Raw genomic sequence first — 72,089 nt, 5'->3', positions numbered from 1 at the left:
AAAATAAAAATGAAAAAGAAAAAAGAATAATTATTATTAAACTAAAAAATGAAGGGAAAGCACTAAAATCAATTTAACTACCCATTTTTTTGGGTCTAAGAGAGCTATTTGGTATTATAATAACAATTATTTTTCAAAGTGTGTTTTTAAAAATATATCGAAATAATATTTTTTTTATTTTTTTAAGATTTATTTTTTATATTATCACATTAAAATGATCAGAAAACACTAAAAAAAATTATTTTTAAATCTAAAAAAATATAATAAAAATTTTCTAAATTAAATAAGAACAAAATATAAATCAACTAGAAAAATATTATAAATCATGAACAATAATTTTTGGGTCTTAACTATTTAAATGCTTTTTTGACCTTGAATGGTTAAACAAATTTAATCTAATATATAGTCTCTAAAATATTTTAAAAAACTTTCAGCTAAATCTGACATTTATATTTAAAGTTATATCTACTAAAATAAAACAAGGTATTTAGAAGAAGAAAAAATACCCTGCATCAATTATGTAGCATCCAGTCTCATTGTGCTCGCAATGAGGGGCTAATATCATGTATTTGGAACCCATAAATTATAATATAAAGATTTAAATATTGAGAGTTCTTATAAGAGATTTTAAATTCATATTTGTGATTTTTTTTAATGTTGAAACTCTATTTTTAGTATACATTATAGCACTTCATCACATGTTTTTTAGACTGTAAACTTGTTTATGCAAGTAACTAGGTAGCGTATCAATGTTACAAATATAATTTCAAGTTAATTTCTAATCCCAAAAAAAAAAATATTGGTATCATTTATTAAAAAATATATTAATAATAAAAAGAGAATTTATACTAACAATTATATTCTCTCTATAAAATTTGAATTATTAAAAAAACTGATTTCTTTTTATATAATGAAAAAAATTCAAAAAACACCTTACAAGATGAAATATCTTTCAACTTTCTATTTTAGTTTTTAGTTAGTATTAACAATTCTTTTTATTATTTATTGATTCATATAATTTTTAATTTATTTTATTAAATGTACATATTAACTTTTTAATTCTCAATTAATTTTTTTCATGGTATCAAAAAATACATTCACAATACCTGCACATTCTTTTTTAACGTTAAGGTATTTCCTGTATTTCTTATGAACAAATCAAGCATGCAGTAGATCTTGCTCTTGTCTTTTCTCAAGAGCATCCAAAGTGTTGGTGCTTAAATCATCCCAATTGCTATCCTTGATTAGTCCGTCCAGCGTAATGATTTTTGTTAGGAAATCTGGTTTTCCATCTTTGCTAATTAAATTGCTAATTAAATTCACTTAACATATAATTCAAGAATTAAACTAATGGAAATCCATCTTTCTTGTAGCCAAGGAACTCAATCAACAAATTACCATTCAAATTCAATTGTTTTTTTTTTGCCGTGGGAGACACATTGAGCGTAAAGACCACTTCTACAGTCAATCGGAGAGTAAGGGGTGTTTGGCATTGAATTTTAACATACTTTTTATTAAAATCTATTTTTTTTTGTCTTAAATTAGATTTTTTTTAGTTTTTTTATATAGTATTAATATGTGAACGTAAAAAATAAATGTTAAAAAATAAAAAATTATTTTAAAACATTTCTAAATAAAAAATATTCTAAAAAAACCACTCTCTTGAACTTAAACGTTATAAATATTTGTAAATATTTTAGGTGGCTTTGTGTTGGATTGTTAGCACGTTTTAAAAAAACTTAGTTTGGTGGTTGAATGAAATTTCTTGGAGTGATTTACCACGTTATACTACTTTTATAAATCAGACATAATAATTCAATATTAATCAGGCTCTGACTGATTGCATTATTATTATTTTTTTTATTTTGCCGTGGGAGACACATTGAGCGTAAAGACCACTTCATTGGTCTATTTTTCAAGCGTCCACTTGCATCATTTTGCATCTGTCTCAAATTGATTGGTAGTTATTTATTTATCATCTTTTAGTTTGTATTAATATTGAATTATTATGTCTGATTTATAAAAGTAGTATAACGTGGTAAATTCTTATTGATTACGCTGTAGTGGTAGCATAACCGTGCTATTTTCTCAAAAGAAAAATAAATAAATGTGCGAGTTTTTTTTTTTTTTGAAATAAAAAAAGAAAAGAAAAGCATAAGCATAGAGAGAACAATAGAGGTGGTCGGAAGGATTTTGATAAAAGCATCACAGGGAAGGGACGGACCCCAAGTGTGGCACCATTCATAGCCATCACGTTGCTTCTACCGTTGAGGGCGCCATTACACGACTCTCACTCTCAGTATGTGCATTAGTAAATTGATAATGTTTGAATTCAAAATACTCCTAAACTTAATTGTTTTTTCCTAAATTATTATATTCATGATAAAAAGGTCATCAATATTCAATAATAAACTAATAATTTAGTATTGGGCTGACATGCGAGACCTGGTCCTCACTTTGAAAATATAGATATTAAATTTAAAAAGCTGGTTATGAAAAATTAGAATATTAGCTGTCTCTTGATGATATTCTAAAAGCTTGGTGGTCGAAGATTAATTTAAAAATTATTTGTCTGGCCTAAAAAACCAAAAGCAAGTTTCTGCGTAGTTGGCTTGTCAGAAAATGGCCAAAAGAACAACGCGTTGCATGACTTAACAGACGACATATTATTAGTTTTAAATTTTTTTAAAAAACAAATAAGAAGCGAATGACTTGTCTTTTATTCTTTTATTTAAATAAAAAACTAAAAAGCAAGGCTAAATGGGTCTGACCTCTAAGCATTTGGCCTACTACTTTTATTTTGCACTTAAAAATATAAAATTATTGTGTTCTTTGAATCTTGTGAAAGAATGGGCTTCGAAGACTTGGGAGCAAGCTCTTGAAGATGTCATGCTCCTTGTTTTTAAATTGAGGAGTGAAGAAAAATTGCAATGCTGTCCTAGGCGTAGTACCATGCCATATAGCTGGGAAGCTTTTGATTCTTAAGAAATGCCAACCAACCGGGAGAGCATCTCTCCAAAGATTCACTTATTTTTTTAATTTTGACATGGTTTTTGAATAAAATATAGATTTTTATTTGAATTTTAATATTTTATTTTTCAATTATTATGTGTCTAATATGAAAATAAAAATACTAATAATAATAATAATAAATTGTTGATGAAAGTTTATTTCAATTTTTTTAATTTTTAAATAGATTTTAAACTTGATTTTAACTCATTCATAATTTTTTAAGCTTTCAATCATATATATAAAATATAAACATATTTTTTTAATAATTTTTTAACTTGTTTTAACAATCACATTTTTTTTTAACTTTCAATTTAAAACCTGGTATTCACTGAGATAAATAATAGAGACTTTCTCGTTATGGGATCTGTAGCTATGTGATCCTGTTGCATGCAGTCCTATTCATTCATGGGTTTTGTTGTTTGATACCAGGTTTGAAAATGCTCTTCTTGAAGGAAGGTAATTTATTGATTCGAAAATTATTTTCTTATAGTACGTTCTACTATGTGCAGTGTGTGTCTATATATATATATATATATATATATATATATATCCTTTAATTGATATGGTTTTTGCATTGAAAAAGAAAATCATAAAAGTTTGCTATGGAAATTAAGAATTCATTAGTCTCTTGATCATGGTCTAAAATTTAGGTGGTGGCCCAGTGGTAAAAGCTTGGGACCAAGAGGTTTGCTCCTTCTGTGGTCTCAGGTTCGAGCCCTGTGGTTGCTCATATGATGGCCACTGGAAGCTTATATGGTCGTTAACTTCAGGGCCCGTGGGATTAGTCGAGGTGCGCGCAAGCTGGCCCGGACACCCACGTTAAACTAAAAAAAAAAGACTAAAAAAAAAAATAGATTTATGGTCTACCCCGCACACTCAATAGGTTTTGATGAAACTTGCGTTCACAGAAAAAATATTCATACATTAAATTTATGTTAAAAAAATTAGATTTACAAAATTTCTAATATATATTAAAATAGATGCAGTCACCTTGAAGGTAACTATTTAAATCCTTCTGCATTAATTTTTGTATCAGATCATCTTAATTGTGCTGTCTTCATTGGCCGAAGCCTTTTAACATTTTTATTTGCTTTGTGAAAGTTTTCCATCTACAATCAAGATGCAGAATGTAGCCATGGATTTAAAACTTTTGGCTACTCCAGTATTTGCCATCACATGAGCTTGAGCTAATATCCTGGTACACACACAGACACATATCTGTATAGAGTGAGAGATTTCATGCCTAGACAGTAGGTAATTGCTGATTGTTGACCCATGTTTTGAGTTTTTTTCTCCTGGGATGGAGGCCAATTTGGTTAATATTTCATATATTTACAAGCTCTTTTCACATATATTAATTTTCTATCTCTTAATATTACCGATGAGTTGCTAACACGGGATTTGAATTCATAACCTATTTTGCAAGAATATTATTTAGCTACAAATCGACTGGTAAAAGAAATTAATTTTGTATGAGGTTTATTACCTATAGAATTTTGTAAGTTATATCATAAACCTGCGTCTTTCATCATAGTAGACAAAAATTGAATTATTCTTATAACCAACTTTTTTTGTCCTACTAAAAAGGAATTGCCGGATCAAACTAGCTAGGGTTGAGCTTGATTACTATGAACAATTGAGGCCCAGCATCGTCCGTTAATTTTTTTAACTCAAAATTTCAATAATTTTATTGTGCATTCAAAATTGAAAAATCAAAACTGCTTCTAGCTATCACATGTATATTCATTGTCTTCAAGGGTATTTTAATATTTTTACTATTCATAAAAAATAAAAGGATCCTATAATTCCCATAAACTAGGCTAAATGTTATTTGATTAAGGAATAAAATCATAATTTTATTGTTAAAATTCACAATAAAATGAGTCTAGTGTTACAATAACTGAACTACCCTCTTTCTCTTTTAGTTTTTTTTATTGTTATTTATTTATTATTCATATGTCTACTTCTCACAATTAAAAAAGGAGAAGAGATAATAAATCACGTAATTAGCAATTGGACGCGCCGCAGCCAAAATGGACAGATATGATAATCACGTAATTAGCAATTGGTCCCAGTTAAAATTATTTACGACGAGAGTGTCTTATCAAACAAATTATTAACACAAACCATTTGAATAATTGTATAGGTACAAAATTATTGTTTTAAAATCTGATCGGATTTTATTTTATAGGTTGACCTATAATTCAAGTAACTTTAGAACTAAATTGAACAAAAAAAATTGATATGAGATAGTAAAAAACCCGAATTGACTTATAAATTAATTAATTTTGAAAAAACTTATTAGTTTTTTTAAAATATTATTATTGTTTTATAAAATAAAATAAATAAATTAATGTAAGTTAATTCAGGTCAAACTCATATAAACCGTAACTAAAACTTATCCAAGTGCCTTGATCAACAAGATGCATCCTTGACTTTATTAGTGAAGAAAAACACAACAAGTTTGCGCCTATAAGACGTCGTCGTTTAGAAAACCTAAACCAGTCAAAGCAATAGAAAACCAAATGCCTTGTCATTCAGTTAATGCAACGGTCTTTTGTTTTTTGTTTTTTTTGAATTCTCCGTAATTAATACAGCCTCTTTCTCTCGTTCTCAACATTTTTCAATCTCAGAAGAAAGTCTCTCTCGCCGTAGTAAACTTTTATCCGTTCAAATTCTATGTGATGAGTTTATAAAAATTATAGGGAATATTTTAGGATAAATTATTTCTAGAAATTCTCTTGCATTATTTATGTGAATTTAATAACCTCCACTTCAAGATCATGTAGGTTTTTTCTTGGGCAAATCTCTCTTTATAGGGATATCAAATTTTTCTAGAATAAATACCTGCATAAAGTTCCTTGGGGTGTTGATGAGGGACCCTCCAAAGATCAAGTCCGTACCAAGAATATTTGTGTAAAGAACGACATTAATAAAGATATTAAAAAGCTTTTATGAATATATAGAAAAGGTTGGAGAATAAGGTCTAAAGGTGAGGAGAAGAGAATGAGTCCTTTCCTCCTCTTTCTCCCTTCTTTTTATATCACCTGATTTTTACTGCCTCATGCAAGGAGGGGTCGAAAAGTAATTTTGTATGATTAAAATAATATTATCTTACTACTTGTACCAAGGTTGTCAAAAACGCTTTTTTAACACGACACGGAACATACAATATAAACTCGAATCGTAAAATCGTAAAATCGCAAGCAAAATTTTTTAACTAAAAATCGTAAAATCACAGTTTAATAAATGAAGAGCATGCATGTTAAATATGCATGTTAATCCTCAGTTCAATACACTTGAACACAAATTAATCAGATATGCTAATTATGCAAGGATTAGATATTTAATAAATGTTGAGGCTGCCAACAACCCCACAATGCAAGCAACAACTAAATTTCTCAATTTTAATAAAAACTTTTTGGTTACAAATCTAGGTAACAATTGACTTGCCTAAATGGGCATGTGAAATTTCTATGGAAACTAGGTTACATTACAACTCTTTTCACTATAAAAATATAAAAAAACTGAACTAGTGTAAAGATTGACAGAAAAGGAAAAGACATTATAGACCCAGTACCATAGGAAGTTGATGAGCTGCTGGAATCAAAGAAATTGAGCTGAATCTGCAAAACACAAACATCATACCGCAGGAAGTTGAACCTTAGTTTTAAGTTTTCCAATTCTGCAAATGTATAGAAAGACTAATGACAAGGCAAGGAAAGAAAGTTTACTCCAAGGCCACTCGTATGCGGGCAGTTGTTGCAAGAATTGCAGCAGACCCATAAGACATCACTATATCACTTCTAGTATCAATCTGCACATTAAATTCTCTAGGAGGAGAACTCAATTTCACTTTTTTAAATTAAAGTCTAAGCAAAAGAAAAAAGTCAAGAATCAAAGTATATCAAGGCGTTTAATCATCAAGTACTAAAAAATTACTAGTTATCAAATTCCACAATGTGGAACAGCACGCAAAACTGAAGAGAACCAAGACAGATACATTACAAGGTCTCTGAAGTTCCTGTGACCCTGATTGCAATGGAAACCCAAAAGGAAAGAACATCAAAATTAGTCAATAGTATAATAATTTAAGCACACAATATAAATAACAACAAAAATCAATTTTTTTGGATACAAACAAAAGCAAAGAATCAATCTTTACTAAATATAATTAAACCAACATGCATAAAAATCCCATTTCGTTTCCTTTTCTTCCACTTTTAGAAAGAATCACAACCAACATCCACCACAATCTCATTTTAAGTGTGCCTGTGAGCAAGAAATGCATAAATACAAATTTACCAACTCTAAACAAGACTCATAACTGTGAGTTCATTAAATAGCACTGAAATGAGACTTTTTACCTCCAAGAATGCAATTCAATCATAGAAAGGAACCTTAGAACTAGGAAAGAGGGGTGGCGATAAAATTACCCGACGAGGTAAGGATCAGAGGAACCTTGGACAGAGAAGTTGACAATACCACCAACAAAGCCTTGTAAAAGACAGGCGTGTCTGAGTCGGTCTCTGTTCTTGGTTGTGATGGTTCTTGCTTCTGCGCATTTAGAAAGGGGGGGGGGAGATGGAGATGGTGAATCCTTTATCCTTTCATAAAAAACCAAAGTCATCAGGTGGACAACAAAGGTCCCCTTAACATGGTGGTGTTGGGTTCTCCCTCAGCTCTCTCTCCACTCCAAATGATGATCGTTTCTTCTTCAGATAATAAAAGCCTAGTTCTTGGAAGACGAAGCCATGGCCTTTGGTTCCAGCGTTGTAGTACTGGCTTCCTTAGTCAACTTGCACAATTTCAATTCGTGTCGGTCACGGGTGGGGTGGGGATTGGGAAAAGGAGGTGCTGACTCAGCACAGGGCACGAGTTTTAAATTTCACGTGAAATCGTGAAATCGGACCGGTTTTTATGTTTTTTACGGGTTGACCCGATTTTATGTGAGTTTGACCGGGTTTGACTGATTTTACCGGTTTTCAAGTTTTAACCCCGATTTTACACGTTTTATGCATTTTGACTCGTAAAATCAGCGATTTTACGAGTCAAAACTCATTTTTAACAACCATGACTTGTACCATCACATCTAATTAATGTAAGCATGACCGGCTTGTTCGTATTTAATGAGATTATGATGGGCATCATAATTATTAATCTAGGTTTAGGGTATGGGAGGCTCAGTGTAGAGTGACCCTTCAGTTACACACTCAATCTGAGGGACGTTGGGCTCAATTCACGCCCGGAGCCCAAGAGAAAACGGGTCTAGCTCGCGACTGCACCCAAGAATGATCAGGGACGGTCATGTCCACCCAACGTACGTGGGGTTGGGCGTGGACGCGTCCAGGTCCAACATGTGGTTGGGCTAGGACGCGTCCAGGCCCAACATGGAGTTGGACGCTGTCGCATCCAGCCCTCAACGTGGGGTTGGGCGCAGACGCGTCCAGGCCTAACATGTGGTTGGGCGCAGTCGCGTCCAGGCTCAACATGTGTTGGGAGCGGTCGCATCCAGGTTCAACATAGAGTTGAGCACAGTCATCCCCTTCCTTAACTTAGAGTTGGGTACCGAGAAAGACATAATCCCATTTCGGGTTATGACTTTCACGCGTTGTCTCTTAAATGAGGTTGACTTGAGAAACCATAATGCATCATTATGTAAGAAGGTTTGATTCTTCTTGTAATAATAGGGAATTTCAATTTCGATCAAAGAGAGAGTCTTTATGTCATTCAAGTTCTCCGCAGGTATCCATCACTCACTCTCTCGCTATAAATATATAATTTGTTCTTCTTGTCTGTGAACTTGCTTTATTTTGGTTAGTCTTTGAGGGGTCTTTAATTTTGTAAATCTTTTTTTATTATATTATAGTTATTTTCATGTAAGCTTTGCTTCATTTCTCTGTTTGATATGTTCTTTAGTTTTTTGTTCATTGCAACTTATGATTTCTTGAATTTATCTTGGGATTAGAGAATTTTCAGAGTTAAAGTTTGGATCTTTTAGATTTCGTGGTAAGTGTTTTCTTTTATTTACTTCTTAAAGAATTAGGGTTTAGAGAACAAGAAACCCTTTGATTGATTGGATTTTATTTCTTGGCAAGATTTTAATTTCACTTTCTATTTAACCGGGTTTAAATTTTTGAAACTGGTTTCTCCTTTTCTTTCAAAAAAATTGAAACTCTGTTTATGTTTGTGTTTTAAAGCTCTGTCCATGCAGGTAAATGAATTCCCTATTAACGTATGCAGGTTAAAAGACCTGAGCAGGTCAATAAATATGGTCAATTATTGAACCAAAAGAGAGAGATCAAATTTCAAACTTGATTGAAGTGGTAAGATAACTTTTTTTCTTGATAGGTTTTCTTTGCTGTAATGCTTCTGTTTCAATTTTAAGCGTAAATGCAAAATTGAGCTGCTGTTTTTGTTAATTGTAATATCATGATTGCTCATAATATTTTACAATTAATTGCAAAATCTTCAAAGTTTTATTCCTGCATGTTGGCTTTCCCGTCTTAGAGGATACAATTTTCAAAAAATAATCAACTGCTCTCCTAATTTTTTAAAAAAATACATTTTTGTTTTCTTTTGGATTCACTAATGTTGTTGTAACTAGCCTATAATAGTAAAACTATCACTCATAGCTCATGTTATTGAACCAACATTGTTGTATTATTGTTGGTATGGCTGTAGGGAATTATGTTTGTTGGCACTTGTCTCTTCCTTCGAATTCTGAATTTCTGCTATGGGAATAAAGGGAATGAGAGCTGATGGAGCAACTCTTTTATTTTGTCTATGCAAACATAAAAAATGGCACTAAAATAAATAGCATTTTTTAGTAAAATGATTTCATAAATCACTTCTGCAACACCATTTCTTAGTTTAAAGTTGATTGTTGCTTTGGCGTAGGCCGGGGTTTTGGGGGTCAGTTTCTTTCCTTTTCCTTTTTTTATTTCACTTTAAAGTCTTACTTCTGATATTATTGGAAGAAAACCCAGCTAAGCTAAAAATATCATGCTGCTTCTTTGAATTTTAGGAATCTTATTTGATTGAAATAGGCAGTTGGGTTGTGAGTGATTTCTGCCTTGCCTTATTTTCTTAAAGAATCTAACAATCATCACTTTGCCATTCTTATAGGGCCTAGGGATATGGTAAATTAATTTTGCTGATGTGATATGATAGTTCTCTTTTCGACTAATATTTGGAATTGATTTTTTACAAATACATGATTTTTATGTGATTGAATATACTGGTGAACTTGTCAGACCTCCAATAGATGAGTGGAAAGAGCGCTTTATATACAGTTCATTGGTGGTATATTTCTGTTGAGAATGTTGCCATTGTCCTTACTCTTTGTATGCATGTATTTGTCATCTAGCACGACTACAAACTATCATCCTAAGACTAATGTGATTATTTCTGGAATTGATTTTTACAAATACATGATTTTTTTATAGATTGATTGCTTAATATGTTGAAGTCCTCTACAAAGGTGTTGAGATCGAAGTTTACCTTTTCTTTTCCTTGTTAATGTAGGGTGCCAGGAATTGTATGTTTAGATCAAACTTTATAGCATTTGATTAATCACAAGGGCTGGAAGTATTGCTCATCTGATTGATCACTCGTGTAAGGTGTGCATCATCTTTTCATCCTCTTTAATAGTCTTTCTTTTGCATATGAAAATATGTATTGAAAAGGTTGATGCCATATGTGATTTATAGAAAAGCTTTATGATTAAATTTTGACAGATAAATTCATCCAATTTTATAGCATTTCTCTCTCTTTATATGCTTCTGATAATGTTATTTATAGATACATTGTTGGTGTGGCTGATGAGAATTATGTTTGTTGGCATTTGTCTTTTCCTTTGATTTCTGAATTCTTGCTCTGGAATCAATGGAATGAGAGCTGATGGGAATTATGTTTGTTGGCATTTGTCTCTTCCTTTGATTTCTGAATTCTTGCTCTGGAATCAAGGGAATGAGAGCTGATGGAGCAACTCTTCAATGTGTTATTTTGTCTATGCAAACATAAATAGTGTTTTTTACTAAAATGATTTCATAAATCACTTCCGTGTTCCGTAACACCATTCCTTACTTAAGCACTTCAGTTAATAAGATTTGCTTGTTAACAGTTTTGTCGTCTCCCATTTTGAAGAGTAGGACTGTTGAAATAGAAAAGGGCTAAAGTATTAATAAGATTCCGAAGTTCACAGACTCTGTGTTCTCTCCATTTCGTGTCCCTTCTTTTCTTTCATGTACTGATCCTCCCCTCTCTTGAATGGTGACATTTCCATATGCAAATACAGATCAAAGCCTAGTTTGTTAGCTGTAGCTGGATGCATGATGCCTTTTATGGATTGCATCTTGAACAAATTTCACTACTGCCTATACATGTCACATTTTTCTTTCCTAATTCTCTCAGACTTCTCTAGTATTGTATTAAAATTAGAATGCTAGCATTCTAACTGTTATGTACTCTGGTTTGTTGTAGGTTTCAGACTTTGAGAAATCAGATCCTTGTGCAGTGATGAATCGTCCCCACTGGACACAAGAGAGCTTTGCATTGCATGCATGGTATGTTTGTTATTTATATCTTGCATTCTTGCTTGGCTGAATTCTATGTTCAACAAGTGTATTGCTATTTTGCTTATTAGACGCTGTTTCAATACCTCATGTATGTAGATGCTTGCATGTATGCTTGAAAGAGTGAAAAACTAGCAGTGTTTTCAAGTGATTCCATGTATGTAATCCTGCTACCTAATATTTTCTTTTTGCACTACCAAAGGCATCCTTTTTTTTTTTCTCTCTATTTTATGCCTCGAAAGTTGTTATTGTATATAAGGGGTTACTGATTTTTGTCCTTCTTGCAACAAGCAACTGATTTGGGGAGTACTGCTGTAAATTTGTAATATCACATTCTTGATATTTTGTAAACTAATCCTACCAGTGGGAATTTCTCGAGGCCAAATCCTTTGATGTAGTACGAAGAGAATATTTCGATTAACATTTGAAACCAGATTGAATATCAGTAATACCTAAAGACATTGCTGATATTCTTTCTAGCAAATTTCTCAAACAGGACATTACTGATATGCCTAAAGACACGATTCTCTTAAGCTTGATTTCCTTGTATTCATTTTCAGAGCATTTAAGTCTGGGTTATTCATTGCAACTATATAGTTGGTAGAGAAGTTAAAAAACATCTCGAGTATTGAAGTTCATGTATGTGAAGAATGCTTGACAAATGACTGGTATTCATGGAAAATAGATACTTGCATGTTATCTACAGAAGCCATCAACAATTGTGACATTATTTGGCGGTCGTGATTTCATGACTTCATATTGCATATTATTGAAGAAATTTGACATCAAGATTGATTTAATGAATCTCAAATACATCTAGATGCAAGAGTTCGAGATATATTGAAGAAATTCATTCACATCTTTCTATTTTCAAAATCCATTTTTAATGTAGCGTAAAAGTTGAAACACATTTTTCAATAGGTGGAATTAGGAGCTAAATCAAAAAATTTCAAAACCTTAAAAAACTCTATAACCCTAATTCATAAACTTTAAACTCAAACCTTAAAATACCCCTAACTCCTAAACAAAACTAACCACTAAAAATACTCTAAATTCTCAAAAAACTTTAACACCTAAACCCTAACTCATAAACCTTAAAATACCTTTAAACCTTACGTCTTAAAATACCCTGAAACCCTAGAAAAACCGTATAACAACTACTAACACTTAAAACATCCTAAACCCTAAACTATAGACCACTAAAACACCTAAAACTACAATACCCTAAACCCTAACCATTATAAAAAAAACCCTAACTTTAACCTTTAAAATACCTTAAATCGTAAAACAACTGTAACCCTAAAATAGTCTTAACCCGTAAACCCTAAACTTGTACCCCTTAAAATACCCTAAACCCTAGAAAACCTTAAACCCTAGAATTCTAAACCCTAAAAAACTCAAAATTTAAATCCTAAACCCTACATTTACCTTTTTAAAAAACCTTAAACTCTAACCACTAAAAAACCTTTAACCCTACAAAAAAGTCTTAACCCTGTAAATTCTAATTCCTAAAATTTTAACCCTTGAAATACACTACCCTGCCACTAAAAAACCCTAAAACCCCTACGATACCCTAAACCCCAAAAAACCAAACCTTAAACCCTAAAAACTTTTACCCTACTAACCCTTAAAACACCATAAATCTTAAAGTCTAACCCTTACAATACCATATGTTGTTATCCAATTTTTGACCCACCTTTTCGATAAATTTTTAAAAAATCCAAAAATAGCGAAAAACAACCAAAATCCAAAAAAATATGTTTTTAATATATTTGCATCGTTTTTAGCGTTTTCAACGTCGTCTAAAAAAGTTTTAAAGGTCTTTTAAATGCGTTCGACTTTTCACGCATTATTTTTAAAATCATTGATTTTTCTCATTTGAGTCGACGTTGATATTGCTCGTTTTCAAAAAATATATTAAAAAAAAAATTAAGGGACCAATTTTGAGACCCAAGTAATATTTTACCTATAAATAGTTGCCTTCAACCCACATCAAGGTAGTAATTTTGAGACTTTGGGGTGAGGCAACACCAAAAAAAAAAAAAAAAAGGAGAAACCCTAAAAGATTAACTTTTCTTCTCCCTCACCGAAAACCAGCCGCCAGCCCCTCATCCCCCCTTTTGATTTTTTTTTTCTCTTCTCCCTCAACCGGACAGCCGATCTTCCCCACCCTCACAAATCAGCCTCACCGAACCCCACTGACCAGACGATTTTCCTCCTCACTTGCCCACTGCCAAACACAAACCAGGCCACACCCAGCTTCTCCTTCACCGCAGCTTCAACAGCCCCAGCTCGCCAAGATCAAGCCGACCGCCCCCTCACCAGGCTCCTCTCCTCTCTCAGCCGACCCATCGGCCTACCTCTCCGGGTCAACAAACAGACCCGACCACAGCAGCCGACCACAGACCCACCGTCTCCATCTTCACCAGCTCCCGCCCAACAGTCCTTTCTCCTCCGGTAGCAGCCCAAACATAGCAGTTTCAACAGAGCCCGCCGACCACAAGCCACGCCCCTCGGCCTCTGTAATCCGACCAAAGACGCCCTGAACTCAGAGCCATCGACCGCTTGTAAAGGAGAAGATCTGCAGTGGAAACAGATCTGAAGGGAAAGAAAGAAGACGGAAGGGAACAGATCTAAAAAGGAGATTAGAACCGAAACTTGGCTTGTGTCTTTTCTTCTTTTGCAGGTGACGGTGGGAGTCACCGCCGGCAGGGAAAGGAAGAAGGGAAGAAGCCGTTCCAGATCCCTTCGTTGCTTGGATTTTCTCACGCGCCGCCAGTGAAGGCGGCGCATGGAGCAGACATGCCGCCACTGTCTTGCAGCTCCAGAAGTCTGCCTGCCACTGTTCCGGGGGTGCAGAAGACCTTCCCTTGTAATTCCAGATTGTTTTTTAGGGGCTATTTTGTAAATTTGAAATTGTGTAGTTTAATTTTTTTTTTTTTGAATTTGTATTTTGAAATGTGGATGTAAAAAAAAAGGAAAGGAAAGAAAGGAAAGGAAAAAAGAAAAAAAATATAGTCAACGTGGATGTGTGTGTTTGAATGTTTCTATGGATGTTTTTTTATGATAAAATTGTAAAGAATAAAAAAGAATTTAATATTTTGATTTGTGCGTATAAAAAATTATGAATTTATATGTAAGTTGTATGAATTTATATGTAAGTTGTACTTTTAAAATTTGATGAAAGGATAAAATTTTTAAAACTTTTTTAAGACATTAAAGCCATGAAGCACCTTACCTCAGATAGGATCAGATAGGATGTGTTAGGGGTGCTAATATATTTTTTAACCATAACTAGTTTTTTACCTGTAAATCTCTGACAAGACTAGTATATCCAGGTTTCTTAGTAGTTCTCAATTAAATACTAGGTGGCGACTCTCGACGAATCAAAGCAAACAACGAGAGAGAGAAAAAATCGTTAGCCGATGCTGTCAAAAAAATCGCCAGCTGATGCTGTGAAAAAAATCGCCAGCCGATGCTGTGCCGGTGACGTGCAACACCATAAACTCTAAACCTATAATACCCTAAACCTCCCTTAAAAAATCCTAAACACTAAAATATATTAAATCCTAAACCCTAACATCTAAAACACTATAAACCTTCTAGAAACAGATAAACATTTTACCCCTTAAAAAACTCTAAACCCTAATCTCTAAAAAACTAATTCTATAATACACTAAATCATAAACTCTAACATTTAACATACTTGATCATTGCACATAATATAATTTAATGTTTAGTGTTTTATGGTGCTGTGAGTTTTTTAAAAGCATTTTTATTTTATCAGCACATTAAAATTATTAAAAAATAAAAAAACTCAAATTAATGTTTTTTCTAAACAAATACTTTTGAAAAGCATTGAAAAACAAAAGTTACAGCACTCTCAAATATAATCTTAATATAAAGATATTTATCATACAAATCAAAATTACCACATGACACTCCAGAATTCAAATGTAACTACAAAGTTTTAGTAAATGCCTTAGATATTCATTCCAAGGAAACATATATACCCATTCGATAGTAAAAAATGAATTTTATTTCATCATATTAATAGCATATATTAACACTTAATACATTAATCAACACTGAAATTAAGTTTTCAAAACAAATAACACTTAATATAGAGCCTACTTATATCTATATTAAGACTTATCTCAATAAGCACATCACACAAACTCGTAACTATGACTATTCACGTTTTAAAACTATGAAAATATTTATTGGATATATAGCATTTATTTTGTTAATTAATTATAACTCTTTGGATATAGAGAACCGGTCAACTCTCATGATATCTCACCAACATGACCCTTCATATTTTTTCATAACAGAAATCATATTGTAATTTTATTAGCTGTAACAGTAAAGTCAACATAGCACTGTATATATGTTCAAGCAAATACTCAATAAAAAATCCAGCATTATTGTTGTCTTTTCCATGCCTTGAGTCTTGGTATACTATTTTCTCTCAAACGCATCAAAAGTAAGAAGTTTTAACAAATCTCTAATTCAAAGGCAGGTGCAACTATATAACAAAAATTAGTCTTGAAAGGAGAATAAAAAACAAATGATTTGCTTCCTTGCAAGTTTGCTTGGTAGTAAGGTAAGAAAAAAACAGAAAATTATTTGCAAGATGCCACAAAGTGTTTGAACATATATTAACACCATTTATAAAGATTAGTTTATTGATCAATATACACTGAGCCAATACCTTTTTAGACACAAGGCTGAAATCGTCTAAACCTGGCTGGCACATGTAAATTGTCCACAAGAAAGTAATAACAATTATTGATGCTCTCCCTAATAAAGTAAAACCATGCTCGTCTCCAGTGTGGGTTTATGTATAAAACTGCACTTATTGTCAACAGGTTTATGATGTATGCCACTGAAAATGTCACATAGAAAGCCTGCATATCAATGAAGCCATACCTTGATAACGGTGATGGCAATATTTCTCCACTGCAATTATTGGTGAGCGGTGGTCCACAAAGCAACGGATTTCCCTCGTAACTAGACTCGCTGAATGTTACAAATTGTGCAACCATCTCTGGTATTTTGCCAGATAAGTTATTGTAGGCTACACTGAAAGTAAAAAGGGAGTTTAAGTCGACAAGCTGATAAGGAATTTTCCCGTTCAAGTTGTTGTAAGAAATATCCAAGCTTTCAATCTTCTTCAGGTTTGAAAATGCAGGTGGTATTGGACCTGTTAAACTGTTATGAGATAGATTCAACACGTGGATGTTGTTAAGGTATCCAAGCTCAAAAGGAATCTCTCCAGTCAAACTGTTATGGCTAAGATCTAATTTGTTCAGCCACGAGCAGCCATCAAGTGCACCAATCAGTGATCTTGTCATCATCCCTGAAGAACAAAAGTTGGATGGTAGACTTCCAAAAAGATTGTTCTCTGAAAGGTTTAAATATAGAAGAGAAAACATCCATCTCGGTATCTTGCCAGATAAATTATTGAGACTGACATCCAATGTTTCCAAACGAGAACCATTAGACAAGCTATTCGGAAGAATCCCGGTTAACTGATTCCCTTTTAATATCAGCTCGGTCAAGTATGTTAAGTTGAATTTTTTCCAAAAAAACTGGCCTTTCAAATAATTATTTGAAAGCACGAGAACACCTAATGATAAACAGCCTTCCACCAACTGCTCGGGTATGTTGCCTGACAAGCCATTGTTGGACAAATCTAAGACTTCCAAGAGGCTCATATTGCTGATCGAAGAGGGAATGCTACCACTGAAATCATTTCTGGACAGGTTCAAAAACACTAACCTCGGGAAATATGCTCCAATTTCGGTGGGAATTTCATTGTGGATGCGATTTCTCGAGATATCCAAATGTGACAACCAACTCACAAGGGAATGATTTGCTAAATGAAAAGATCCTGAAAGAGAATTATTGACCAAATAAAGCTCTTCGAGTTTTGTGTTGTTTTGTAACAACCACCTCGGAAATTCTCCTGTCATTTTGATGTGTGAGAGATCAACAAATTGAAGGTCATGTTGATAATACAGGAATTTCGGAAATGTCCAGCTGGATCCGGTACATGCCAAAGAAAGCCCCTGTAACTGGAACCTTGGAATTAAATTGTGTACCAGCTCTGTTGACTCGTATAATTCATTACGGTCACCATTCAAATTCTTGAGGTTTGAAAGGTTAAAAAATGGGCCAAGTGAGATTGGTATTTGAAAGTGATTGTCTGACAGTTTTAGATCTCGAATAGACGTGAGACTACCAATGAGACTCAAGGATATATTCCCAGTGAAGTGGTTGAAAGAGATATCTAAAGCTTGAAGGTTTGTCAAATTCGAGAAACACGAAGGCAAAGAACCAGTGATATTATTATAGCTAATATCTAGTTTCTGGAGACGATTTAACTCACAAAGGCCTGCAAATTATCCATGTTAAAAGAAATTTAGCATACAATAATTTAATGCAAACTATAGGATCGTACAGAGAGCGAGCAATATAGGATTAATGAAGGCTTTTCTTATATGCGAGGACTAGGAAAATATTACTAAACTAGTTATATGGCTCTGCATTGAGGTAATAATATAATGTGGTTGTTTAATTATTCACATGTAATCAATTTCTTAATGATTTGATTATATTTGAAATTGGTTTTGAGATTTTTAATTGGTGCGTCGTATCAATTTTTAATTTTTTTTTATTAATTTGAAATTGGTTTTAAGAGATTATTCCCTAAAACTAAAATAAATAAAAAAAGTAATAAAATTATATATATAATTTTCTTGATGCATTTAGAATGACATTCTTATTACTCTAAAGAGATACTATTGTATAAATTGATTTTGTAATTTTATTAAGAAAGAAAAAGCATAATTAACAAAATAATAAAGTTTCAAAAATTACATAATCCAAATCCTATATTATCATAAACTTTTAAACAACTTGGAGGACTTATTAATAAAGATTGAACTAGTGTAAGAGATGCTTTTCTTCATTATTATTATTTTTACATTGTATCTAAAAATATCTAATATAAATTTTAAATAATTCAATTGGTTTATGTGATAACATAAACTAAATTCAAACTATTTATTTAAAACCTCTTCTCATATTTTTCTCTTTTTTCAACTTTGGCATGAATATTTTATTTTTTCTACTTTTTGTCTATACATAGGGCTAAAGAAACCCAGTTTCCATGTTAAATCTTTTATTTTATCGGTTTAATGGTAAGAGATATCCTCAAACTAGTTTGAACGTCGATTACAATTAAGTTCTCTGCATATAATTTTATATGCATGTTCCACACCCTCACATTGGCTTGTGCATTCATATAAATTTAATACAAAATATGGGTTTAGGTTTAAATATATTGACTATTAAACAATTCATGTCTTTCCCATTGAATACACTTAGATTTGCATCCCTTTCTTTTATATATATATATATAGCTATTTGTCCCATATTTCACTGCGAGTCGTATATTTTTAAAAAGGAAAACTGAATATGCAAGATATTTTAATGTGTTTTTTTACATAAAAAATTCAAAATATAAATCAAAAAGCTTATGCTAGTATCTAATTAAATAAATCGATAATCATCCAAGTAAATAAATGAAAAAAAAATCATTAACAATAACTACAATAAAAACTTGAAAAATTAAAAGATAGATCTAGAATAGATATTTGATCACGTAAAATAATATATTTACCCAGTTGTATTTACTGAATTTATTTATTAAAATCAATAAAAAGATAATAGAAATAAAAACACATATGAAACTGATTGATTAAAATAAAAATAAAAATATATTTTTAAAATAATATAGAACGATAAAATTAAAAAAGAAAATGAGCAAGAAAAAAGAATGTTGAACCGCATTAACTTTAAAACTTGTGACCTGGGTCATTAGTTTGGAAGCACTATAAATAAAAAAATCATGAAGCTCGATCCCTGACAAATGAGAAGCTAAAGGATGAAACTAAGAAAAAAAATCAATTACACAAAAGTTTCAAAATAAAAAAATTATAATTAAAAGAATGAGGTTGAAAATTAAAATTAAAAATAAATTAAAGGGCAAGCAAAAATTTTCAATTGGAGTATTAAATTGAAAATAAAAATAACTTTCACAAATAGAAAAACAAATCAAAATAATGAGGGCCAAATTAAAAAAAAATAACATAAACCTTGATTGAAATTGAAAACTAATAAAATTTTAACAAAAAAACTAAGTAAAAAAATAGAAATTAAAGAATAAAGACCGAATTGAAAACAAAATATTTGACAAATTGTAATTGATTGAGTAAATTGAAAACAAACAAAACTTTTATAAAAGAACGAAGAACGAAAATAATAAATCAAAAAAATAAGGATTATTTTCCATTGATATGAAAAACAAATATATTATCCTTGTTCATATATTTATCTAAAGAAAAAAAATCCATTTCCTTATTATTTTAATAATATACTATTAAAGATTCCTAATTCCATGTATTAAATATTCTTTTCTTGTATACATGTTTAGTTCTTCTAATAGTTTGAAAAAAATGCTACGAGTCCAATATTAACTTAATTTATTCCTATCGTTTGAGTAAATTTGAGTTTAAGAAAATAAGTTATTCATATTAATAAAGTAAAAAAATAGTGTAAAAGATTATTATAATCGATAAAGAATTTGTTTTTAGAAAAGGCAAGCATGCTATTCTAGAAAAAAAACATGTAAAAGATGATTACGAGATAATCATGTAATTCCTTGCTTCTTTTATAATTAATTAAAGTAGGTGTTTTATGTGAAAGCACAACAAAACCAAATAAATTTTAGAAATACTGTTAAAAATACATATCCTTATTGTTCTAATAATAAAGTACTAAAACTATTATAGAAAACAGATGGTATGGTAGTTGTGGAAGTGCGTTGCTAGTAGTGATTATTAAAAGGGACTTTAATTATTTTCATGTATAATATTGGTTTTGATTATTTAATTCCAATTAACTAGGTAGTTTCGAGACTATATTCTAAAATTACAAACAAAAAATAAAATAAAATCATCTTATCACTTGTAAAAAAATCTAGTAATATATATATATATATATAAAGGAATATATGTAGGCATGTAACCTTTCGTGTCTATTGATCCATGCAGCCAGTTGTGATCAAGATATAGATATTTAAGAGATGAAAGCCCTTTGAAAAATGATAAGGTGCTATCGTAGAGGTAATTTGAGCTTAAATCAAGAGTCTCCAATTTGTTAAGTCTTGATGGTCCTTCAGAGCCTGCTTGATATTTATAGCAAGCGGTTAGTAATTAATTTAAAAAAAATCAATTACATTTCAAATCCTAAATATTCATTTTTGTCTTCAAAGAATTTAATTAAGAAACAAGTCTTTGATTTGAAAACCAACTACATGATTATCACTCATGTCAAAATCATTAATTATTTGAAGTGTAGTTAGAAATTAAAAAAAAAAATAACAGGTATCAAGCTAAATAATTATTCATCACATAACCTATTTGAGAGTGTGTATGTAAAAATTGTGTTTTAAAATGTTTTTTTTATTTGAAACATATCAAAATATTTTTTTTATTTTTAAAAATTTATTTTTAAATCAAAAAAATTCAAAAAATAATAAAATAACAATTCAACAATAACACCAAACAGGCTCGAAATGTAAAGTAGTATTGTGATGTAGCTTGATTTAAATAAAGGTACATAGAGGTTTGGTATAATTAATATATTATTCACACTTTGGCACAACTAGATTTTTTTTTATCTAGCACAGAGAGATATGTTTTCCTAGGTCACGTAGACAAAAAAAAAAATTCATGATTGGTTTTTTTATGGTAGGAACATGACCTACCTATCCCTTCCTGTCTTGTCTTATTTTTTTGGGATTAAAATATAATAAAAATAAAATTTAAATCAAAATAAGCACTAAAGAGAACAAATATACTTAATCTGAAACTTGAAATATTAAACGTAAGATGGATATTGGGCACTAATTAATTGATACCTGTTAAGGTTATAAAATCTTGGATCTCATTTTCAGCCAGCAATAGCTCCTTCAAGTTCCTCAATGAATCAAATTCTAAGTTAAGAAAATCATACAAAAGAGAAAAATTAATATAAAACTTTTAGGCTTGTTATTCTCGAATTGAAACTTATAAGGATCAATTCATAACTTCATATCAAAGAATAAATAGAACATGTGTGTGTCTAACATTTCGAGTCTTTTTCAATTGATTGTGATGATGTGTTTGTGTGGGTCTAGGTACCTTTCGTGTCTATTGATCCTTGCAACCGGTTGAAATCAAGATTTAGATATTTAAGAGATGAAAGCCCTTTCATGGATGATAGGATACTATTATTGAAGTTATTGTTTAACAAATAAAGAGCCTCCAATTTGTTAAGCCTTGATAATCTTTCGAAACCTGCATGCACGTAAGATTTCTAGTTAGTTGTTAGGGTATAAAGCCAAAGAAATTATTTGATTAATTAAAAGAATAAATCGATTTCAGTTTATATATGTTTATTTTCGTGCTAAAATCATGAAAGATGAAGTCTTTAATGAAGAGGCAAACCTTCATTCGCAACACAGCCAGCTATGCCATTTCCACCCAAGTCAAGAACTTTGAGTTCTTGGAAGGGAAGAAATATAGATGCATTTAGGTACCAATCTCCCATAGATGAGTACCAATCTCTTGCAAAGAAAAGATGGATTTCGACGACTCGTCTTGTAGTGGAATTGCTGCAGGTAACTCCTTCCCAGCTGCAACAGAGGGCATTTTTTCCCCAAGAGAATAGCGGGGATGAAATGTCATTTGGGTCGTCACCAAAGGAAGTTTTGATTTGCAAAAGAGCAATTCGTTCTTCCTCCAAACACCCTTGTGATAGAAGCATGGCATTAATCATCATTATCACCGCCACTGCTGGCAGAGAGAACCTGTTGAATCCCATTTGTACCCCTCTGTTTCTGCTTGAAATTAATGTATCAAATACTTCCTAGGAGCCAAAGGCTCTTTATAGGGGAGAGCACCATGCATTGCCGTCCGGCGGGCCCATCTTTGATCAAGTGGATCTTTTATGGAAGGTGACTCAGTCCATCAATTTCCATGAAGTTTCAATTTTTGTTTTTTGTTTTAGAACAATGTAAAATGATTACTCTTAAATAAAACTCGGTTAACCTTAAGTTTCTTTTCTAAACCACTGTGAAGACAAGAAAGAAAGTATTTTGATCTTTTCCACAAGAATCTACACAGGCAGTCATCAAACTAACGATGGCCATTATATAGAATTTTTGTTACATGCAGTTAAAAACTCAGGTGTACTTATGATTCGATTAATCTGGTAAATTTTAGTTTAAATTTGGTAAAAATTTCTTTGATCTTTTTCTATTTTTTAATTAAAATAATGTTATTTTAAAGTTTTTTTTTTAAAAAAAAATATTTGGATTAATTCTCCTGACTTACCCTGAATCTAAACCTTGCTCCATATTAACTCTCATAATGTATTTAATAACTCTGATATTATTTAAAAAATTAAAATATTAAATGAGATTATATGAATAGTTTTATATTAAATCTATAACATTATATATTATTTAAGAAATTGTTTGAGGTTGAACTGTCATTTTGTTATTTAAAAAAAATCATTTTTTTACATTTTAGTGAACGAAGTATAAAAATATATAACATTATTGGTCTTTAATTTGGAAATATAGCATTATATCTAAAAGTTGGTTATGGAAAACTGGGATTTCTCACCAGTCTCTTCGTCATGTTCTAAAATGGTTTAAAAGCCTTGATGAGATTATGTTGGTACAGCCCACCTCATGTTTATTTATATATATATATTTGGCAGTTTCATTCTATCTCTACAGTCAATAGGAGAGTAAGGGGTGTTTGTCGTTGAATTTTAACACACATTTTATTAAAAAATAAAAATATTATTTTATAATATTTTTAAATAAAAAATATTCTAAAAATAACCACTCTCTCTGAAGTTAAATGTTATAACTATTTGTAAATATTTCAGATGGCTTTGTGTTGGATTGTTAGTACGTTTCAAAAAAAGGGTCTCTTAAATTAATTTATAATATCTAAGAAATAAGTAATTTTTTTTAAAAAAAACTTAAAATCTTTTTTACCATTATTAACATTTTTATTTTCTTTCTTATTTTAGCGGTTCATTGAAATTTCTTGGAGTAATTTATTTAAAGAGAATTATGATTAATTTTTTAATCAATGTGAATATTCAAATCAACTTGCATATATATTAATTAATTAATTAAATTATATTTTATTTTATTTTATAAAAAAAATTAAACATTGACTTGGAGTCAACTGACAAAATGAAACCAAGGCTTGTGAAGGCATGAAATATTTTAATTTTTTTAAATATTTCCTGTTCATTACTGCTGTCTACATCTATCAGCCGTGGTGTCTTGGCAGTTGCAATATCACATCAAATGGCATAATTATTGGCCTTTTAATTCTTCGCTAGTGTTATCATTTGCATCAATCGACATCAATAATTAATAGTGACACCAAGAGCTTGACTATATATCCTCTTCGTTTTACATTTAAAAAAAAATGAAAAATTTTAAATTTTATTTATTTATTTATTTTAAATTAATTATTTTTTTTATGTTTTTTGATGTATTAATATTAAAAATATTTTTTAAAAAATAAAAAATATTATTCTAATATATTTCTAAATAAAAAATTAAAAAATAATAATTATCACCGCACATTATTGAGTCTCACCTGTATAGCTATCACGTTGCTTCTACTCTTCTCTTCATTGGTCTATTTTTCAAGCGTCCACTTGCATCATTTTGCATTTGTCTCAAATTGATTGGTAGTTATTTATTTATCATCTTTTAGTTTGTATTAATCTCTCAATTGATTATGTCTGATTTGAAAATTAATCTTAATCTCTCAAAAGTGTTATTCTTTATTATTATTCTTTCAAAGTTCCATGGAAACATCAAATAATTCTTCACCCAATCTTATCATTTATTTATGTAAAATAGAATGGGTTAAATTTAATGTTTATAATCATGTCAAATTGCAACAATAAAATTAGATTAATTTTTAACCATCAAGTAGAAATTTTAATTTGTATTCAGAATTTTATATAAAAAACTGATTATGTAATAGAAAAAATAACATTTATTTTGTATTTCTTATCAAATATAAGTAGTTTAATGTTTGAATTCACAATAATCCTAAGCTTTAATTTTTTCCTAAATTATTATATTCATGATAAAATGGTCATCAATAGTAAGATAATGATTTAAAATAAAACCTGACGTCGTGTGAGACCTGGTCCTCACTGTAGAAATATAGGCAAACACGCTCGATCTAAAACGTTGGTTATTGAAAATTGAGAATTCACCCTTTTTTGATGATGTTCTAAAATAGATTCATGGATTATATTCATGATAAAAGGGTCAGGATAATGATTTAGGATTAGACATGACGTGTGAGACCTAGTTCTAACTTTAGAAATATAGACTTTTTTTTATCATGTTCTAAAATAGAATCGTGATCTACCACACACATTCAATGAATCTTGATAAGATTGTGTTGTTCTATTACAACTCACGTTAACATCAAGGAAAATATTCATACCAGCTGGTTTACCAGGAAAGATGAATCCACAAGGCTTTTTCCAAGAAACTGCGGATGCTTCTCACCTGCAAATATCATGAAAGAGAAGAAGAATGAGGCATAAAAGAGGAGATTCAGACATTGACTTGGAGTCAACTGAGAAAATGAGCTAATTGCAATATCACATCAAATGTCATAATTCTCCACGAACAGTAGAGTCTTCTTTCTTCGGCATTTGCATCAATGGACATCAAGAACAGTGGCAGCAAGAGGTCCCTCAATTCAATGGTAACACGTTAGAGTGTCCCCTATCTACCTATCACGTTGCTTCCCTTCCACTCTTCCCTTCGCCTTTGTTTATTTCGTGGTACATTTTAGTGAAAATAACCGGGTTTCTATTTACGCCACTATTGATTTTTAAAATATTTATTATTTAAAAATATATTAAAATAATATTATTTTTATTTTTTTAAGTTTTATTTTAACATAAAAAAATCTAAAAATACGAAAAAATCAATTTAAAACAAAAAACTATTTTCAAAAACACTATAAAAATATCATTTACTTTTAAAAAAATTACTTTTAAAATTTTTCTGTTTTTATTTGTAATTATGAAAGTTGGTCAACAGAAATATTTTTCGGTCAACATAAAACACTTTTTAGTAAAAAAAAAATTGGTTTGGTTTCCAGAAAAATATTTTTCCTTTTGGCTGTGTTTGTTTTCCGGAAAGTGGTTTCCGAGAAACCACTTTCCAAACTTTCCTGTGTTTGTTTGCCATTAGAAAAGTTGGTCAACGGAAAACACTTTCCAGTCAAAGAAAAATTTGGCTTGGTTTTCAGGAAAGTGTTTTCCTGAAAAATTTGGACGGAAAACACTTTCCGGTTAGAAATGTCATTATTTGCTGATTATATCAAATTTGATCCTCAAACTTTTGATTGCTATATATAATTTGTTTTGAATATTTATTTTTCAATTCCATCTCTTAAAATTTAATTTTTATATTAATTTTGGTCCTTATTTTTATAATTGCTATTTGCGTTTTTCTTATCATTTTTTTATTGAAATTTTTTATCTGTCAAATTTGGTCCTCATTTTTTTGATTGTTACTTATTTTATTTGAAATAATTTATGAAATGTTAATTATTATTATTTTAATTTATTCACCTTTTATTTTTTTTAATTTTTTAGATTTGATCTCTATTATTTTGATTATTATTTATTTTATTTGAGATAATTTATGAAATTATATTTTTTTTCAATTTCATTCTCATTCAACTTTTTAATTTGTAAGATTTGTTCCTCATTATTGTAATAAACTTGAGAAAAATAAAACATTAATAAGTTATTTTTCAGCTCATTTTCCATGACATAACCAAACACTGGAAAGTGTTTTCCAACTTATTTTTCATTACACTACCAAACATCGGAAAATACTTTCCCGGAATTCACTTTTCCTGGAATTCACTTTCCAAAAGAAAACTACTTTCCAGCAAACAAACGGGGCCTTAGTGAAAATAACCGGGTTTCTATTTACGCCACTATTGATTTTTAAAATATTTATTATTTAAAAATATATTAAAATAATATTATTTTTATTTTTTAAAATTTTATTTTAACATCAAAAAAATCTAAATACACAAAAAAAAATCAATTTAAAATAAAAAAAATAAAAAATTTATTTTCAAAAACACTTTTAAAAAGTAAAAATAAACAAGCACCAAATATAAAAATAGATAAAAACTAATCACCTAGGTGAGGTAAATAAAAATCCTAATTAATATTCAGAGTTTTATATAAAAAGTTCATCATATAATAGAAAAAACAACATTCATTCTATTTTTTCCCCTTAACTATTATATTCATGGTAAAAGGATCATCAAATTTATGACAATAATTTGGGATTTAGCTTGACCGGTCATACCTAGTTATCACTTTAAAAATATGAGCATAAAAGTTAGTTATAGAAAATTGGGAATTCACCGTTTCTTGATCATGTTCTAAAATAGATTAATAATAAAAAGAGAATTTATACTAACAACTATATTCTCTCTATAAAATTTAAATTATTAAAAAAACCTATTTCTTTTTATATAATAAAAAAAAATTCAAAGAGCACTCCACTCATGAGATCAAATATCTTTCAATTTTTTATTTTAGTTTTTAATTAGTATTAACAATTCTTTTTATTATTTATTAATTCATATATTTTCAATTTATTTTATTAAAGGTACACATCAACTTTTTAATTTTCAATTAATTTTTTTCATGATATCAAAAAATATGTTCACGATACAAATCATATCCGCAACATAGAGTAATTGGCTAATAACTTCAAATATTTGATCCTATTCTAAAGATATAATTAATAATTCTATATAAAATAAAAAAGGTTATTTTCTATTTTGTAAATGACCAAACATTTTCAAAATAATTTTAAGATGTAAGAAAAAAAACACTTTTATATTTTCTAGTTACACTATATCACATTTTTACTATATTCAAAAATTAACATTTAAGCACCCTTTTGTTATTTGACTTTAAAGCTGAAAGAAAACAAGTTATAAGTGGAAAAAAAAATTACATGCATTAATCGTCTCGTGTGGTTAGTTTTTGAAATAGATCGAAATGTTCCAATTAGTGTGATGAACATTCACATCTTACAGCTTTAACAATTGAATTTGAATGCTAATTTGTTGATTGAGTTCCTTAGCTACAAGAAAGATGGATTTCCATTAGTTTAATTCTTCAATCATATGTAAAGTGAATTTAATTAGCAATGTGAAGTGTCCCCGAACATGATTACGGTAAATGGATACTCTTATAGTACACATCTTAAGAAAAGACAAGAGCAAGATCTACTGCATGCTTCATTTGTTCATAAGAAACAAAGGAAATACGAACTCTGGCTGTTGAGCTTTTGTCCTGGATACTCTACGGGAAAATAAAATTCAAATCTAAAATTTCAACTCCTTAGATTTGATCATGATTACTAAAAATATTGGAAATCTGGAATTATCAAGCGTACATCAAACCATTTGAATCTTGACCCGGACCTTGGCAGAGCTTCCGGAGGCACCAGTCCCACTATGAACTTTGATGTTTCTTTGTTTCTAGCTCCATAGACAATTGAGCACCATGCAAGTCCTAGAAGCACATAACGAAAATATTACTTGCGGAGATTTTCTTACCTTCATCCAACGAAATTCAGTTTGTCAATCGCCTACATGTCTGCAAATTCCATACATCTGCAACAGAGATTTCCAAATTGCCCATGAAAGGGTTCAGATTTATTGATCAATCATGAAATAAAACGTAAACACTTAACAAAATACACAAAGTCAATACCATTTTAGACACAAGGCTGAAATCGTCTGAACCTGGCTGGCACAGGTAGATTGTCCACAAGAAAGTAATAGCAATTATTGATGCTCTCCCCAATAAAGTAAAACCATGCTCGTCGCCAACGTGGGTTTATGTACAGAACTGAACCTATTGTCAACAGGACCATGATGTATGCCACTGAAAATGTCACAATGAAAGCCTCCATATCAATAACGCCATTTTCTTCTTTTTTATGAGTCTGAGACCTTGGCAGCGGTGATGGCGGTAATGCTCTAGTACAATTTCTGGCGAGTGGTGGTCCACAAAGCAACGGATTTCCCTCATAGCAAGACTTGTTGAATGTTGAGAATTGTGCAACCATCTCTGGCGTTTTGCCTGATAAGTTATTGTGGGCTACACTGAAAGCAGATAGGAAGTATAAGTCGAGAAGCTGACGAGGAATTTCCCCGTTCAAGTTGTTGTAGGAAAGATCCAGGCTTTCAATTTCCTTTAAGTTTGAAAATGTAGGTGGTATTGGACCTGTTAAACTATTATGGGATAGATTCAACACCTGGATGTTGCTGAGGTTTCCAAGCTCAACAGGAATCTCTCCTGTCAAATTGTTGCAGGAGAGATCGATACCGGAGATGTACTTGAGGATGATTCCCTTGAATGAATAGGATATGCTCTTTGTTGTAAACTCTACAGATTTATTCATAGAAGGGTCTTCCACGGCGGGAACAGGAAATACTATCTGTGGTCCCCTGTTCTCACGACCTAGAGAATTGCCTGAAGGATTTAAAGATGTTTCCCTTTCCCTCTGCCACTTGCTGGTAGGTTGTAGGCATGGAAGAATATGACCGAACAGATGATTATGAGAAAGATCAATCAAGCTTAATTTCTCTAGTTTGCAGAGTTGGCTTGGGATTTTACCTTCTAGATTATTATAACCTAAAAGAAGAAAGCTCAACTCTAACAAAGAACCAATTGACTCGGGAATGCCACCTCCAAAATAATTATGGCTCAGATCTAATCTATTCAGCGACAGGCAGCCATCGAGTGCACCAATCAGTGATCCTTCTAGTTTATTTTTAGATAAATAAACTTCTGTCATCGTCCTTGAAGAACAAAAGCTGGACGGTAGACTTCCATAAAGATTGTTCTCTGAAAGGTCTAAATATTGAAGAGAAGACATATACCCTATCCATCTCGGTATCTTACCAGATAAATTGTTGAGACTGACATCCAATGCTTCCAATCTAGAACCATTAGACAAGCTATTTGGAAGAATCCCTGTTAACTGATTCCCACTTAATATCAGGTCGGTCAAGTATGCTAAGTTGAAACTTCTCCAGAAAAACTGGCCTTTCAAATGATTATTTGAAAGCACGAGACCACGTAATGATAAACAGCCTTCAACCAACTGCTCGGGTATGTTGCCTGACAAGCCATTATTGGACAAATCCAAGACTCCCAATGAGCTCATATTGCTTATCGAAGAGGGAATGCTACCACTGAAATAATTTCTAGACAGGTTTAAAAACTCTAACCACGGGAAATATGCCCCAATTTTAGTGGGAATTTGATTTTGGATGTGATTTCTTGAGATATCTAAACGTGACAAATTCACATGGGAATCATTTGGTAATTGCAAAGATCCTGAAAGAGAACTGTTGACCAAATAAAGCGCTTCAAGTTTTGTGTTATTCTGTAACAACCAGCTTGGAAATTCTCCTATTATTTTGATGTGTGAGAGATCAACAAATTGAAGGTCATGCTGATAGTAAAGGAATTTCGGAAATGTCCCACCGAATCCATGACATGCCAAAGAAAGCCTCTGTAACTGGAACCTTGGAATCAAATTGTGTACCAGCTCTGTTGACTCGTATATCTCATTATGGTCACCATTCAAATTCTTGAGGTTTGAAAGGTTAAAAAATGGGCCAAGTGAGATTGGTATTTGGAAGTGATTGTCTGACAGTTTTAGATCTCGAATGGATGTGAGACTTCCAATGCGGCTCAAGGATATATTCCCAGAAAAGTTGTTGAAAGAGATATCTAAAACTTGAAGGTTGTTTAAATTTGTGAGACAAGAAGGCAGACCATTGAGATCGTTGTAGCTGATATCAAGCTCCTGGAGTTGTTTTAACTCACAAAGGCCTGAAAAGTATCCATGTTAAAATAAATTCAGCATACAATTTAATGCAGACTACAAGATTCTACAACACGCTTATAGAATCAATTTGTAAGTAGTAAGAAGTTAACCAAAACTAGTTTATTAGTACAAAATTATAGGGCGTATTGTTTTGGAATTGAAGCCTATAAGGATCAATTCAGAATGGATGTGTGAAGGCGAGCAACATAGGATGAATGGAGGCTCTTTTTATATTCAACATATAGTAGAAACTAGATTGGTGTCCTGCTCTAACTTGCGGGTTGAACAAACTTTTTATAAGGTAAATAATAAAAGATTCTTAGGCAAGGAAAGCGTATAAAATAAAGATAAATTTGAGAGTCAGTTCACTGACTTTATAATAAGCTCAGTTAATTTAATAGCAACAAATAAATATAACAAAACAAAATTGGCCTGAGTTAACATGGGTTAACCCATGAAATTTGCGACCCGACATATGACATCTGGGTAACCCCATGAACAGAAGGATGGAATAAAAAAATCAATTGTAAAAAAAGACCCAAGTCAACTCGAGTTAACTTTTTAAACTCGTTACCAGATCCTCATACCAGAATTAATTATTTCATAAAGGCAAACCTAAAAAATCATGAAGCCAAATTTTCGATCAACAAAATCCCGATCAATAAAATGCAAATGGATGAAATTTAAAAGGAAAATTTTAATAAAAAAACGATCTAAAAACAAAACAAATATCAATTAAAAGAATAAGGATCAAATTTTTTATGACGTAAAAAAAAGGGATTCTTGGATGATGATAACATTTTTAAAGAAGCAAGAGAAATTTGAGAGTCAGGTCATTGACTTTATTGGATTTAATAAGCTCTATTGATTTAATAATATGATAAGAAAAAATAAGCAACAACAGCAGATAAATCAAACGAAACAAAATTGTATTGGGTCAACTGATGTTAACTTGAAACTTGTGACTTGACACATAAGATCAGGATAATCTCATGCATAAAAGGATGAAATTGAAAAAATTAATTGTAAAAAAAGACCTGAATCAACCTGGGTTAACCTTCCAAACTCGTGACTCGAGTCCTAAGGCAAGAATAATCTCCTAGAAGGCAAACTTGAAAAAATCATGAAGTCAAACTCTCGATCAACAAAATGTTGAAAGATAAAATTGAAAAAAAAATTTCATAAAAAAAGATCTAAAACAAAACAAATATCAATTAAAAGAATAAGGACCGAACTTGACATAATGTTAAGTGATGCAATTAAAAAATAAATTCAATTACAAAAGTAATTAAAAAAATAGCAATCAAAAGAATTATGACTAAATCTGACAGATAAAAAAATCAGAGGATAAAATTAAACAAAAATTCAATTCTATGAATTATTTAAAATAAAACAAATGATCAAATCTGAAAAATAAAATTGAAGGGCTGTTTTGAAACTTTGAAGGGTCAGATGCAGAATCAAGAAGGAGAAAAAAAAAATTAGGTTGTCAAGGTCAAATTGAAAAATTGTTGGTCACACGCACCGTCTAAGAATGTGTAAGTTTTAAATTTAAAGGAGAGCTTTCACATGAGGATTGGAGGACATTATTACGCTTTAATGTTTTGGGGTTTTATTATCACCATATGGATAGGTAGATTTATATAGACCGGAGGAGAATGAGAAAATCTATTTAAATTGAGCTAAGCAGACTCGTCTTCAATTACAGATAATAGGAGAAAGGCTTACTATTATACAATAGCTTAAATTAAAAAAAAAAAAAAACGCTTTTGTAGATACTATTTTTCATTGATATCCAAAAATAAATATAGAATCCTTATTCTTATATTCATCTAAAAATAATCCATGTCCATGTTATTTTAATGACAGACTATTAAAGATATCCTAATTCCATGTATTAAATGTTCTTTTCTTATATATCTTTTTTAGTTCTTCTAATATTCCATGTATAAATTATTAAGAATATTCTACGAAAAAATAGTAATTATTGTAAGGGACTTTTATTATTTTCATGTATAACATCTGTTTTGATTATTTAGTACCAATTAGGTAGGTGATTTCAAGACTATATTCTAAAATTACAAACAAAAAATTAAATAAAATCATCTTATCACTAAACACTTGTAAAGAGAAATATATATGTATGTATGTATGTAACTAACCTTTCATGTCTATTGATCCTTTCAATTGGTTGTTATCAAGATTTAGATGTTTGAGAGATGAAAGCCCTTCCAGGAATGATAGGGTGCTGTCATTAATTTTGTTGAAGCTCAATTCAAGAATCTCCAATTTGTTAAGCCTCAGTGATCTTTCAAAACCTGCATGATATATATAGTATTATGGCATGGGTGAGGTTAATTTAAAATCTAGAATAAGCAAAGAGTTGGGTGAAGAATTTTCAGGTTTTACCCTTTATGACAATGCCAAAAGTTAAAAGTGAAAAAAAAAAAAAAAAAGAAATGGAAAGAGGCACTTTAATTAATTGGTACCTGTTGAGGTCGCAAAATTTTGGATTTCATTTCCTCCTAGTCGTAGCTCCACCAACATGCTCAATGAATCAAATTCTGAGTAGCAAGAAATTAAGCAAACAATACTAATTAGTTAACATAAAACTTTTAAGCCTGTTATTTTCAGATTGAAGGTTATGGGGATCGGTTCATAACTTCATATTATAACATACCAAAGAATAGAATATGTGTGTGTCATTTCGAGTCGAATCTCTTGATTCTTTCAATAAGTTGTTATCAAGATTTTGATGTTTCTGATGTGATATGTTTGTGTGAGCCTTACCTTTCATATTTATTGATCCTTTCAACTGGTTGTTATTAAGATATAGATGTTTGAGAGATGAAAGCCCTTCAAGAAATGATAAGGTGCTATCGTTGATTTTATTTGAGCTTAAGTCAAGAGTCTCCAATTTGTTAAGCCTTGATGGTCCTCCAGAGCCTGCATGATATTTATAGCAAACAATTAGTGATTAATTTCAAAAATAAATTGCATTCAATTTCTAAATATTCAGTTTTATCTTCAATTTCAATATATATATATTTGAAGCAGTATAAGGTTAGGTCGTGCGGTATAGAAACATGCAATCAAATGTAGGAGGATTTAAGTAGGTGATACCTGTCGAGGTCACAAGATTTTGGATCTCATTTCGGCTCAGGTCTAGCTCCTGTAGCTTGCTCAATGAATCAAATTCTGAGTAGCAATAAATTAAGGAAACTTTTAGGCCCGTTGTTAGTATCGATTCATAACTTTATGTGAGTGTGTTTCTCACCTTTGATATCTATTGATCCTTTCAATTGGTTACTCTCAAGATATAGATGTTTAAGAGAAGAAAGGCCTTTGAAGGATGATAGAATGCTATTGTTGAAGTTATTGAGTCCTAAATAGAGAGACTCCAATTTGGTAAGTCTTGATAGTCTTTCGAAACCTGCATGCAAGATTTCTAGTAATTAGTTGTTATGGTTTAAACCTAAAAGATTATTTGATTAATTAGAATATGTATGTATGTATGTATGTATGTATATGAATTTCCGTGCTAAAATTACGAAAAATGCAATCTTTAATTAAGAGGCAAACCTTCATTCGGAACACAGCCAGCTATATCATTATTACTCAAGCCAAGAATATTGAGTTCTTGGAAGGGAAGAAACATAGTTGCATTTAGGTACCAATCTCCCATTGAAGCATTTCGGTCCCAAACTCCCTTTGAAGGATCTATGAACCAACCTCTTGCGTTGTAAAGAAAGATTACGATAACTCGTCCTGTAATGGAATCGCAGGTAACTCCTGCCCAATTACAACAGAGAGCATCCTCTCCCCAGGAGAGTAGCGGGGATCCAAATCCCATATGATTTGGATCAACCATGGAAGTCTTGATTTGCAGAAGAGCAATCCTTTCTTCCTCTAAACACCCTTCTAATGGAAGCATGGCATTAATCATCATCATCACCACAACTGCTAGAGAGAACCTGTTTAACCCCATTTCCTCCTCTGTTTCTGCTTGAATTTATTGTATCGAATACATTTTAGGAGCCAAGGGCTCTTTATAGGACACCGCCCTCTACGTTGCCATTTGCGGTTCATTACACGGCGGTCCCATCTTTGAAAAAAAAAAAAAACACTGCTTCTTATCTTGTCTATCAGCCGTGATTTCTGGGTGATTGAATTGCAATTTCACATTCAAATGGAATAATTTTCCACATACAAAAAAGTCTTCTTCCTTCGGCAATTAATTCTTCGACGAAATTCGCAACTGTTAGCATTGCATCCGCATACATCGTGAAAGCAATGGGTTAATTAATTTAATGGTAACAAATACTCCCATTTTTATTAAACTTGTGATTTAGTTAATTGGATAGATTTTAAATTAAATTGAATAAAAGTTAATCTCACTCAACTTAGCATGTTTATTTAAAATTTAAAATTACGAGTTGATTCATAAAATTATATAATTTTATGAGTTAATACATGTTAAACATGTAAAATCATTTTAAAAACTTAAAAATCATTAAAATTATACTACAATTCAATTCGGGTAAAATTACAATTTTAAAATCAGTTTTACAATTTCAACTAAAGTATATATACTGCACCAATTTTTCACCTCCAGCCCTCAGCGTCAGCATTGGCCACCCATGCAACATTTACCCTAGGCTCTTAATTTCTTTCTCTCAATCGTTTAACAATCAACCATCACCAAAAGCCCTCTCTTTTTGTTTTTATCGTTGACTGCGTCCTCTTCCCTAGCCATCATAAGTTCCAGACAGTACCATCCTCTCCGCCAGCAATTGTAAGTTATTCTGTATTTCTTTTTTTTCTTTTTTCTTTTTTTGTGCACTGGCTAAGGATCACTTTACAATTACTGTTCTTTTTTTATTTTCTTTTCAATTTATGAATTTCCTTCAAGTAATATACAAGTATTTGTTTTTTTTCTCTGGATTGAAAAGGGTCAGTAGCCCTAGACATGGAGTCCTTGGTTTTTTGGGATCAAAAAATGACGGTGAAAAATGAATGCCTAAAAAGGGTGAAGACGGTGCTATACATTGGCCACTGCATAATATCTTCTTCATTCCCCCTCGATTCAATTCTTGTTCCTCGCAGACAATTCAAGCTCTAGACCAAAGTTACTATAATTCTTATTCCTTGCAATTTTATGAGCCAGACATAACCACATTACACACCATACCAGTTGATTTTTTTATTTTAAATTTATTAATTATTAGTTAATGATAATCTATAGTCATGAAAAATTATATTGTATTTTTAAATTTTATTTAAAAAATGTACTTTAGTACTTGAATTATATTTGAGTTTTTATTTAAACCTTATATTTCAACATACTTGAAATATATATAGACAAAATTTTACTTATCATTTTACTATTTGTTTTACAATCCAAGTTTATATTATATTTTTCATATAGTGTACATAACTACATTAGAAGAAAATCATAATATAATATAACATTTGAAAATTTGGTCATCATCACAATTTAATTCAATTTATAATAATTTAAATCAAAAACTACAAAACTACTACAAGTTTATCATTTTATTATTAAAATCACTTTCAAAAACAATTTTAACGAATCACCTTAAAACTGCTTTTTATTCGATTATAGTTTTAACCATACATTTTATCCATCCAGCCACAACTAAATGATTTTCCTGAATCAATTTTTTTCAAACCATAATTCAAAAGATTAGCACAGTATGAAACACACCCTAAATTTCTGCCCGAGGTCCAGGAACCCAAATTCTACGAAATTTTTAGTAAACCTAGAGGCCACTGTTTGATACCAGCAATGTTTCCAAAAACAGAAAATATACTGTTACTGCTATCCTTGATTGAATCAAGTGGCCTACCAATCGCCAAGAGAGTGAGATACAAAAGCACGAACACGATGAAATGTTTTAAGGCATTCGCTGCCTATCTTTTAAGTCGGAAGGAAAATAAAAATTGTTGACCAAATGCCATCGGGCAAAATTCTCTTTCAAAACTTTTCTAGCCTCTCAAATACAAGGGCTATAAACATTTGGATGTCTAACCTGTCACGTGAAGTTTCTTCATGAGAGACATTTGAGTCTTGAAAATGTCAAATAGCCAGTGTGACCCCTGGCATCAGCACATGGCCTGGCCTTGATTGTAGGAGAACTTGAGCTGTCCTGCACAATGCTTCCTTCACTTGACCGTTGTCTCCTCTTGTACGGAGGAGACCCAACAGAAACACCTTCATCGCCCTGGCAACTATCCATTTTCCCTTCGTGAACTTCAAATGTCCGAAGGAGAACCTCAAATGTCCTTATATCTATATGCCAACACATACACATTAGTGTACCGAAATAGATGCTGGATGAGCTTATAATAAACTGCTTGACCAGAACAAATACACAGAAAAACTTTTATCATGCAAACACTGCAAAGAGAGGGCGGAGAAATATCCTATATAGACTACAGAAATTTTAACAAATAAAATGTGCTTTTCTAAAGAATTGATGAACCCATGACAGTATGAGAAATCAAATAAAGAACGGTTCCATCTTATTGGATGCTAGACTCTCTTTTAATAGGTACAAAGCCAAAGAGGTTTAGACAACAATACTATAGATTTACCTCTAAAGTTTGATTTTAGAGCTTCACATGTGCGTTGTACTTGCTCAATGCAAGGTGAAAAAGAGCACAAAGTCCCATCTTGTTTCAACATTTTCCCAGCTGACAGAATGGCCAGCCATGGTTGGGGTAGGTCCAGAAATACGGAATCAGCCAACCCAGAATACTCATCTGGAAATCCCTCGCCTTGGATATCTCTTGCTCCCACTGTAACTAAACTGCCTACTCCTGTGCTTTGAAAATCTTCCCTAAACAAATTAAAAAAATAAAAGCAAAGCTTTAATCTTATTACAATGATATCAAGTACAAAACAAACACAATGTTATTGCTGCCTCATTCTATATTTAAAGTTTGAATTGTTCACATGTTTGAACAAGTAATAAAAACAACCTAACATGAGATGAGTTGAGACTTACTTGAGAGATGTAAGATGGAAAAAAAGGTAAGAGGCGTGTTTACCTGGCAGAGGCAGCCCTTTGTTGATGGAAATCAAAAGTATATACGTGTCCTGTAGGAGCTACAGCCCTAGCAAGAGAAGTGGTTAAAGATCCACTGCCAGTTCCAGACTCGAGCACCAAAGAACCAGGAACAATTTCCAAGTAGGTAATGAGAAAAGAAATATCAGCAATATACAGAATCTGAGTCCTGTGGCTTAAAACCAGAGTCCATAATTCAGGAGTTGGAGCTAATAAGTAAACAAAACCTCCTTTATTACTTAAAACCTTGGACCCAAAAGGCTTTCCAATCCAATCCGAATGTTTAAAAACACCAAAACGGTTTTGAAGCACTGATGTCTCACATACTTTCACTGCTTTCATCACATCTCTCTTCTCGTACACAATAACTAAATCTCCATCTTTAATTGATCTACAAAAGGATAACTTTTTTTCCCCATCACTACACAACATTTTCAATTTTTCAATAGCTCCAATTAAGCACCCCTGCCAAAAAAAAATTAAAAAAAAAAAACTCATTAAAAAAAAATACCCTGAACCATAACTAAATCTCACTAACCAAACCATGCATTATTTAATCATTACTTACCTGTTAGTTAAAATATAATGCTAATCACTATATGTAAAGCAGCTACAATCGAGAGACAAATACAGATCAGCGTGTTTTGTTTACACGAAGATAAGGGTTTCACTTTGTCTCTTCTCCTCTCAATGACTCAATTCTTTTCCATCAATTCTAAGACATGTGTTTTATAGAATAAACATGATCCTTAGGCTTTTTATACTGGGTTCTGTAGCAGATGTTGTCCTGTTTATATCCTATCAAGAGATCGAGTTTTTTTTCTAAAGGTAGGTAATTTTAAAAAAAACTTCGATGGGGTATTCACACAACCTTTGGTGTACAGGCATTCTTATCATGAACTCTATAGGTGTAGTATTTAACTATAAATTTATAGAAAATACAAAACCTGTATACATTAATAATAAGGCATAAAACTCCTATAGCCATTTTCATTCTCCTTTGCAGCTTTGCTGTGAGCTCTACTATTAGATTCAACTTCATTTAGTGTTACAGCTTGATTTTTCTTTCCTTCTAGTACGAAATTGTGACATGTCTTATATCACTGAAAACAAATAACCTGTAGTTCTATCTATTTCTCTCACTTTTCTCGACAAAATACTTCCTCTCAAACTCTAGTTTGGGACACTCAGCTAAAAAAATTCGACAACAACCTTTTTATTGTTTTTCCTTCATTTTCTTTTATACTGTTGATATTTTTCTCTATCTTTTTGTTTATTTCTTGTAGTTAGGACATGATTTTTTCGGATATGATTCTAGATTTAAATGGGAGTTTTATATCTCTAGATCTAGGAGATTGGATCCTCTGAACAAATGTTTGGAGATTGTATCTGTTATTTAGATAGAATTGAACGTATTAGATGGTTAAAATCTACTACCATAGTGCCTGATGGTGTGGTCCGTTCCCCATTGATTATAGTCCTTGCTCTCTAGAATCCACATTCCTTATACATCACTTTCTGGTTTGCTTAAACCTAGCTGATTGGTTTTTACAAGCTGTCAATTTTGAGAATCCATTGCCTTTGATTATTTAAGAACTAAAATATACATTTACGTCATAAATGACTAAACTAGCTGGGAAAACTAGAATACATCATGGTGTTGTCAATAAATCTTGCTTTAGGGAATTGATTTCATACATGGCTGAAATAGTTGAAGTTTGAGCTCTAAATTTCCGTCCAGATCTAAACATTATTGGGCTATATCCTATTTTAAAATTACCTCCTCAAAAGGCATTAGGTGACTGAAAAAAGAGTTTGTAAAACCATTGTCCATGCCAATTAGGAAGCGAATGGAGTGGCAGATTCTTTAGGGAATCAAAAGGTGTCTAGATTAGAGGTTCTAGTGGTTTGGCTTAGATGGTCTTTGATAAAGCATTAATTTTTTTGCTCAAGAAACTAAGATTCCTAGCGAGCTGCTGTCCTGGGCTCAGAAGATTGATCTTTTGCTGCGCTATTTTGGATATCCTATCTATTGCACTAGCGTCTCACCCTCTTATGATGTTGCTAACGTTGGATTGAATTGCTACTATGCTATCCACTTACTTATGGTATTGGTTTGTTGTTTTTTAAGCTATCAAGCTCTATTTAAGCTTATGGTGATCTTTTCTGGGCATGAAAAGGTCTTGTTTCATGCTTTCCTTGGCTTCCTTTTCCAAATCTTTTATATCTTCTTCTTTTCAAGTGGCTTATTCTGCCTCTTTTAGCTATGAATGCGAATCCATTTAGGTTTATCAAAAAGACATAAAGGCATTAAATGACAGGAGCTTACCTGTCAGATCAGCTGCGCCTTCTTCTTCTCCACCTTTGCCCACTTTGGTTGAGGAGATCGGCTCGAGGGAACGTTGCTGGCGCAGTGGCTGTCGGGGTCGTTTACGGTATGGAAAAGAGGATGAATGGAGGGGTGGCGATGGAATGGTTGTTCGGATTAGGTTTTTACGAAAAATTAAAAGAGAAGGAGAAGGAGATGAAGATAGGGGGGGGGGGATGGCGAGCTAGGGGCGTGGGTTGCTGGTTCGGTTCGGCGGTCGTTGTGGTGGTTAGTTCAGTGGTTGTTGTGGCTGGCTGAGGTGGAGACGAGGGAGGGCTGAAACCATGTTTATTTATGGGTCGGTGTAGGAGTGAGAGTTTCCGTTTTCCGGCGAGGTGCTGTTGATGGGGATTGGAGTTCAACCAGCGGTGGTGGGAAGGGAGGCTGGTCAGCTAGGGTAAGGAAAAGGGAAGGATGAAAGGAAAGACCGAAAACAGAAGAGAAGAAGGAAAGAAAAGGGTAAAAAATTGAAGGGAAAAGAGGAAAATTGGGTGTTTTTTTAGGGCTTTGTCAAGAATGAAAAATAATTTTTTTATACGGGAAAAATAAGAATGAATAGAAATTATAATTATTTATTATAAAATAAAAAATATAACATAAGATAATTATCTTAATATTTTATATTTCTGATAATTAAATTATAAAATATAAATTTTATTTAAATTAAATTAAAAATTATGATAAAAAAAATTGTACATGTTAATTCAAAAAAGTCTCTTACATTATATTTATATTTAAAAAATAAATTTATGAAAAATATTTAAAAAAAATTTAAAATTTTCATTGTTAAAAAATACTGTACATAAAAAATACAATATTATTCATCATTTAGTTTTTTTATTTGAAAAAAGATTAAAACATTATAAAGAAAAACGGTAAGGAATTTTAAAAATATGTTTTCTAAACTCAGCATAATATTTTAAAATTTTCAAAACTAGTTATTTTAATTTTTCTTAATTTAAAAATATTGCATTTTAACATTAAAAATGTGTTTTCTGTTTTTTTAATTAAAAGATAACCATTTCTGCTTTTTCCTATATCTTATGTATACTTTTGCAACTTCTTTTATTTTTGTGTGTGTGTTTTTAAGAATTAAGGTTCCACAGACTTAGCATATATATATATATATATATTGAGAACTTTACGCAACAATTTACTCTAAAAAAATATTTTGATCGACACCCTTTTTTTATAACCAATAAAATAGTTGGTATATCAAAACACAACCTATTCTATTATAAAAGGAGATTTATTAAAATTTATTTTTTTAAAAAAAATAATATAATAATATCAAAAATAAATTTTAAAAAATAAAAAATATAATATTTTAATACATTTTTAAATAAAAAAATACTTTAAAAATAACTATAACCACCCTCTCAATTCCCAAATACTACCCTTGAATTTATGAAAATACTAAACCATACCAAACTAGAAAGATAGAACCATGACCGGAGCAAAAACAAACGCCCCCCCAATTGAAGATCAAAAGATAGAACCATTTTCACCATAAGCCTAAGAGGAAAGAACATAGACATGCTTAACCAAGCCTACCCCTGAAACTTGGCTGCCCAATGACTAAAAGCTAAGAGTAGCCCAAGCATCTGTAGGCCTACACTGACCCAATAATACAACAGCTACATTCAACGCAGTGCTCTTTTGTTCTTTTTGACAGAAAGCAATGCAAGCCTTCTTGTCAAGGACTGCTGGATTGTGTATTTTTCTTTCCCTTGCTAGAAACTGCTTGGGTTTTATCGATGGAAAAGTCTACTTTTTCAAAGAATAAGAGTTTTTTGAAAAAGAGTTTTTGAAGAAAGGGGTTGCTAGTTAAGGCTGATTTTGCGAGAGGGTTATCACACACTCTGTTAGTCTGTTTATAGACCCTCTGCGTATCCTTCTCCAGAAGCAACGATACAGCACTTGATCCGGGCAGAAAAGGACTGGATAGCTTCTTCTTAACGCCTTAAACTGAAGGAGGGCTATAATCAAAGAGGCTAAAATTTCCCATCATTTCTGGTGTTGGCCCAGAAACATGGGCTAGAGCTTCATAGTTCTTATTAACATGGTGCACTCTGCTACCCATGCTAGATATCGAGCTCGCCGAAAGGAGTTAGAGATTGGTGATCTCCCAAGGCCCGTGCTTTCTGAGCCTTCCACCAAGAGTCCAAGGCCATTTCGACACTAAGTCCTAAACGTTGTTTTTACTTCTTGACGGCCTCCAGAAAATCTTGATTAGTGTCATTAAAGTCGGTTTGATTTTACGGTTGATTGATTGATATGCGAGATGGTAAATCCAGAACTTTGCTTAGTTAGGTTAAAAATAATAATAACAAAAAAAAAAAAGAGTTTACATGGTTAAATTCAAACAAATTAATGAATAAATTAAATTTAGTTAAAATTTGATTTAATTTTAAAAAAAATTAAAAAGAATTTTAAACTCGGTTTAATTAACCCACCAACTCGCTTATGATTCAGCCTTAAACTATCATATGTTATCGTATGTTATTTTAGGTTAAATAATTTGATTTTGATTCATGTAATTTTCTTTTTTGGATTAGAATTATAATTTAAAAGTATATTGAAAAAACATCATTTGAACTTCTTTTATATATATATATCAAAATCATTAAAATAGAAATTACATTTTTAACTATATTATCAAACATATACTAAAAACCTTTTCCAACAATTTTTTAGACAATCAATCAATACTGTCAGTACACCCAAATGGGTGCGTCTAGCTTTTGTTTATTACTTCACTAGAAGAAATACGTTCAAGGTCTCATGTCTCCACAGAGAACTGGAATTATAAGGACACGGCGAATAAAAATTCATCAGAATGACAGTATAAATTGCTAAGCAGTATGCCTGAGAAATGAAATACGTCAACCATTATCAATAAACCGGCACCTATTTCCGACCATGCTAACCTATATGTCACCGAAGTGCAAATAACGGCGATGGTGGCTACGACTAGCTTGCCAAACCCTCTACAATTTGATGAATTCTTATCTGTAGCCTGATACAGCCACCGGCAGTTTGGATTTGATGACTGGGCCTTCCTTTTTTTTTCATTATCATTATTATTGGAGGTGGCGTTGAGATTTCTCCGTCCTTTTTCTCCCTTGAATGATTTTGACGCCAATTGATGTTAGAATAAGCATGAACCAATCTTCTTCTGGAAAAAGACAAATGCAGAGATCAATCCTCACTGAAAGAAAAGTCAGCTGCGTAAAGTTGCATTAGCCTTGGTGGAAGTGTGTCACACTACCACTTTAGTTCCATATCATTTATTGGTGATTTTGTGGGTTGATTTAAAAAAGATCTAGGCTTGATTTTTCATTAAATCAGAGAAGATATTTATATGATATAATCTAATTAGCTCCATCAAATCAAATTTAAAATCGATCAAGTGAGAATCAAGAATTCTCAAAAAAAAGATATCATTGTTTTAATAAAATGATTAACCTACAATTCGATAAACTTCTAATTAACCCAAAAATCTAATGTTTCATGTTGATTTTAGAATCAGCTTCCTAGCCGTTCTACAATTATATTTTTATAAGATATGTTTGAAATTATAATAATAGTTATTTTTTAAAATGTTTTTAATTTGAAAATATTTAAAAATGATATTTTTTTTATTTTTAAAAATTTATTTTTAATATCAACACATCAAAATATCTGAAACATAAAAAAATATATAAAATTTTAATTTAAAAAAAAATTAAAATAAAAAAACAAATAGTTTTATATGTCATGTCATATTAAACAAAAATAAATAAATTAAAAAACTGTGTACGTACATGGACTTTGGAACATTAGTTGCATTTTGCTAGAAGCAGCCCTAATGCACAAAAAAAAAGGGTGTAAGCACACGAATGTAGAATCGACATCTATCCTTATCCTTATCGACATCATCAATACAACACCTCCGAGGCTGGTACATGCACATGTGCTGTGAACAGCCATGGAGGAAGATGACAACATCCTAACAAGGGCCTACTCTCTATCATGGAAGCTCTAATGAACTACACTCTAAAATTCTCCTAGGGTAACCCATTTTCCACCATGGGCAGTACATTTTGTCTGTCGTCCAAACAGACACCAGTTCCTGAGTCAGCAGCTACTCAGATATCTGACTCATCCCTTTTCTTTTCCTTTCATCTTCGGATTCTCAGTTTGATGGGAAAGTGCACAAGATTTCAAAGGATTGGATTTCTGTTCTTGCAAGGATTAGTAAATATAATCTCGGTGAGAATCTTACATGTAAGATGGACCTACAGCTCCCAGCCACGCATTTTCATTACAAACTTTTTCTAGAATTGATATGAAATATTAAAAAAAAACATATTTTTTTCTCCGTGACAAACGCAGGAATCTAGAAGATAATGTTCAAGAGGATTGGTGTGACTTTAAATTAGATTGCTAGAGGCTCTCCATGCTGTGTATTAATTTTATGAGAAAATGGAGGCAATGGTCCCTAGTGCTGGCGTGACCCCTCACAGCTATAACCCATTCAAGACGTGTCTTTTCAATCATGTGGGCTGCTTTTGGTCTCCCCATTTTGAGTGTTTTTGTATGGGAGGAGGCCCAGTGTGGGTGCCACCAGCAAATGGAACAGATAAAGGGTTAAATCTTACCTCTTCGTCTGGACATTTTGAATCCAATTGTATGAGCAGGTGGTTTCCTCCTTTTCAAATTATATATTCTCTCTCAAATCTGAGCACCTAACCATGGCTTTTTCTCTTGCTCAACAATTTGGAATATTAAATTGTTTGCTGGAATTGTAGTTTATGACAGATTCAATAAAAAAATTCTTTAAATTTCTTACAACCTCTCATATAGATGCAACTGAGCAAGGATTTAGGTAAGGGTATATTTCTTGGATTATAGTTTGGAGATCATTAACCACCTTGAGGGTTATCCAAGAACGTGGTAATAATTGTTTTTCAAATTATATTTTATTAAAAAAATATATTAAAATTTTATAAAATATAATTTCAACCGCGTTTTCTCTAATCATGTTAAAAAAACAGTTTTTAAACACATGCTAAACCCAGAGACAAGTAGATTTACATTTTAATTTTGGTTTTAAATAAAGCTCTGACATTGTCAACCATGTTACATTTTCTTTCAGTAGGCATCACTCATCATCATCATCCATCTCCTTATCCCCCACAACCCTTCTTCTTTAATCTGTCTAAATGATATTTTTCTCTCCCTGATTACGATTACAAGATAAAACCTCATCTGCAAGCAAGAAGACTTTTTTTTATAGTATGAGATGACATCAAACTACTTGTCATACATGGACGATACACGTAATTTTTACAATATTTTCTCTGATTTCTCAATCCATAGCTAATGATTTATACAGAGTGGGATTTCATTTCTTTGTTTGTTTGACCTCTTCTAGTACAACTGTACAAGTCTTGTGACAACGACAATCATCCAAAAATTCAGTAGCTGCCATTGCCTTCCTCCTTCCCTCGGCACCCACCCCCACCTATCTTTTTCAAAACCTTATCTTCCCAGGAGCTGTTTTCGAGGCAGTCCTCCGTATGGTCTGCACTGTAGATTGATGGGCATGAGAGGTATCATTCAAAGCTTTTTTTTTATCTTTCGAAGTTTTGTTTGAGTAGAGACAGACCAGTTATAGAAAATCTTTTCACCCAGAAAGTCGAAGCGGTTTGTGTGTATCTCGGAGGCGACAATGGGGTTCATAGTAACGAGTCCCACTATAATACCAGAGCAAAATAACCGGGTAATCTAAAATTGATTTAAAACTAATTAAAAAAACCGGTTTGAGAGATCAAACCAATAAAAACAGGTTAGAAAACTTTAAAAAAGTCGATCTGGTTCGGTTTTTGCATATAGACACCGAAAAAAAAATCATTATGACAACTAAATTACAATTTTATCCTTTGAAAAAAAAATTAAAAAACTTTGATTTTGAGGATAATTTGATCTTTTCTAATGATAAACCTGGATTATCAAGGATTATTTTCATTTTTCCAACTTTTTTTGAACATTAAAACAACAAATTTACCCCTCATTAAAAAACAATTGTTGATAAGGTGTATTTCTGTTTTTTTGTTTTTTTACAAAATAAAAATAATAATTTTTATGCCCTTAGAATAGTACAAAATTAAGGCATGTATTTAGGGTGATTTCATCTTTTCATATGAATTTTTTTATTAATTCTGATAGTTTAAACTTTTTGCTCTTAATAATTAATTTTGTCCTTTGAAAAAAAAAATATAGAGAGCCTTGATCTTGATTTTGAGGAGGATTTGGTATTTTCAAAAGATCAACCAGCCATTAATGAAGGGTTATTTTCATCTTTCCAACTTTTTTTGAATTAAAACAACTTATTTACCACCATATTAAAAAAAAAAAAAACTATTGGCCAAGTGTATTTTTGTCTTTATGTTATTTTACAAAACAGAAAAATAACTTTTATGCCCTTTTGAATAGTAAAAAATTAAGGCATGTGTTGAGGAGAGATTTCATCTTTTCACATTGTTTTTTTTATTATTATTAATTTCATAATCATTAAAGATAATTTGAATGTTTTGACCTTAATAATGAATTTTTAAATCAATACACTGCAAGAATATGGGCCTCGCGTGTTAGCATATGGGAAATACATGTGTCTTTTTAGCATAGGGGAAATAATATGTTTTACATTTAACTTTTAATTTTTTTAATTTTACTTTTAGTTATTGTTAACGATTTTATTTATTTATTTACATAAATAATTATCAATTTTATTTAATTGAATGTGTTTATAAGTATTTAAACACACAAAAAAACCACGTTTTTAAATACTAATTTACTAAATAATTTATGGGGTGAAACTTTTACTTATTGGATGTCATATTGAATGTCATATTCATAGTAGAGTATCTTCTAAAAAAATTAAATATTTCTCTCTAAGAAGCATGAAATAGTAGAAAATCAAATTTGAAATATTTTAAAATGTGGGAGTGTGTAGCTTTTTATAAAGTTTTTTATATATATATAAAAAAAAGAATCCAAGGGTCTTAATAGTGTTTTTGTTGGTTATGCACAAATTTTAAAGGTTTATAGGCTTTTGGATTTAGAAACTAATGTAATTGTTGAATATATATGTATTGAATTTATCAAAAATAAATTCATAAGTGATTCAAATGTACAGAAACCAGATCTAAGAGTAATGATTCCTAACTCAAGTGAAAAACATAAAAACTTATAAATAATAGGTTTAAGTGAACCTAAAAAATATCAAATAGTTAGAATGAAAAAACACATAGATTAAAATTAATTTATATTAATTCTATTGTATTTTTAGTTAAGGTGATAGAAATACAATATTAAAAATGACACCCGTAATTAAATGTTAAAGATAATCCATAGACCTTCCATGAAGCTATGTTTTTTTTTAGGGATGTAGCATTTTGAGTCTAGACTTATGTTTAGCTTATTATTTTTATGTATTTTTTTAATTATTTTTATGTGTCGATAACATAATAAAAAGTATTTTAATTAAAAAATATTTTTCAAAAATATAATGCATATTGTCACCAGGACCAGAATTCACCTAACAGCTGTTTAATATAGAATTGTTATTAATGTATTCCCACAAAAAAAGAAATGTTCTTCAACGTATTTTTCGTTTTTCTGTGATTTTAATTTGCACGAATTCTTCTGCAATTTTCATTTTTCTTTTTAATCTTACGTTAGCAGATTATTTACATGAAATATACTGTCATTTTTTCTCCGTTTTTCCCCTCCATTTTCAAGCTTGCATTTCCTTTTTCTCCATTTCAGTTTTCTTCTCAGCCCTTTTCTTATTTCTCAGCGCGTAATTATATGGTACTTTAGCCAAACGCAATTGTTCACAATAATTCCATTTCCTCAAAAGACTTAATTTCCAAGCAAGAATTTCTTCTAATATTCATTGAGAAAAAATCTCAATATCTTTTTTTTCATAAATTAATGAATCTGCATTTTATGATATAATTATTTAATTTAAATTTCTCCTATCAAGTGACCAAATAATATCACGTCATTTCCATTATTAATTGAATATATTAATCACCCACTTCAATTTTATTATTATTATTATCATTAATAATGTTCTCCAATCCAAGCAGAGCAAAGGTTTGTCCTTGTCCAGTATAATTTCTCAAACTTTTAATTTCCAGCTCAAATATAAACACTTCAATTTCCCGGCAAGTGAAAATGCACACCTGCAAATAAAAAAAATAAAAAAAGAAGCAGCAAAGTTAACCAATAAAAAACACCCTTACCTCGACAAGAAAAATAAACCACATAAACGAATACGGTGAACGGATGGATCATGGGCGTAAACAACACGCGCACAGCACAAAAACCCCTACACGGAGTTCACAGAAAACGTGAGTCCAAACGGAAAAATCCACTCACAGCTGGGAAATTGACATGGTTTGATGAAATCCACAAATTCTGATTAACGGATTACTTAGTTTAGTTAATTTTCAAGTTAGATTAGAGTTGGTTATTTGTTAATTTTTGTTGGTTAGAATTTTGAAGTCCTTAAAAATGACTTGATTTTGCAACTGAATAATATAGCTTTGATAACTATACACACTCAAAAGCCATGTGTTATGTATCTATATATTCAAAAAGTCCTGTCGTCGAATTGTGTTACGTCACCGGATTCCGATAAAAAAACTTTCCGTCCCGATTTCCACGCGCCACCACTGCAATCTGAGTCCAGTCCTCGTCGGGTGAGCAAGCAAATAAAAACTTGAAGTGACCAACATACCCTTAAGACTCAGCTTTTGACATGACGGAAAGCCGGCTCGGTCGGGACTGGAATGCTGTACGCCGGCGTTGTTGGTGAGAAGACGGCCGGATCAAAGAGGCCAAGGCTCTTCTCACCAAATCACCTTCCACGCCGCCGATTCTCACTAGCGAATTGGTCATGGCAGATCTTCTCGCATTCAGCCGATTGTTGTTTGAAGAGTAATTACTTGATGAGGTAGAACTGCCAAACCCCGTGCCTTTATGGAGGCTGCACCGGAAAGAGCCTGGATGTGTAGACGGCGAACACATGCAAGTCCGTTTAGGAGTGCTCTGTTTTCTCACTACCTGATGGTTGTGGCTCCGAGAAGGATTGACGGTGGAGATTGAGCGGTTAGGAGAGACGGCATTTAAGCGGACGGATGAAGAAGGCGACGGTGTGGAGTGCCCGTACATGTTAACCCGTGTAGGCGATGAGGATCTGGTGAAGAAAGTTGATGAGCGAGACATGAAACTTGAACTTGAGTAAGCGAAGGGGCTGGAGGAGGCGGAAGCTGACGGAGATCTGGAGAAGTGCTGGTGGAATCTACCGGATGGAGAGAGAGAGCGAATAACCGGACCGCTCGAGGTTCTTCTAGAAGATCCAGTGGCCATGGCCGCCATTTTGATGGTGGTTGTTCTGTTCTTAGGGGTTGCAGTAAAGAGAGATGAGGAGAAGATTGTAGGGAAATAAAGAAAACTGTTTTTCTATCGAGTTTGGCAAACCTAACTTCACTCTAGCGATGTATTTATAGGGAAGGAAGGGGAGGAAGGGGGTGTTCGATATTTCGCGATATTTCGAGGGGTTTAGGATATTTTAATTTGGACTTTCCTCTAGACTCCTTACACATTTGATTATTTACATATAGAGAAGAATGTTTTAGATTTCTTCTGTTTTAGTATTTTAGGTCATTAAATATTAACATGGTTATGGACAATTAATTTTTAATGTTCATGTCGAGAAAAAATAATTTGGCCTTCTCTAACGCAAAATTAATTTAAAAAATCATATAAAATTTTATACAAATATATATTGGTTGTTATTTTATCACATGAGATTGATTTTTTTTAAAATCATTTTAAAAAATTCATATAAAATTAATTTAGATTGTTGTTTTATTCATTTTATACAAACAATTGATCTCTTTTATTTTATCATGGTATTTATTAATTCTTTCCAATGCATTGAAGGAAAAAAAACATTCAATCTCCATGTATTAGTTTAGAACATTGAATTTATTACTATATAATAAAGAAAATCTCTCCAGTATATTGATTCCTCCTTGTCATACCAATATTCAATAACGGAATTAACAGGATTTTTTCCCTTTATATAGGACTTCCACGGAAATTGAATTGGATTAATTCCCTGAATTAGATTATTCATTCCAAATCTTGTGAACAAAAACAAAGAGTAGAACAAAATGGCAACATGCAAGCACAAACCATGATAATAAAAAATGTATACAAACTATTTAGATGGTGCCCTAGTGGTAAGAGTTTAGGATCAAGAGATTTGCTTTCTCTGTGGTCTCAGGCTTTGAGCCCTGTGGTTGCTCATATAATGGCTACTGCAGGCTTACATGGTTATTAATTTCAAGACCCATGAGATTAGTCGAAGTACATGCAAGCTGGCCCGGACACCCTTACTAAAAAAAAAAAGTATACATAAAAGTAGAAAACATCATCAGTGATTAGTTTTAAGAAAAGGGAAAGTATGGGGGCATGACTGCAAAAACAACTTGGTACGACTGGTAAGAGGTGCAGTGTTGAAAGCGAAGCCAGACCTAACCAAGACCTATGGTTGGGCTAGTTACCAAGTTAGGACACAAACAATCCAACTGATCAAATGGTTTTCAAAGCAGAAACCGAACCAAATCTATGGGCTCTTTTCTCTCTCTCCGTCTCTGAGGTAAAAAAAAAAAACGATAAAAAAGAATAGAAAGCAATGAATTTTGATCCGTTTCACTGACAGTTCTTGGAAAGGCTTTGTCTCCTACTGTGATACTCTCACACGCGCTTTACATTCCACCTTACACTCGCGTCTATCCGCTTGTATTCTTGTTTCACTTGTATCGTGGAGATAAACAGTAAACAGTAAACAGTAAATAGTAAATACGAGTACTTATTCCACTTGGATTGGGGAGATAAACAGAAAGATGAGGCAGCAAGAATGATTTAGCCGTCAGTTTATGATTATTTTTTAAAATAATTTTTATTTAGAAATATATTAAAATAATATTTTTTATTTAAATTTTTTTTTATATTAAAAAATATTAATGTGAAGTAAAGAAAAAAATAAAAAAATTTCAATTTTTTTTAAAAACACTTTTAAAATAAAAAATAAACAGGCCTTAATATATACACTTACTATTATAAATATTTTTTTTTCTTATATTACTATTGTTATTTTAATAGTGAAGCAATTCGTATTGTCGGGCTTATTCTCGTGTATAATAGCTTGATGTTAGTTAGTTTTTATGATTGAATAAATTATTTTTTTACATAATTTAGTATAGTTTGATTATATTATATCTAAAAGTCTTATTTAATTAAAAAATTAATTATTATGATTTTAAATTATTTAATTATTACGTAAAAAGAGGGACTTTTAATATTATATAATTAAAAATATAGGCAATTCCATGGGCATCGTTAGCAGCCTGTTGTTTCATGGTAACAAATCCATGGGCATTGTTGGACAATGTAGGCGTGTGTGTCTCTAGAAGAAGCTCTGCACATGCTACTTTATGATCTTAACTAAAGGAGGCAATAATTTTATTTATTGTTCTTAGCTAACACAATAAATACATTTAAATGTTGAAGTTGTGCCATTATAATAATGTTATACGTGGTTATGTTTTAGGGTATTTTTTTATTTACAAATTACAATTATTTTTTTCTACAATGAAAAACCATTGAGGCCTTTTTTATTTCAAATAAACTTATTAAACACGCGGCATTAATTTTAATTTTGGGTGTTTAAAAGTGTAGCAATAATTAATTTTTAAAATGATTTGGGCTCGGAAATATATTAAAATAATAATTTTTATTTTTAAAAAAATTATTTTTGATACCACTATATTAAAACAATATAAAATATATAAAAAATTTAATTTTTCATGAAATAGCTATTTAAAACTACACCTTCACGAGATAACCATGGACACATTTATAATCTTTGACGTATATGATCGAAATTTGTAACTTGGAGCTGCGCCCACAGTCTAAGTTCTTAGCCGGTAAAGGTTACCGTTAAACTAGCCCCTTTTTTCTAGTGGGAGGAGTTCATATACATATACCTGGAATTAAAATTAAGCATATGGTTATATAATAATAACAATAATAATAATAACAATAATAATAATAACAGCAATAATGATGATGATGGTTTCTTGAAGAACAAAAAACATGGGGTCATGGAATAAGCCCATAATTAACATCATGAAATGATGTTTAGCTAATCTCCACTAAGCACAGGATGAAAATTACAGCTAGCAAATGATAATAAGGCTTAATGCTTCAAATTTCTCCAACCAAATATAATTATGGTTGAGATTATGGTGAAGATTTGTATCTATCTGGAAAGAACTTCTCACCTGCTAGCTTGGATGTGGGTTAAATTTACCCTTTCTCAATGATTAAATTCTTGAGCCAACTACAACACATTCCCAATTCATGTGCTTTTTTCTTTCTCCATTTCAATGGGAGGACTGTTGGTATTTACCGTATTTTACTCCATGCTGCAGTTGTTTATATAAATAGTTAAGTGTTTTTTTTATATTTTTTTAATTTCATCATCAATATATTTTTTACTAATTAACCAAACTAGAATAAAAAAAGAAAATAAAATAAAAATTATTTGCCACACCATAAGATTATACTCCAACCCTATCAGTTCTTAAATAAACAACGCATACAAAATTTCTCGATTTTTTTTTAATTTGAATTATAAGTAACAATATGGCAACCCCATTGACACTAATAAATTAAAACTCAATAATGTCATCTTTGAGAATTAATTTTATATCAAAAAATTGTACTTTCAAGCGATACAATTTCCTAAACAAGTACCGTACATTTTGGGAAACTCTTCTTCTCTCTTTCCTTCGTCCCTGTCTCTCTGACGAAAGTGCTTCTTCTTTTTTGCTTTGTTTCTTTTTTATTTAGTAATTCTAGATCTATACTAGTTTGTATATTTTTTTAGAAATTTACTTTAATTATTGAAAAAATATTTTATAATTATTAAATTAAATTAATAAAAAAAATCAAAACAATATATTTATATTTTATGAAATTGAAAGCTAAAAAAATAATAAATAAAATAAAACCATGTTCAAAATATATTTAAAGATTTTAATAATAAAACAACGAATTTCAATATATTTTTATTTGTATTTTTATTTTCACATTTTCATGGCATGGGTGGCTTTCTTGACTAGAGTCGTGTCAACAAACTGAACTCTCTTATTTTAGTGACACTGGGTTTTGGAGATCATTTATTTTAATGTAGTCAATTAATTAATTAAATTCATAAAAAGGCACAACGTGTCAGGGACACTGGGTTTTGGAAATCAAACCCAAACCACTAGGCCATATGCATTGTTTTCTGGCGGCCGCTGATGGTTTGTTCACTATTATTGGACTTTGACCAATCCATTCTTAGACTATGCTAGCTATAAAAAAATTAATTTGGAATTATTCAGCGGGTTAAAATTCATAATCTAGTTATATTTTTTTAATACAATATCATTTTAATTTAATTTTTTTTTATCTATCCGATCATATCCGATTTCTAATTTTTTATATCAATTGTGTGGTCACTGACCCACTAAGGAGGCTTTTCTTGTTATCTTTGCTTGCTCAGCAGAATCAACAGATAAATGCAGTATAATATCATAATAGAAATGGAGGAAGTGCTCATCACTTTATGTCATGCTTCTTTTTCGTTTTCTGAACTCTTGTGTGTGCCCTAGTAAAAAGATGTCTCGACTTCATGCAGCATGACTCATTGCTAGCTATCTTCCATTTCATATATTGTGCGTAGCATCATTAGATAATATTATATAATGAAAAAAAAGGATTGTATCGATTCACGATCTTTTAAATCAAAAATACGTAATTATAGTTACTAATATGATCATCATTATTCAGAGCTCGTGAAATTAGTTGAGATACGCACAAACTGGTATGAATACTCACGTTAATAAAAAAAAAAAAAGATACGTCCTTGTATTTTATTTTGTTATTAACCAAAAAAATGAATTGTTTTATAACTATATATCTAGTTAATATATTATTAATTTTGAATTTTGAAATATTTTATGATTGATGATCGTTTTCTCAACAATACCCATCTTTCTTACCACTTTACTCGAATTCATCATTGAGTAAAGCATTTTGTATAATTTAAAAGCAACTTTGAAGAGCTTAACCCTTAAGATTTCAGTAAAAAGAGCGAGAAATCACCATTTTATAATATATATTTATATATAGCGAGGGATCTACCAAGAAGATCTTTATTGGTGGCAATTTGGCTGGACCATTTGGTTGCATATATACGTCGCTTTTGTTAGATTAAATTGCTATAAAGATCTCATCAACTATATATTTAAAAAAGTGATGGGAAATCTTATCTCTTGGATTCATCAAGTGCTCCATCACAACTTGTAAAGTGCCTCAAAAGAATAATATTGAGGGAATCGAAAGGAAAACGAACTTCATGGAGAAGCATACTTTTAACCTAATTAATTAAAACTCATCTTCATCCTCCAGATGCATACCATCCAGAAGATTTGAAGGGATTTGGTCACGTTTAAAGAAGCATAAAAATAATTCTTATATGAAAAGAGCTCGTAAAAAGGGTGTAAGAAGTTTACTAGCTAGTAATTAAGGCTGTATGTGATTCGAAAACAGAAATATTTTTTCAATTGATAAAAATAAAATAAAATTGAAGAATTGCATGCACCATGTGGGTCTTGACCAGCGTCAATATAGAACCATCTTTCATCATGGGTGGACCAGCAAGACCAGTCGTAAAGCAACTCCCCTCAGCAGCCACCCACACTGAACTGCCCTTTTCCTTTCCTCAATATATATTAATTATTAGTTTGATTTCTTCCAATATATATATATATATGTGCCAAATTAGACCACTGGAGCCATTGAAGACTTAATTAACGAGGGGAATCCATGCATATAAAAACTAGAAATAGGGTCAAACATATGCGCCTGTTTCCTCTGGTATAGATATTTCTCCTTCTTTCCCTTTCAATTCAGCTTGTTTGACAAGATACAACCGTCCATGAGTGAATGCAAGATACTTTGCAAAAACGCGTCGAGAATATCCCTTCTCTAATCATGCCACTTGTTACTGAAGTTTTGGACATGATCAAGATAATTTGATTTAGCTTCATATTATGTTACGAAATTAATAATATTGGTTTGTTCTGTTTTCACTTCTTTAACAAGTTCTTCCTTAATTCTTCTATCATTTTGAACATTTTTTTAGGTTTTTTTTTTATTAACATGGATATTCGAACTAATTTGCATATAACTCGATTAATCTCACGAATCCTAAAATTAACAACCATGTAAGTCTCTATAGGCTCTGAGATTGTCTTGATCATCATAGTGGCCTTAATCATCGCATATAGGTGCCGATGATCCAATTATCATAATTATAAAAAAATCAATTAAGTTTGAGTATATTTCTTTTTACTCAAGACAAACCTTTTTTTTTTATTATAGAGTAAATAAGTAATTAAAGATGATTTTTTAACAACTTGAAGGAGCTAGTAGTTCTTTAACTTTTATGCAGATGGCAAATATATTGTCTAGAAATGGAATAGTTTAACCTCCACGCAAATGGCACGCAACCATCCCACTTGTGCTAGCTGTGGTCCTTGGCAGGAAACTTAAAAAATCTGCTCGCAAGCATCAGCAACTGGTTTTGAAAACTACAGCATCTGCATTCATAAGAAGAAGAGTGATATTCTTCCACATGGTGTGGAAGCCCATGATTTTTGGAGGTTTTTACTGCCTTATATATTTTTTTATTTTCAATATTAGTATGTTAAATCAATTTAAAATAAAGTAAATAATTTTTATATTTTTTAAAATAAATTTTAAAATATATAAAAAAACGAATTCTTTAAAGAAGATAAGGATTTTAAAAATATTTTTGAAAAAAAATAATTTTTTTTTACTTCAAATTAATTTTTATATATTTTTAAATTATTTTAGCTTGTTGATATTAAAAATAAATTTTAAAAAATAAAAATAATAATTTTAATATATATTAAATTTTTTTAAAAAAACTAACATTATTTCATTATCAAACGTCTCTTAATATCTAGCTTGTCACTCGATGCTTCCTCTCTAACATTTCAATGGTCAAACTTTAAATCAATCTGACTTTTTGACCCTGAATATTTATTGTGGAAGAGAACTAGTCCTTGGTACTCTTTTTGAGCCATGTGTAGGGCCTTATTTAATGTGGCTGCTACACTTTTTATAAAATATAACCATAGTTTGGGACAGCGTACAGTTTTTAAGGAAGCCATTGTTTTGATTTCGGCAGCCAATCCCGCCCTGACATGGAAAATACAGCAAATGGGAATGAAGACTTTTTCAACCATGTAAACATATGAAATCAAAAGAGAAAAAATAAAAATTCCAGAAAATGATGTTTCAATATAAAAAACACTTTTTCGTATGTGCAATAAATTTCAATATCTTTTTCATAAATGTATAATAAATCACTATAATATAGTAGAATTGGTCCATATAAATTGTATATTCAAGGTTATATTTTTTTATACTATATATTTATATAATAAAAAGGATTTCATTTGGATCTCTCGTTATAACCTTATAACTCACTATTTTTTTTTCTTAAAATGAAATTTGCCCCCTTTTGAAACCTCTAATTCCAAGTAACTTCTTGCCTTTCCAAATTAGTGACTAGTGCAGGGCTATTTTCTTAAGCATTTTAAATCAATGGTAGCCCTTAGACAGCACATTAGTGACTGCAGGTTTCTTAAGCATTTTAAATCAATGGTAGCCCTTAGACAGCACATTTTTAGCTGTCAAAGGATCAAGTGCGAGTGTGGGACATTAGGGTTCTGTAGCACAACGGAGTATCATGAAAAAGTCTCACTTAAAATGGAACTTAGTACCACACCTTTTCCTACCAAAAAACAATCAATCAAATGTGATGAGATAGTTGAAAATCCTTAAAAAAAAATTATGATTTTCTTAATATTGTTATAGGTTAGAAGGCACAGGAGGTTGGGCTTACATGGTTGTAACATCTACAAAAATAAGGTGTTTTTTTTTATAAAAAAAAGCTGGTGACTTTTGGTACCGATGAGAGTTTTGTGAGATTATGTATGTATTTATCTAACTGCAGAGAATATTTAGATTTGAATAAGAAAAAGAAAATCAAGCCTTCGACTTCATCTAAAAAAGAATATGAATTCATGAAAGCATGTTCATGCAAAGCGTGTTCATGCAAGGATATGATGATCACCGTGCTTACTATCTACAGTTTTGGACTATTTGGAGATAAAAAAAAGATCAAAATGACAACATATCACTATAAAAAAATATCTTATAAGTTCTGGGTTTTGAGATTCTATATGACTATCGATGATAACATCATCAATCTCTAGAAGATATGTATGGCTATCCTCATTTAATGAATGCATGCATGTTTTGCCATCATAGTTGAAGGCGAGCAAGCCAGGTTTGATAAGAGATAATGTATTCAAGTGTAAGAACGTCATTCAGGATTCGGTTTATTAATTTATAGAATTTCAAATAACCAAGTACAATTTGATAGTGGATACTTAATTTGGCCTTGATGGTCCATCATCATCTACAAGGGACTAAATTGATGATACTCGTTTTTGAAGAGGACTCCATGTGATACGCCCAAGCTCTAATGAAAAATCAAAGATTTACAAGCTCTATTTCAAGCTTAATTAATTTCAAGTATGGAGATATGTATCGTATGTAGATAAATTTGGCATATTTCCCTTTTAATTAATCTCTCTTTCACTTCTGTTTCTATAATCTTCAATATTTACTCTATCTGAATTAGATGGTTGGAAATGGTTTATTGAATTTCCCGGTGAATGTTGTTCATCAGAACCCCAGTGAATCGATACCAATTCCAATGTATTAGGGTTAGAATTGCAAGTGTAAGAGGTCGGTCAATTCCTGCAGGTATTTTGGCAAGTTGAATCTTCCAACTGTGATATATACAATCTTAATGAGGACAAGGATTGCTATTAATTAACTCAATTGTCATGCTGTTAACTCTATCTTCATTACACTTATAAAAGTCTCATTATGTATTAATTGATTAATTAATAATATTAGAATATATATGTGAGTTGATGTTTGATTAATATTTCAAGATATATAAAAAAGATGGATTGTATATCCCATGTATTTTTTATTAATAACTGAAAAGACATTTATTTTATTTTATGTTTTTTTCTTTGTTTTTCCAATCAAAAACATTTTTATCCTTTCTTTATTAATTTATCTTAGAACGCTAACCAAACTCTACTGTACACCCAAGAAATTAACGAACCCAAGATTCTACATATACTTAAATATTTCTAGGGGTATTTCGGAGTGTGTTAACGATTGTTTTTTAAAGTGTTTTTTTTCTTAAAAATACATTAAAATAATTTTTATTTTATTTTTTTTTTAAATATTTTTGATATCAGTATATCAAAATGATATAAAAATATCAAAAAATATTAATTTAAAACAAAAAAAAATTTAATTTTTTTAAAAATACTTATAAAAAAAATATATAAACAGACAGTCCTTAAAACTGCTTTCGTTTGATAAATGCGTGGACTTATGCGTATGTATTTTTATTAATTCTGGTACGAATCTTAGAGCTCCATATTTTTAATAAATTCCTGATGCATCAGACTCCCTGGCACTCAATTAATTAACCTTAAGTACATAAATCCGCATACATACATATATACATACATACCAGAACAACTGCAAAATCTCCTGATCTAATTAATCTAACAAAATTTACAAAAAAGCTACCAAATTTCTTGAATCTAACAAAACTAAGATCAAGAACAAGCAACCCTATCTCTACTGGCATTCATTAGGCAAAACCTGGTAAGCCTTGGCTGGAAATCCCTCCTCCTGTGAAGATCATGACTAGACGGCTTGATAATCTGTAACAAGATTGCCTTGAATGAATTTGCTTTGGCAATCAAAGCCAATCCCCCCTTGGTATTCGACCCAGCACGACCGATTCTTGATCTGGCAGGCACCCTAAGGGAATCCCGGTGCAGACCACACCTGAATGATCCGGGATGTGTGGTGGGTGAACACAGGCATGTCCTGGTTGCTTGCTGTGTATGTGACTTAGGACAAGGTCCACTTCTAGATGCCATGCATGTAATAATGTAATATAAGATAGTTTCTTTCGAATCTGTTAGGATCCTGTCTCCTGTGAGGTAAGCTAACCTATGGAAGGATTTATGGCCACTTTTATAGCCTCCTTTGGACTTAATGACCTTTGATTTGGTACTAATGACAACCTGGTTAAGTGTTACTTAGTGTAATAACGTAAGATGTTGTTGGGTATTGTAGAAAGAGAAGATATATCTTAGTGTTACTAATCAACCCCTTAATCCATTGGATAATACATTACATTTGGATGAGTCCGTCAGTTTTTCCAAACAATTACTCCACGGCAACTCACAGGAAATTCCTGATTAGAACGTAATAGATATTAATAGCATGTTTATATTGTATTTTAAAAGTATTTTTTAAAAAAGAATTTTTTTTATTTTTATTTTTTGTGTTTTTAGATTATTTTAACGTGTGAATATTAAAAATAATTTAATTTTTAATATTTTTTAATATTTTAAAATCATTTTAATTTGTTTATGTTAAAAATAAATTTTTAAAAATAATAATAAAAATATTATTTTAATATATTTCAGAACAAAAATATTTAAAAAAAAACAGCACATCACTTAAATCTAGAACTTTTAATTCTAATTGTCAAATAATTATAGTTTATATTTTTATACTAAATTATAGATAATATCAAACTAAAATCTCTTAAAAAATTATTAATTTAACGTTTTTTTTTTAAAGTTACTTTCAAAACAGTATATATATATATATATATATATATATATATATATATATATATATATATATATATATATATATATATATAAAAGTGTGTTGCGCTGTGTAATTCAAAATCCAAGCGAAATTCTTATTGAACAAATAAAAAATAGGATTGTATTCCCAGCTCTTGATCCGTACTCTCCACACATATTAAAATTTTACAGATATGAATTACAAAATTAATTAAATAAAAAGATTAAATCCAAAAATAATGTGATAATCAAATTAGAAAAATAATATGATGATCTTTTTCCTTCAATGGATTATAAAATGAATGATCTAAGTTTGTGAATTTATTTTTGTCCTTATTCTTTTCATCTTTCACAACAATTAATTATGATATAACTATATTATAATAATAATGCTTTATCTTTTATTTTAAATATAGATTCCAACATATAACTGGTAAATTTCTTTAAATGCACAAAAAATAATAAAATTTAAATATGAAAATAAGCGGTGAAGAATTGAGGTTAAAAATTTCTTTCATTCTACTATTTTTATAAGGATGTGTTTGTTTTGAGTTGCAATCTACTTTACAAAGTATTTTTTTTCTGAATAAATATTAAATTAATGCTATTTTAGGAGTTTTTGAATAATCGTAATATATTTAGTGTAAGAAATAAAAAAGAAATCCTAAAAAATTATATTTTGATACTAAAACGCTTGGTTCACCTGACCGGATCCTATTCCATCCTAAGCTTTCCAAGCCATAAAAAAAAAAAAATTATTTTCAATTTAAAAATACACTACGTCACAATACCAAATAAATATTAAATATAATTGAAAAAAATCACTCTTCTTCTGGAGAGGGAACAAACTTCAAATTCAAGTCTCAGGCGCTGTTATTGTCGCTTCAAAAGCCAAAACAACCACTCCTCTTGTCCTTTTGATTGTTTTGCTGCAATTATGAAGGTTTAGGGTACAAGATTGGTCTTGCCGTCCAAACCATTGAATACGAATTAGACTTGTCTGGGAAGCAAGGAATCTCTAGCGAATTAAATTGCCCTGTCAACTGAGATTTCAATTTTGATACATGCTTTTTGCAATCAGTGCTATCCTGCATTTGGCGCCATAAAGATATGAAGCCTCAAGCCATAAGCCAGCTTTAGGCCTTCATACTTTTAAACCAGTTCACACGGAGCAGCAGCAGCAAATTTGGCCAGACAAGAATTGGTTTTAACTTTTAAACTTGACTATGCATGCTTTACGTCGGTCGTGTGGGTTCACACACAGAGCAAATCGATGTCGGCAATGTGCCACAGCAACAAGAGCGAGGCAATCCAGCCATGTCGATTAATCCCAGCAGGGACCTGCCTAGCCAGTTGCTACCACACCTACCGTCCTTATTTAGCAAGCAACACAGAATTCAGACACGTAACAAAGCGTCACGAAAAAACTTGTTCACGAGTCTCTATAATTTGTTATTTACGATGATGATGGGCATGGCTTAAGGACCCCACTTTTTTACTTTCACTCAAAGTCTTACAAGTGTGCTTGTGTGTGGGGGTGGTAGTACCAGCTAGGGGATAGATCAAAAGCTTTCATTGATGTTGATTCGTTAGTCCATAGGGCAATATAGTAGCGGTGTTAAGTTATGTCCTGATTTTTTCGATCTTAGCTTCTACTGATTTTTTGTCAAGGAAATGAATTCGAGCTGGGGATCATTGATTGAACGGCTTTGAGATATAGATAGAATGCACAGAGGTCAGTGATCCTTCCCATGGTGTCTTCTTCTTATCTTGTCAAGGAAATGAGTTCCAGTTGTGCAAGAAATGATGGCATGGTTTTCCTGTATCTTGCAGCTATTTAAAGACATGACCCCAAGACTTTCAATATTCCAGTTGTGCAAGAAATGATGGCTTGGGCCTCACGACTTGAAAAGGCTGAAGGACTTGCCAGCTCAGGCAAAAGTAACTTATCTTTACATCTGCTTGCTCGGTCTGTATTAAGTTAAAACAGGACACTACGCAAAAAAACAGTCTCCACAAGAGAGATTCCATTAGAACAAGCGAAAATAAAAAAGGCAGGAAACTACAAGTCATGAGAAAAGGATCTGTACTTAGTAACGCACTAACGATACTCCAGCCTAAGGATGCTTAGCATAATGCACAAGAATATCCGCATAGCAAGCGATCCAGGATATGGACTAGAAATAATTAGCAACCTTGTAACTAGATTAGGGCATCTTCACGATGCCTTGCCAGGGCCTTCCAATGAGGACATGAACTGCTTGGTATATACACGATGCCTTCTCTCTCTTGCGTAAATTACCCAGAAGATCAGTGACAGCATTACTGCCGCAGATACAATTACTAGCCCAATGTATATCCATTGTGAGTATCGCCGCAAATCAGGACAATAAGAATGGCTGATCTTGGTGAATGTTTCTCGCACAAAAGTGCAGTCTTCCAGGTTAACCAAGAACGGACCATAACGATTCAACCCATAACTTAGGTTTACTGCAGATTCCATCTGGTTGTACAAGCTGGGTGTAAGCCGACCGGGTGTAATACAAATCTCAGATGATGAAACCTGACAGATATAATTCTTCCACACCTGCTCGATACAGAAAACAAAAGCAGTAAGCCTTTCTGAATCATACTCTAAATACATTACAAATCAGGTAAAATTGGTAAGCAGAAGCTGACTAAGGAGGAGGTCGTGAACTGATTTTATAATCTTAATCAAAATTGAAAAGCACATAAATATACTGAAACAAGAAAATTGCCCCCAAAATCTCACTTTAAAAATCTGGCACCACAAGTTAAACAGAGAAGGCCAAGTAAGATTTTGGATTTTGCACGACTGGGAAATTTAAACATCGTCTAAAACGATGATGTTGACAAACATACATTCCGGGCAATGATTATAACTAGCAACTGAATCTAATATGGCATCTGCTAGTGAGATGGATTATTGGTAGCTTAATCTTCAGCAAATCCAGTATATAAAATAAAATGCCTTTCAGCCCTTCTATTTACACTTTTCATGTTCACATATATTACCTGGGTAGCATTGCTCAAGTCCACTTCACCAGCAGCACATTTACGATCTGTAAAATCAGAATTGAATGGGTTGCAAAGAACAGGCATCAGTGGGCCGGATTGATTGTAATATAGATCTCCAGCTTGGGGTGGAAAATTTCGGTTGGAGACATTGCTAACTACATAGTCAACAACATTGACAAGTTGATAGGTTGTCTCCTTGGTCTGCCTCAAGGTTTCTTGAGCAGTTGCGTTGTCCACACATGGGATTATATCATCCAATGCTGTTTTGGCAGTGGGGTTCTGAACCCACTCATCCATAGAAATACAAGTGTCGGCAACCACGCTAGCAGATAAACAAACAAACAAACAAACACATTTAGGGACGCACTCAGAAAAGAAGCACAGAAACACTGATTCTGACATAGAAGCCCTGTGGTACTATCATAAGAATAGTCATTTTCAAACATTTTCCAAGTCCAATACTTTAAAGTGCAAGAGATGAAAGTTTCCCATAACACAATGCAAATGTATCTCTTTACATGCATGTGTGCAAGAGTGTCAACGTGCTTAAGAAAAATGATAGTTTTGGTTTTAAAGACAGCTTCGAATCATAATGTTACCATTTAAAATAGTGATCTTATATGACACTAGCTTCAACCAACTACGTAGATCAATTAACAGGATACCGTGGTACTTTGGAGGCGTAAAGTTATTCAAGTGCCAAGAGGCAGCCTCATTAGACCTGATCTTAACAGAAATTACTTTTACAAACCTAAGGTGTGCTTGTTTCTTATGGAGTTGGAAATAAATTTCCTATCCGCGTACAGATTTTAAATTCACTAGAAAACAAAGCCTTCTGATTCCATAGCTTACAGGGCATTTTTTCCTTGTAAAAAGCCGGATTGAAAATTTCTTAATCATATGGTTTTCAGGAATATTTCTTGATCAGCCCAAATATTCAGAGAGATTGACCGACTACTATGTACAGATGAACTCCATACAATCATGAACTAAGAGGAAGAAGAGTGATTAGCCAATGTTCAGACAAGGAGCTGATAGCTCAAGATCTATTGGTTAAAACCTTAAATAACAGAATCTAGAGAAGTGCCCGGGATATAAGAAGTTAGCCTGTCACTTTGTAACCTATCGAAGCTGAATCCTTGTGCGTTTTCAAGATTTCATGCGAACTCAAAGTAGTTTTGCTTGGCCAATATTGAACAGCTTCTCCTGAAAATGGCCTACTTTGTGGTTTCTGTGCTTTTCAGCCTGAGAAATCCAATTATTGATTTTCCTAGAATATTGCGCACTGAATAGGTACATTCATCTTTTCCTAGAATTATTTGCAACAAATCTTTTGAGGAGGTGAGAATCAAATTCTCTCTTATGTTCTCACCAGCCACTTTCATTCAGTCTTCAGCCCTCTGCAAAAGATGCAGCCCAGGAGTTGTCAAAACAAAGTGAGAGAACTCTTGAAAGTTTTGTTGGCGCTTTTAATTATTGATATCTACTACTTATTCAAATCCTTTCTTCCTCTCTCTTTATATGAGTGGCTGTAGGTTATTTATCATCTTCCACTCCAAGTACCAATTTTAATGGAAACTTATTCTTGCGGAAAAATAATCCTAAAAGACCCATGTACATGTAGAAAAAGAAGAGTGCATCATTTTAGACATATTCTCAATCTGACTCTGCCAGGAAATGACATTATATGGAATCATTTTACCTATCTGTAAGCTCAACGAGTGACACGACAGAAAATGAGGTTCGACGATCCCAAGATCAAGATATAAAAGACCCATTTATTAACATCAGCAATGCTAAAACTTCTAGTCCACAACCAATGGGTTCATAATGCCTCAGAAACACATTTAAAAGACAACCATCAGAATTATAGCTAGAAAAGTGTGTTTGCTATGAATATCTACAATTAAGATCACGAAGCTCTAAACGCCAGAGTTATGCAACAACACAACTAAAACAGTGTTTGCGAGTGTGTATGGACATCAACAATTAAGACCATGAAAGCTCTATATGCCACAATGAAACAACACAACCACAAGTGTGTGCTTGCATGTGTATATGCATGCATCTATACACCAGAATGTGTGCACAAAGCATCCAAAACATAAATTTAATTCAACACACCTTTTTTTTAAAAAAAATAAACATCAAGCATAAAATCCTTTATGCATTTTATGACCCTATATCAGAAAAGTTAAAAATAAAAAAAGAACAGGAGGAAGAACTTACTTGTGAAGGAGAAGGAATACACCGCACAAAATAAATGTGCCCGTAACAAGAACCCAGCCAAGGATCACCAGACTACAGAATTTAAACAGTAAAATTGGCCAAATCATAACCATAACATGTACTTGTTTTCAAGTTCAAAATAGTTAACAGATAACGGCTCAAAAATCAGGTCACTCACAAGTAAACAAGGCACTGCATCCCAAAAATGGAGAATACTGCAACCAATGTCATCATATAAATAATATAAGCAAATAATTTAGCTATAATAAATCAAACAATTTATAAATTTGCACCTCTAATGCAAGAAAATAACACTTACAGAATCCAAGAAATGCCACAGCAAGCATTACAGCAGCAAGGATAATGAGGGCCAGTCTCCTGCAATGCACAACAAAAAAATAAGAGCAATTATGAAAAATTCCAAAACCAATCAAGCACCAGAAGAAGTTTTAAGAGCTTTTACTCACATGCTATCCAAAACATTTTGTATGCCTTCTGAATTATCCTGTGTAGTGCTGGAAAGAGTAGTACCAGAGGAGTTGATCTTTTTTTGAATGCTATCAATGTCATTTTGGACGCTGGGTGGCAGAAAAACTGACTCTACACCAGTATTCTTAGCCGCAGCAAGATAATCTGACACATGCCTGAGGTTTTTGGCAGTAACATTTGCTTGATTGACTACATACTCCAATGTGTGTGTTGTAATACTGTGAAACTTCCCTTGACCAGTATACAGAACAACACATCCAGCACTGTAATCGCAGAGGAACATTGAGGGTGTCATAAAATTATTAATCAAAACACATAGCCAAAGCGAGAAAGAGGGGTCATTACATTGCAGCAATGGTAAAGAGGATGAGGTAAATGAGAGACAGGGCATAGCATGCTCTAGAGTAGCCATAAGGCTCTGTTGGACAACAGCAATAGCAGAGGCAGATAAAGGACAAACAGAGTCCAAATATCACAAACCAAACCAAAGCTAAGATAAAGAATGGAACCGCAGTAAAACCAACAGACTGCATCATTGAAGTGACAATCAGTACAAGAAAATGTATTAATATGGTCAAATAAACCAGAAAAAGGTAATAAAGAAAGAACTCACAGCCCAATAATGTTTATTGCTGATATTGTAACCAGAAGTGTAGAATTTAAAGTTCTCTAAAGGGTCTCTTCTTCTTGTTTTCTTTGCAGCCAATATCAAAGAAGATGCTGTGTTCTCTTCCTCTGCAAGATGCCTCCTTATCTCCCATGAAACCACCACACCATCATTCTCTCTCCCACCAACCACAACATCTACATTGACAAAAAAAAAAAACAAATTACTCTTGTTATAAAAAAAAAAAAGCACATAAAGATTTCATATTTTTCACAAAAATCATAATTTTTAGACAAAAAAAAAATCTTTAATTAATAAATGAACTACCAGGAACGGAAAAAGATTCAAACTGGGAAGTTAAAGAACTGGGAGTTGCTGTTGAAGAAGTAAAGATAAAGAAAAAGAAAAGAAAGCTTAGGAGAAAAAACAATGGTGGGTTTGATCTGTTATTACAGGACATGTTATGTTTTCGTTTGTGTTTCAGTTTCTCTCTCTGTTTCTAGGCGTTGCCGTCGGCTCTGCCTGGTTTTTATGTTCGTCTCTACGAGAGACAAAGACAGAGCAGTGTCGAGCCAGTGTGTAAATACTAAATACAGGTGATTTATATGGGTATTTGTGAGATATTAAGTCTTAACGGTTAAGAAAAACACATTTATGAATTTGTAAAAAAGTTTTAAGTTCTTCTCTATACGTTTATTTGTCCGTAATTATTATATGGACAAGAATACCCCTTTGCTGTGATGGTGTTGCTTTCTTTATTATTATTATTATTTCTCTTTTTTATTTTTTTGGGTTACAACGTTTTTGTTATGAGGAAGTTTTCATGCCTTTTTTTTCTTGAAGTTGTTAGGATTGTTTTTTGAATTTTTAATAAATTTATAAAAATTGCTTCTTTTTTGTTTTTAAAACTAGATCTTATATATAATTATATTTTAATCTAAAAAACATTTTAGGGCAAAAATTTCTTGTCCGGTTAATTTCATGCCTTGTTAGTTTTAGAACTCGTAGGATCAATTAAGATATACATAAACTGACCCGAACACCAACATTAATCTATAAAAAATAGAGGTGCACTCTGTCTTTTCACAGTGTAATTTTTTTTCATCAGTTCATTGTATTATTAATAAACAAACCCACTTGACAGTAGTGTTATTGTCGATATACATTTGAGAATTTATTGGACAAAAGCTTTATCCTTTTTGAAACTGCCAGTTTTGTGGAGATTTCAGCAAGAAATCAAACAAAATAAAATAAAGAAGCCGTAATTGAAAAAAAGAAGGAAAAACTCAAATTATAGAGATCAAAATGAAAAATTTCTTAATCTATAGTAGGAAACTATACTTTTACCCATATAAAAAAAAAAAAGGGCATAAGCCCACCATACAAACTGACAAACCATATATATATATATATATATATATATTTGATGTTAACAAAAGAGAACGTGGCAGGGTGTGCTTCAAATCCTATGCGAATGCTTGTCACATTGTGACCCCAGTTGTCAATCTCACTGATTACAAATAACAAACGTGCCTACCCACCACCTTTCCCCCATTTTCTTGATTTGGCTTAGCTTACTTCAGAAAGGTCTTTATTTACGGGTTTATTAATTTATGTTTTGATGTTGAATCTTACTATTTTAGGGTTTGGAGCTTGTGATTCTTAATAGGGTTTGTTTTCTTGAATTTGATCGATTTTCTTGACCTACCAACGTTACTTAGGAGAGGAGGAGAGAGGTCAAGAGTTGTTCATGAGTGGAAAATTGTTTTGGACCGCTTTCTTTTGATAGAAAAAATGGAACTCTCTTCGATCTCTTGTTTAAAGTATTCAACCTAGTAGTTTAACCTAACAACACCATGATGCTGACTAATTTGTGTATCAATATTTGAGCAAAATGATTTGTGGAATATTTTCTGTCACCTCACTAAATTAAAAACACCTGATATGATAAATAAATTCCCGAGGTTAATAATTAATTTGTTCTTCTTTTCTCTTGTAATTTAATTTTCAATTTCAGATATGATTTTGTATTTTTTTTATTTTGTATGTTATTAGGTGTCCTCAGGTTTTTATTTATAAGAAGTTTTTCCTTGGATTAATTTCAAGTGATCATAATGTAAAAATTCTTATCTTTTTTATGTAAATGAGAATTATATCCTTGTAAAAAAAAAACAGAGAGCAAAGAAAATGAATTGGACAGTAAGAAAAATCAATATGGAACGGGCAAATAACAGAGAGAGCAAGGTTAAACGTATAATTATGACTGTTTGCTTGCTAATTTATGATTACTTTTTCAGATACGTTAGCAAATGATTAAGATCCAACTCAAATTTTCATTTTCTCTAGGGTCATAATTAATCCTGTTAATTAAATTAATTAGACGGATTGAAAAATATAATAATACGAAAAGGATGATTTTCTTCCTTTATTTTCTAAGTGTACAACGGATCTTTTACGGTTTAAATCTAAGACTTAATTTGTAATAAAAGCAGAACAGCAATAATTTTTGGAGCGTTATATTGGTACAAAGTAAATAAGAAATAATTGTTCTCATGAAAAACATGAGTACTTCATTTAAAAGAAGACATAAATGAAGCATTGATTTATTTTAAAAACTGTAAATTAAGTCCGCTTGATTTTGAAGCAAATTTACGTACACCTTAAGCTTCATGTTGGCTTGTTTTGACGATGAACAAGTTCTAATATCTAAGCTAGTACTGCTGCAAGCAAAAGTCTGAAGCAAGTCTTTTGATCATATTAATATATACTCGTATGATATACAGAGTATATATACAGAGACCTGATACTCGTATATATACACAGAGACCTGCGTTTTTGTAGTCTTGCAGTCATAGAAACCTTCTGTATATATGGATGTGGAAAATGAAAAGGAAAAGAATTGCATTTCAAAAGCAAGAGAAAGGATTTCCTTCATAATATTCAACAACAGCATTTTCTATATCAAATTACGTACAATCCAATCAAGTCTTAACCTTAATTAGGTCTAAAGTTAATAATTTATATCAATAAAAAGATTATCAATTAGTGAAGACACAGACACACAGACATGCATGGCATGTCTCCTATCATGTACAAACATATGAAATTATTTGCTAGACGCCGAACGGTGGAGTGATCCTCACTTGAAGAAAGAGGGGACTAATCTGTTAAGCGTACACACAGCTCATAAAGAAAGAAGAAAACTTGCAGCTTAATTATATGGTAGGTAATGAGAATGGTTAGTTATGTAGTAGATGTTTACGTAGACATAAAGCTAGCATTTGCCACTTGCTGATGCTTCATCAAATCAACTTTCCAATCTAATTTCCAAGTGATGGGCACATTTCTTCTACCGATCTTTAATCATGTTTCTCATGGCCTGGCATGGCAGGTCCATCAAGAGCTGTGTTGAAGAAATCAAGTGTTTATGATATATATACGTACACTTTCATCAATTAATAGAAAAGTTGAATAGATAGTGGTGCCCTTGCTAGGTAGTTTCAGAAACATATCGATCGGCAAGGCTGGCCCCTTTGGGAATAATATAAGGCGGCAGAACTGTGCTGCTGCCTTTATGCTTGATGCGATGTGCCGGCACGAAAACATTTTTTGCTTCTTTTTCTTTCTTATATAATAAGAATGTACTTTGAGGATCCTTAAGGGAAAAGGAAAGAAAGAAACTCCCATTGTGCATATCATGCATGTTTATACCAAGGCTAATCTCATCGGGGATCAAGATTTATCCACCTCAAAGGCATTGAATCGAGGCTGTAAACTTACTGACTTGGTTTCTCAAGTAGTATTGGATTTCTAAAAAAATTCAATTTCGCTCAAAATTTCTGTTGCTGGACAACTTTTCTTTAAAAATTGAATTTCTTTTTATTTTAAATTAATTTTTTTTAGCGTTTTTGAATCGTTTTGATGTGCTGATGTTAAAAATATATTTTTTAAAAATAAAAAAATATATTATTTTAATACATTTTCAAATAAAAAAAATTAAAAATAATATTTATTATTATCTCAAATACCTCTTAATCATTAAAAATAATAACGGACAGATTTTTATACCTTCACCAGTGAAGAAACAAATCCTTGTAAATACAACACTTATGCCAGGAGAATTTCTGATGAACCAAAAAAAATCTAGTTATAAGGATAACAAATAAAGGCTAACCCAAATGTCTAAGCCATGGTTTGAAGATGAACATTGAACATTAGGGATTAAAAAGAAAAGGCTGAGGCATCCACTTGCTTAAACTACACTTAGAACAATCTCTATGTACAAGGGTTAATGACATGTTTTTTCTTTGTAATTTTCTGGATCTTGCCCTTGTCCAAATTCCCAATTAAACTCGTATTTGTCTTTATACAAAATAACTCGTATTTTTCTCATATTTTTTTAGCAAAGTCAAATAATCTCAAACACCTAATAATTAATCTTAAAAGGTTAAATTTTTCATTTGTAATTTTAATGGTGATAAATATTTTATTATATGCTATTTGTTTCTCAAAGTGATTTTTAAATTATTTTTTATTTGAAAAAAACATTAATTGATGTTTTTAATTATGTATTTTTTTGATGATTTTGATCCATTGATAAAAAGAATAAAATATAAGAAAATTATGTTAATATATTTTAATTGAAAAGCAACGTATACTACATTAACAAATATAAAAATAATTTTATAGTAAAAGATTTTAGAAATTTTATTTATTTGCCATTGTTGAGTGGGCTTAGACATTGTCAAGACATTTCAACTAAGAAAGATCTAAATTCAGTTTTTCCTTTATCTACTATATTCTTCCCTCCTCTAATTCTATCAGTTTTTTTTTTTATTATTATTTTTAATGATGATTGTTTTGTGGGCTTAGTTTTAGAAGTCATGTTACTGGGCTAGCCTGAAATATAAATTGGGCCACCTACACGAAATATTTTATTTCATGAACTACCCCATGCCATCTCGTGCGAATAGCGAATACGCCGAATAGCACTTCCCTTTTTAGCTTAATTTACATGTTTTCGGCAACAAAAGCCCGTGCTCTAGAGCCCAGTAAATACCCAAATGGTGGGCCCAGCATTTCTCGGCCCAATTTCGACTGTAGGCCACCACAAATTATTGGCCTACTTAGTTACCAAGAAAACCTCCTCTAGAATCCTCACCTGAGTAACTGCTTGTGGTGCCGTCATTGGGATAATCCATCTCACAAAATTTTACAAACCACCAACGGTGAATTAACTTGCTCCATGGTATCCCGATGCTTTGATTTGAGACTTCTTATTATTCCAAATTTGTTAAGACAATATACAATTAAATTTGATAGGTGAGTGTAAATATCCTAAAATTTTCAACTTTGATATATAAATTATCATTGTTCATGGGAAATTTATTTTTGGATTTGAAACTGTGTTTGAATGCATTTTAAATATATATAAGGCTTGAAAAAAATATCAAATTGATTTTTTTTATTGTTTTTTATGGTTTTGATATTTTAATATAAAAAACATTATTTTAATATATTTTAAAAATATATATATTTTTATAGAACACAGTGTATTAAAATAGCATTCAATTTTATTTATTTTTTACTATAACACCACTTGTCTAAAAAGGTGATATCATTGTCAGATTGAG

The 72,089-nt window shown here is 31.5% G+C and overlaps 5 protein-coding genes across 7 annotated transcripts in view; all 5 read right to left on the bottom strand.

The window, feature by feature from the left end:
- LOC18111045 (receptor-like protein 15) overlaps nucleotides 1–22,706 on the bottom strand; it is a 100,543-nt gene extending 77,837 nt beyond the window's left edge. For 2 of the 3 annotated variants that reach the window (XM_052449271.1, XM_052449276.1), the window contains exon 1: nucleotides 22,148–22,604. In XM_052449271.1, coding sequence (XP_052305231.1) covers nucleotides 22,148–22,523 — 376 coding nt within the window. In that variant the 5' untranslated portion in view covers nucleotides 22,524–22,604. Of the gene's footprint in view, nucleotides 1–22,147 lie in introns of all 3 variants that reach the window. The other variant, XM_052449269.1, reaches the window with a different exon arrangement.
- Nucleotides 22,707–28,122: 5,416 nt separating this feature from the next.
- LOC112325006 (receptor-like protein 15) lies at nucleotides 28,123–34,645 on the bottom strand. Its single transcript, XM_052448873.1, has 5 exons — nucleotides 34,240–34,645; nucleotides 33,935–34,090; nucleotides 33,448–33,603; nucleotides 28,527–30,662; nucleotides 28,123–28,426 (listed from the first exon to the last, which is right to left on the bottom strand). The coding sequence occupies exons 1-4, from the start codon at nucleotides 34,643–34,645 to the stop codon at nucleotides 28,531–28,533; spliced, it is 2,850 nt and encodes a 949-aa protein (XP_052304833.1). The 3' UTR covers nucleotides 28,123–28,426; nucleotides 28,527–28,530.
- Nucleotides 34,646–36,469: 1,824 nt separating this feature from the next.
- Nucleotides 36,470–40,587, bottom strand: LOC112324948 (uncharacterized). The gene is made up of 4 exons (XM_024589774.2): nucleotides 40,078–40,587; nucleotides 37,732–38,213; nucleotides 37,276–37,520; nucleotides 36,470–36,970 (listed from the first exon to the last, which is right to left on the bottom strand). Exons 2-4 carry the CDS (start codon nucleotides 38,178–38,180, stop codon nucleotides 36,729–36,731), a joined length of 936 nt encoding a protein of 311 aa, XP_024445542.2. The 5' UTR covers nucleotides 38,181–38,213; nucleotides 40,078–40,587; the 3' UTR covers nucleotides 36,470–36,728.
- An 8,088-nt stretch (nucleotides 40,588–48,675) lies between these two features.
- Nucleotides 48,676–49,648, bottom strand: LOC112324942 (uncharacterized). Its single transcript, XM_024589682.2, has one exon. It carries the CDS (start codon nucleotides 49,549–49,551, stop codon nucleotides 48,913–48,915), a length of 639 nt encoding a protein of 212 aa, XP_024445450.1. The 5' UTR covers nucleotides 49,552–49,648; the 3' UTR covers nucleotides 48,676–48,912.
- A 12,439-nt stretch (nucleotides 49,649–62,087) lies between these two features.
- On the bottom strand, nucleotides 62,088–67,066 carry LOC7489486 (uncharacterized). Its single transcript, XM_002324545.4, has 9 exons — nucleotides 66,784–67,066; nucleotides 66,463–66,653; nucleotides 66,195–66,376; nucleotides 65,828–66,112; nucleotides 65,680–65,738; nucleotides 65,539–65,575; nucleotides 65,361–65,432; nucleotides 63,129–63,453; nucleotides 62,088–62,679 (listed from the first exon to the last, which is right to left on the bottom strand). The coding sequence occupies exons 1-9, from the start codon at nucleotides 66,914–66,916 to the stop codon at nucleotides 62,311–62,313; spliced, it is 1,653 nt and encodes a 550-aa protein (XP_002324581.1). The 5' UTR covers nucleotides 66,917–67,066; the 3' UTR covers nucleotides 62,088–62,310.
- Between the last annotated feature and the right edge of the window lie 5,023 nt (nucleotides 67,067–72,089).

This window comes from Populus trichocarpa, chromosome 18, assembly GCF_000002775.5.
Source record: "Populus trichocarpa isolate Nisqually-1 chromosome 18, P.trichocarpa_v4.1, whole genome shotgun sequence".
Taxonomy (NCBI): domain Eukaryota; kingdom Viridiplantae; phylum Streptophyta; class Magnoliopsida; order Malpighiales; family Salicaceae; genus Populus; species Populus trichocarpa.
Note: the sequence above shows the minus strand (reverse complement) of the source record. Positions and strands in the feature narration are given on the sequence as shown.

Coding starts and splice junctions, on each gene's coding strand:
- LOC112324948 (XM_024589774.2), bottom strand. CDS start 38,180: ATGTTGTGTAGTGATGGGGAAAAAAAGTTATCCTTTTGTAGATCAATT. Junction 37,521..37,731: donor CAAAGGGCTGCCTCTGCCAG/GTAAACACGCCT, acceptor TAATTTGTTTAG/GGAAGATTTTCAAAGCACAG. Junction 36,971..37,275: donor TCTAAAATCAAACTTTAGAG/GTAAATCTATAG, acceptor GTTGGCATATAG/ATATAAGGACATTTGAGGTT.
- LOC112324942 (XM_024589682.2), bottom strand. CDS start 49,551: ATGGCGGCCATGGCCACTGGATCTTCTAGAAGAACCTCGAGCGGTCCG.
- LOC112325006 (XM_052448873.1), bottom strand. CDS start 34,645: ATGGGGTTAAACAGGTTCTCTCTAGCAGTTGTGGTGATGATGATGATT. Junction 33,604..33,934: donor AGGATCAATAGATATCAAAG/GTGAGAAACACA, acceptor AATATCATGCAG/GCTCTGGAGGACCATCAAGG. Junction 30,663..33,447: donor AGGATCAATAAATATGAAAG/GTAAGGCTCACA, acceptor GATACTTTTCAG/GCCTTTGTGAGTTAAAACAA.
- LOC7489486 (XM_002324545.4), bottom strand. CDS start 66,916: ATGTCCTGTAATAACAGATCAAACCCACCATTGTTTTTTCTCCTAAGC. Junction 66,377..66,462: donor GCAATAAACATTATTGGGCT/GTGAGTTCTTTC, acceptor TCAATGATGCAG/TCTGTTGGTTTTACTGCGGT. Junction 66,113..66,194: donor CTCTTTACCATTGCTGCAAT/GTAATGACCCCT, acceptor CTGCGATTACAG/TGCTGGATGTGTTGTTCTGT.